At 35.5% G+C, this 72,089-nt stretch overlaps 2 protein-coding genes across 4 annotated transcripts; both read left to right on the top strand.

Annotated features, from left to right (window-relative positions):
• The first annotated feature begins 15,210 nt into the window (after nucleotides 1-15,210).
• LOC132545905 (sperm flagellar protein 1-like) lies at nucleotides 15,211-49,967 on the top strand. Its single transcript, XM_060209587.1, has 7 exons — nucleotides 15,211-15,370; nucleotides 34,201-34,312; nucleotides 39,298-39,563; nucleotides 43,490-43,592; nucleotides 45,087-45,191; nucleotides 49,281-49,419; nucleotides 49,833-49,967. The coding sequence occupies exons 1-7, from the start codon at nucleotides 15,211-15,213 to the stop codon at nucleotides 49,965-49,967; spliced, it is 1,020 nt and encodes a 339-aa protein (XP_060065570.1).
• A 6,095-nt stretch (nucleotides 49,968-56,062) lies between these two features.
• LOC132545892 (sperm flagellar protein 1-like) lies at nucleotides 56,063-71,270 on the top strand. Of its 3 annotated transcripts, none has more exons than XM_060209564.1 (7): nucleotides 56,063-56,406; nucleotides 58,225-58,336; nucleotides 61,745-61,956; nucleotides 62,341-62,386; nucleotides 62,907-62,957; nucleotides 65,268-65,394; nucleotides 69,499-71,270. In XM_060209564.1, exons 1-7 carry the CDS (start codon nucleotides 56,292-56,294, stop codon nucleotides 69,616-69,618), a joined length of 783 nt encoding a protein of 260 aa, XP_060065547.1. In that variant the 5' UTR covers nucleotides 56,063-56,291; the 3' UTR covers nucleotides 69,619-71,270. The 3 variants fall into 3 exon arrangements, with proteins under 3 accessions (XP_060065547.1, XP_060065548.1, XP_060065549.1); XM_060209565.1 differs by having other exon boundaries at nucleotides 69,012-69,586; XM_060209566.1 differs by lacking the exon at nucleotides 62,907-62,957.
• The last annotated feature ends 819 nt before the right edge of the window (nucleotides 71,271-72,089 follow it).

The following is a 72,089-nucleotide window of genomic DNA, read 5'->3' as shown; positions in this document are numbered from 1 at the left end:
TTTCCCTTTTCAAAGAGATTTGCTGGCCTGAGGTGGTAATTATACAATGTACACGGTATGTCTATTAAGACAATGTAACTAGTGCAGAGATCACTTCAATTTTTAAGAATTTGAAGCTCTGTAACAATACTATATATGGAGTTTACTTGACGAAACTATTACGTAGAATTATATTTAGAGTATTGGACTTCGTAATAGAAAGATAAAGAGTGCAGTCTAACACACTTATTTTTGTTATTTTAGACTGTCGAACGATTTAACGAAATTTCCAGATAAAAATAGCGGTTTCATCATCGGGAAGTACTCTAGAACAGTGTATGACAAATCTCCGGTTTTGTTTAAAACCTGAAATTTTTCATGATCTCCTTGGTAATTAGTGACACCTTTTGTCTTTTGGGACTGATGAAAAAAAAAGAATACGGTTTACATGGTGATCATGATCATAATCCACTGTAACCATGACCTGTGTATTGGGTCACATGATGTAGTCATCACGTGCAATATGACCCGCGATTAGCGAGGCAATGTGCATGTTTACATATGTTCCATATCTAGAATTATCTCTCCAAACTTAAGCCTTGCTTTGAAAATCGGCCCATGAACAGTCAACTTAAGGGCCTCTGTGCTCACGAAGTGGTCATCGGGCGAGACACAGATAGACGCCAAACTGTAAATCAATGTGATTTGATTATAAATAAAATTATTTTCGTGTGTATTATGGTCCGTACATGTATAGGCGTTTCCAGGTAAAGGCGAGGACGCACGTGCTGCGCGGTTTCGTGACGTCATCACGGGTGGTACACGGGTGTGGAGCCATTCGAGGTCTCACAGGTCAGCTAAGTTTTAGTGGCAACTTCCGTAAAGATACAACTGATGAATTTTCAAATATTTTTTTTTCAGGAAGCGGCCGCGTGATTTATATTTGATATTTAAGGTTGGTTGCTTTGTACCTGGAGTGTAGTTTAATGCGGTTATAGTATTCATATGCAGTATATATTTCTATTTTCTTGATTTTTTGGTATGAAGACAATCTGTTATTGTGACATTTTTGGCAAACGTTCGAGATTATTACTAATTCCATTTCTGTGCTTGAGTTGTTTTTTCATATTCGGATGAACAAAGTGAGAGAGAATATAAATAAAATGAAAGTGATTCGACGTCATTCGTTATTCTCATTCGAGAACGTGACACTACTTATATGGATTACTAAGATTTACATGGCGAGTGCCGACGATCACGCAGACGACGATCATCATTCGGAAGCATATAACTTTGTCACTGATGTCTTGTTGTTGTCCACGACACTGATGTCTTATTGATATCCACAGCACTGGTGTCTTGTTGATATCCACAACACTGATGACTTGTTGATGTCAAAAACACTGATGTCTTGTTGCTATCCACAGCCAGGATAATACCCTTGTTCACAAGTCTGTCATTTCCATGGCTGCCATTAATGATTGTGGCTTTGAATTGATTGAGCGTCTGTCTTATTCGCCTGATCTCGCTCAATCAGACTTTCATCTAGCTCCAAAATTGAAAGAGTCCATTTACCCACTTTAGGTCTGATGATGACATCATATATACAGTGGAGGACTTTCTGAACGGTCAAGAAAAGGACTTCTTACAAAATGGCATTGAAGCCCTTTCGACATAAACTGATCAAATGCACCAGTCTTCGGGTACCCAACCTTAAACAGTCAAGGCATAATAGAACTGAAAAAGGACATCGCTGATTTACTTCTTCAATACAAGACTCACAACTTCTCAATTAGCCCTCATACTAGAGATTAAAAAATGATTTTGTTGTTTTAACACTCGACTTTCTTCTATTCAGCACACATTCCCCGGTTCCTTACGTGACCCTACTAGTGAGGTTTAAACATGTCGACATGAATTTGTTTTTTGATGGGAAGTATTCATACGATACCATTAGGTTTGCGGTCCCTCTGGTGGAATACATCTTGCTGGTTAAAGTCAAATGAAGACTTCCAAATAGTTAATTCTATAAAAACTTTGAGTTATTTTTGGGCTTCTTGTGTATTACCTGTGTCAGAAAAGTAGAAGTTTCCAATTTTCAGTTTTGAAAGACGCAATGCTCATTTGCAAAGAATTAGCAGCTTGAAATTAAAAATGAAAACAAAACACACAAATCTGTATTCCCTGACCTGATGCCAAAACATCACGATTTACACGTTAGATAAGGTATTTTACATGTACAAAATTTTTCTACAATGATGCATTCTTGTCTGCAAGCGTTATTATATTGCCTTTATAAAACAACATATACATCGTTCACTCTTTCAGAGATAAAATCTGGTGTAATGTATTACTTCAAGTAAAAGAGGCAGTCATGCACGATAGAAGTACATCATTGTCAGCCAGCAGTATTCTAGCAGACTACACCGGACAATCGAATTATTGTAGTGTGCTTTTATTTTATTTTACGTCCACTATAGTGCATGTATCAGACCTGTCATTAAAATAGACGACCCAATTGGCCCAATGATAGCTCTAAGCTAACTCAGACAAGGTTTTGAGCAGATAGGAAGAAGGTGACCCTTTTCAATGTACATTTCGATATTATATGATGATTTTGTAAGTTCGCCAAAATTTGTTGTTAAATTGTCCCTTATGCTAACCTAACCCTAACCTCTGGGCCGGCGTTACCTGGTTGTTCGTGAGTACATCTCACTAAAACAATACATAGGACAGAAAATAACCTATTCTTTATAATAAACAGAAAAGTCACTATATGATAATGTCAAAAAATGTTACATTTTCTGAAATGATGAATTATACACCAAGAAAACCTTTGTTTTTTGCAAGATTGTTGCTGTCTCTCTGGATTTTTTTTTCAGATCAGGAAGTCATATGTCTGTCTTATTTGTAATCTTGAAAAGTAATTTGTACAAATTGTAATTATTACCATGCGAGCATATAGGGAAGCTTTCATTTCATGCATATCTATAGAGCAATTTCTTAGTTTTCTTCTTTAATTAGATAACTGTGTTAATTTTTGTTGCTGATCAGAATTTTCGATTAACGAACATTTAGCGTTTCTTTATAGCGATTAAAACTCGGTAATAAAAGGTTACTATCTACTACAACTGTGCAATAGTATATGTCATTGAATACTTCAATTTTATACGTTATCCACAAAAACACATGATATTGTTTATAAAAAAAGCAACCTTATCCAAAGATGTGGCATCGATTTTGTCAATTGCAGTTTCTTTTGTGATGCGAACTATGTGTTCCACCTTGTACCAGTCGCAGTAGCACGAAACCCCCCTTTCATCTTCTATAGGACTGACCGCGTGCGCTTTCCTAGTTCCTTGAACAGAGCGCGGGGAACATTCTGCAAGAAATTTTCTTGTATTGTCATAATCATCAACAGAGTAGAAGTATACGGAAATGTTTTTTTTTTTTTTCCATGGCCCCATTTGTAAAATCATGCTGCATCCTGGATAATCGCTTTACCCTGTTTTACAGCTTCCGCAGCCCTCCTGTGCATGTGAGCCCTATCCCGTCACACGGGCCTTTCCCCTGTCTCACTGCGAAATAGTTCTGCCTGGCATTTGTTCCGAATAGCTCCACCTGGCTGGTAAGTACTTCAAACTTTAAACGGTTCCGGCATTGGGACGGCGGACTATCAGTTCAGTAATGAATGGTGTTCACGAAGGGAAAACTTTTCATCACAAGAACATGTTTGCGCAGTATGGCAATACTGCATTGGCGTCATCCGATATCAAGGCATACATTTAATGCTGAAGTTCTTCATTCTCAGACTTGTAAGCGACCACAGCCAACTGGAATCCATCCATATGTTTAGAAGTGAAATTTTCTGCGAACTCTGTTTGAATTAGGTCATGCCCTTCCGACAGTTTCTCTTTCAGCTGTAAAAGTGCTTTGTATTGGCAGCGCCACGTATAGGGTGTTCTTGGAAAAAACTTTTTTGTCTTATGGTGCGAGAACTCCTTGCAGTTTCTGCATACTTTCGCGATTCTCATTTTCTATTTTCCCTCGAACTCGACCCTTCGCCTTTCCTTTTTCTCGACATTTGGTGTGGATATCTCAGTTTCGTTTTCACATTTTCGAGGAAAAACTTCTTGACCACTTCCGGATTTGATGAAATGTCTGTTTTAAGTAATCGCAAACACTTCAACTTGAGAGCAATATTCTTACGATTAGTACATAGAGACATATCTTCCAGGAAAGGAGTGATGTAACTGTTATATTCTTAGGTCGGAGTTTGCAGAGAGAAGACGAAGAATATTTCTTTGTTGTTTATTCAGTACAGAATCGTTCTTACAGATTAGATAAGTAATCGTTAAGGAAACGGACTTGCTTTCTTTTCTCCGACTACTTTTGCTGCATCAATTTTCCCTGGCATGCATCGGCTTACTTCGTCCCTCTCAAAGAACTATGTTAGACATGTCATTAATGTGTTCTTCTGAGCTGTCTGTTGTTGACATTTTTGTTGGTTAAGAACCTTTGACTCTGACCTCACAAATTGAAGAGAACAGTTCTTTCCTGTCACCTCTCTTTTTAAATATCTAACCGTTTATTCTTCACTGAATGTCAATTCTACACCAATTTATGTCCATATTATGTTTCGGGATTTAAATACCAAGCTGATGTTTAAATTTGAATTTCATAAATTTTCATAAAAAGGATCGCGTGATCGCTGGGATACACAATGTTTGTTCACTGTCGCACAGTAAACATGAGAGAAATGGCAAGGGTCTCATGTCCGTCTAAATGACGATTATTGTTACAGGAGTAAGATAACTTGGTATAGTGAAAAGTTTTTTCTCATATGGTAGACAATCATATACAACATCACAATAACCAAGCTCTACAACAAAAATCGAAAGAATATTTATACAAAAAATCATTTTATCACTGTCCCAAAATATGCCAGCAGATACGTTACCAACAAATAAAACCACGTAAAACAGCCATGATTTTATTTTAAGATACACATCATGTGTTTCATTCTGTCCTGGAACATACAACGAGGTTGGTTTTTTAATAGTACACAACAGCCTAAAAAAATATGTTACGTTGATTTATCTGATTATGTTAATATATACATAAACAAAGAAATACACTGGGTTTTTTCAGAAAAAAAAACGGCTCATTAAAACATTAGCTTCTGGGAAAATCTTAAAACGATGAAGACACATGGACTTCCACAGTAAGAAGCTTGTTATTATTGAGAGGTAGAATAGATGGGATGATAGGTATCGGGCGATGGGTAAAATTGGGAGGAAGGAGGTCCTGCTTTTCTTGGAAGGGAGTGGTGGCGTGGGATTGTCGAGCGAGGAAGTCTGTTGTGTTTACTTAAGTGATAGAGTGTGTTTGTTATTCCAGATATGTTTATGTGATAATACATTTTATATTCTCTTATGATGGTAAATAAGTGCACGTGATGAGGTGACGCGTCTGTTTAATACACATACAGTATATAACCTACATGGATGTATTGGTAGTGAGGTTCCCGGTAGAAAGACGTTGCTGTATCTATAAAGTGCATGGTGTTCCCTATCTGGAGCCGTATTAGTGCCAGTTCAGATAATCAGAAGCCGCTGAACGAGCAGAAGAATATTTGGGGAGGATTATAGTCTAAAACGTTCTCTTAACTTACCTGTGTTTTAGCCTAGGTCGGAAGCTAATGTCATATGAATGATCGGAATTTTATAGAGAGTGAAAAGAATCACTCGGGTTATATATATATGTATGTGTGTGTGTGTGTGTATGTGTGTGGTGTTCCTGTATGTTAATACACAAAAGAAAATGATGGAAAATAAAGAAAATTGGTTTTGATAATGCATTATATTTAATTTATTGGTATTCAAGATAAATTCATATTTTAGATTTTCTTTTATATATGGCATATCTGAGTACAACAAAAACAGTTAAATAATGGTTAAAAATAATTTAAACTAATGTGCTTCTTTCTATGAAAACAACATTTTCATCTTTTATTAATTTCAACTATGCCGCTAAATTACTAAATAAATGTATTCCCAGCCAAGTTGAGTGCATATTTGTCAAAAATAATTTGACTAAATCATTATAAAACTGTCAGATTTTGTAGTAATACAGTTTATGTACAGACTACTTTTGTTCTCTTTTGTACCCACTCCAGGACAACTAACCACTACTTCCCACTCCAGGACAACTTATCACTCCAGGACAACTTATCACTCCAGGACAACTAACCACTACTTCCCACTCCAGGACAACTTATCACTCCAGGACAACTAACCACTACTACCCACTCCAGGACAACTTATCACTCCAGGACAACTAACCACTACTACCCACTCCAGGACAACTTATAACTCCAGGACAACTAACCACTACTACCCACTCCAGGACAACTTATCACTCCAGGACAACTTATCACTCCAGGACAACTAACCACTACTACCCACTCCGGACAACTAACCACTACTACCCACTCCGGACAACTACCCACTCTGGACAACTAACCACTACTACCCACTCCAGGACAACTTATCACTCCAGGACAACTTCTCACTCCAGGACAACTAACCACTACTACCCACTCCAGGACAACTTATCACTCCAGGACAACTAACCACTACTACTCACTCCAGGACAACTTATCACTCCAGGACAACTAACCACTACTACTCACTCCAGGACAACTTATCACTCCAGGACAACTAACCACTACTACTCACTCCAGGACAACTTATCACTCCAGGACAACTAACCACTACTACTCACTCCAGGACAACTTATCACTCCAGGACAACTAACCACTACTACCCACTCCAGGACAACTTATCACTCCAGGACAACTAACCACTACTACCCACTCCAGGACAACTTATCACTCCAGGACAACTAACCACTACTACCCACTCCAGGACAACTTCTCACTCCAAGACAACTACCCACTACTACCCACTCCAAGACAATTAACCACTACTACCCACTCCAAGACAACTAACCACTACTACCCATTCCAGGACAACTAATCAATATTAACCACTACCAGTCAACTACCCTCTCCAAGACAACTATTCACTATCAGTCAATTACTCCCTCCAAGACAGACACTCACTCTCTGGCAACTACCCCTTCAAGACAATTATGTAATGGACAACTTCTCACTCTAGGACAACTAACCACTATTACCCACTCCAGGACAACTACCCACTACTACCTACTCAAGGAAAACTTCTCACTCCAGGACAACTACCCACTACTTCCCACTCCAGGACATCTACCCAATATTTACCCAATCCAGGACAACTAACCACTACAAACCCACTCCATAACAACTAACCACTACTACCCACTCCAAGACAACCATTCACTACAACCCACTCAAGGACAACTAACCACCACTACCCTCTCCAGGACACCTACCCACTACTACCCACTCCAGGACAACTAACCACTACTACCAACTCAAAGACAACCATATACTACTACCCACATCAGGACAACTAACCACTACTACCACTCCATGACAACTACCCACTCCGGAACAACTAACCACTACTACCAACTCCATGACAACTACCCACTACTACCCACTCCAGGACAACTAACCACTACCACCCACTCCAGGACAACTAACCACTACTTCCATTCCAAGACAACTAACCACTACTACCGACTACAGGACAACTAACCACTACTACCTACTCAAGGACAACTAACCACTACAACCTACTCAAGGACAACTAACCACTATTACCCACTCCAGGACACCTACCCACTACTACCCACTCCAGGACATCTACTCACTATTTATTCACTTCAGGACAACTAACCACTACTACCGACTACAGGACAACTTATCACTCCAGGACAACTAACCACTACTACTCACTCCAGGACAACTGATCACTCCAGGACAGCTAACCACTACTACCCACTCCAGGACAACTTATCACTCCAGGACAACTAACCACTACTACTCACTCCAGGACAATTAACCACTACTACCCACTCCAAGACAACTACCCACTACTACCCACTCCATGACAACTACCCACTACTACCCACTCCAGGACAACTTATCACTCCAGGACTACTAACCACTACTACTCACTCCAGGACAACTTATCACTCCAGGACAGCTAACCACTACTACCCACTCCAGGACAACTTATCACTCCAGGACAACTAACCACTACTACTCACTCCAGGACAACTTATCACTCCAGGACAGCTAACCACTACTACTCACTCTAGGACAACTAATCACTACTTCCATTCCAAGGACAACTAACCACTACTACCCACTCCAGGACAATTAACCACTACTACCCACTCCAAGACAACTACCCACTACTACCCACTCCAGGACAACTTATCACTCCAGGACAACTAACCACTACTACTCACTCCAGGACAACTTATCACTCCAGGACAGCTAACCACTACTACTCACTCCAGGACAACTTATCACTACTTCCATTCCAAGACAACTAACCACTACTACCGACTACAGGACAACTAACCACTACTACCGACTCCAGGACAACTAACCATTACTACCTACTCAAGGACAACTAACCACTACTACCTACTCAAGGACAACTAACCACTACTACCTACTCAAGGACAACTAACCACTACTACCCACTCCAGGACAACTAACCACTACTACCCACTCCAGGACAACTAACCACTACTACCCACTCCAGGACAATTAACCACTACTACCCACTCCAAGACAACTACCCACTACTACCCACTCCAAGACAATTAACCACTACTACCCACTCCAGGACAACTAACCACTACTACCCATTTAAGGACAACTAATCACTATTACCCACTACCAGTCAACTACCCTCTCCAAGACAACTATTCACTATCAGTCAATTACTCCCTCCAAGACAGACACTCACTCTCTGGCAACTACCCCTCCAAGACAATTATGTAATGGACAACTTCTCACTCCAGGACAACTAACCACTATTACCCACTCCAGGACAACTACCCACTACTACCTACTCAAGGAAAACTTCTCACTCCAGGACAACTACCCATTACGACCCACTCCAGGACATCTACCCACTATTTACCCACTCCAGGACAACTAACCACTACAAACCCACTCCATGACAACTAACCACTACTACCCACTCCAGGACAATTAACCACTACTACCCACTCCAATACAACTACCCACTACTACCCACTCCAGGACAACTTATCACTCCAGGACAACTAACCACTACTACTCACTCCAGGACAACTTATCACTCCAGGACAGCTAACCACTACTAATCACTCTAGGACAACTAATCACTACTTCCATTCCAAGACAACTAACCACTACTACCGACTACAGGACAACTAACCACTACTACCGACTCCAGGACAACTAACCACTACTACCTACTCAAGGACAACTAACCACTACTACCTACTCAAGGACAACTAACCACTACTACCTACTCCAGGACACATACCCACTACTACCCACTCCAGGACAACTAACCACTACTACCAACTCCATGACAACTACCCACTACTACCCACTCCAGGACAACTAACCACTACCACCCACTCCAGGACAACTACCCACTTCTACCCACTCCGGAACAACTAACCACTACTACCAACTCCATGACAACTACCCACTACTACCCACTCCAGGACAACTAACCACTACCACCCACTCCAGGACAACTAACCACTACTTCCATTCCAAGACAACTAACCACTACTACCGACTACAGGACAACTAACCACTACTACCTACTCCAGGACACCTACCCACTACTACCCACTCCAGGACATCTACCCACTATTTACCCACTCCAGGACAACTAACCACTACTACCCACTCCATGACAACTAACCACTACTACCAACTCCAGGACAACTAATCACTACTTCCATTCCAAGACAACTAACCACTACTACCGACTACAGGACAACTAACCACTACTACCGACTCCAGGACAACTAACCACTACTACCTACTCAAGGACAACTAACCACTACTACCCACTCCAGGACACATACCCACTACTACCCACTTTAGGACAACTAACCACTACTACCAATTCAAAGACAACCATATACTACTACCCACATCAGGACAACTAACCACTACTACCAACTCCATGACAACTACCCACTACTACCCACTCCAGGACAACTAACCACTACCACCCTCTCCAGGACAACTACCCACTTCTACCCACTCCGGAACAACTAACCACTACTACCAACTCCATGACAACTACCCACTACTACCCACTCCAGGACAACTAACCACTACCACCCACTCCAGGACAACTAACCACTACTTCCATTCCAAGACAACTAACCACTACTACCGACTACAGGACAACTAACCACTACTACCTACTCCAGGACACCTACCCACTACCACCCACTCCAAGACAACTAACCACTACTACCAACTCCAGGACAACTACCCACTACTACCCACTCCAGGACAACTAACCACTACTACCCACTCCAGGACAGTTAACCACTACTACCCACTCCAGGACAACTAACCAGTACTACCAACTCCAGGACAACTAACCACTACTACCAACTCCAGGACAACTAATCACTACTACCCTCTCCAAGACAACTACCCACTACTACCCACTCCAAGACAATTAACCACTACTACCCACTCCAGGACAACTTACCACTACTACCCATTCAAGGACAACTAATCACTATTACCCACTACCAGTCAACTACCCTCTCCAAGACAACTATTCACTATCAGTCAATTACCCCCTCCAAGACAGACACTCACTCTCTGGCAACTACCCCTCCAAGACAATTATGTAATGGACAACTTCTCACTCCAGGACAACTACCCACTTCTACCCCTCCAAGACAATTATTTAATGGAAAACTTCTCACTCCAGGACAACTACCCACTACTACCCCTCCAAGACAATTATGTAATGGCAAATGGGCTGAAAATTATCAAATTCCTTGAAAACAAACATGATAGACGTATTCTTGCCCATGATGGTTACACGTACTACGTAAACAACAGACTCAGAGGATCGACATAATAGAGAAGGCATCACATCTTTAATTGGAATGGATTTCTCAAAAGGTGTCTGCAATATGTTGCACTGCTAAAATACCTATCTATATCATGTGTTTGTACTTGTATTGTATATAAAATAATGTATGTTATATATTTTATATCATTGTTATTATATTGTACGTAATGTGTATCAAGGGAATAATGTAAAATTATCTTTAATGTATTAATGAAATAATACATTATTATATGTATTTCATTTCAACAAACGAAGAATTATATGTAATGTGTATCTGAAATGTAATATCATTGTACATTGTATGTATTTGAAGGCATCAAAGGTGAAATGTGTATTATAAAATGTAATATTATTGTATGCTTTTCAAGTCAGCTAATGTGATATCATATGAAAAGTGTATCATGTAATACACTATTATTAGATGATTATCATATCAATTTATTCATTTAAAAAGAATAAGTTAAAAACTTGATTTAAAAAATAATTCATAGTATAATCTCTTATGTAACAGATATCACAGGTAAAAACGCAGATAAATGAGCTCAGGTGAAATGCAGGATAAGTATGGACTATAATTGGTTTGCCATGGTCATCATAAAACAAGACAAAGACAAAGATTTTAATCTCGTGAACAAAGTAGTATAGAGAATTAAAGTACAAGTAGGACATATGCAATACCACAGCAACATGATATTTATACAAATGACATTAGTTTTCCGAGTTTAGCCGATCATTAATTATCTTCGAGTTTAGCCGATCATTAATTATCTTAATAAATTTTACAGGTGATGTAGCCGATCATTAATTATCTCCGAGTTTAGCCGATCATTAATTATCTTAATAAATTTTACAGGTGATGTAGCCGATCATTAATTATCTCCGAGTTTAGCCGATCATTAATTATCTTAATAAATTTTACAGGTGATGTCAATTCATCATAAGCAACATCACTGAATAAAGTGTTAAATTTAGATGTACGGAGTCTTTCAAAATAATATCAGGATATCAATTTCTTTCTATTAACTAATATTTGTTGGTCACTACAATTAAATAAATAATGGAACTCACCTCCTATTTCGTGAATATTACAAGGGTTACAAATTCTATTTTTCTCTAGGTATATTATTCCATCTGCCGATTTCAACAGCTTATTCGATATCACAAGTTCTAAATTTACAATTGACCTTAGACAATCTCGGGGGGAGATCCAGCAAATATTTCTCTAGAACCATTTCGTATCTATAAAGTCTATGATTCGTCCCTCTTGAGGAATTGAAAACATTGTTTTTCCAACTATAAATAAAAAATCATTTTAAGAGTATGGAAGAGAATTTTTTCAGGGAAGGTATATCAATGACTTCATGGGATTCAAAGATATTCAGTAAATCACATTCTTCGAAGACATGTTTGATACAATAAGACAACTGTGTATTGTAATTATTAGTTATCTGATACAATTTATGACCCAGTTTGTTATGTGAAGATTCTATCAATTCAATTTGGCCCAAAACGTCATCTTTCTTTGTCTTATAAAAAGGTGGGCAAATCGGGAACCTCCCGTATAAGCCAGAGTCTCCACTGTGTTACTATTACCTGTGGATGTGAAATGTCTTTGAAAACTAAGTTTTGTTTATAATTTGAGAGCAAGTGAGCATTCCGCTCGCAACTCAATGTATATCATACATATGACTAAAATAGTTACTTCCCTTCAACTGCACTCTTCTGAACAAAGAAATGATGATGTTTGTAATTATAGACAATAATGACACACTGTTATATAACAGCAGGTAAAATTGTGAATCGGTGATCATCCGTGTAATTAACTTCCGTATGCAGTAAATGAAAATTTAAATTATGATTGTGTACTTCGAACATTTGATTTTAGAAAGAATTCAAGGATATGTGCACACATGTGTATTGGTCAGGTGCATGTCAAAATAATCAAATTTTCGTTGTTTGTATGCAAAATGAAGCATTCTGATTCGTTTATTTTTTCTTTTCATTTCTTGACGTAGCAAATCTAGCTCCGCCCACTTGTTAATGATAGGAGGCGTCAATGACAGCAAAGCGCATTCATTCAGCTTGCCAAGAGGATATTCTTTCCTATAAAGATTATGTATTTTTTGTAATCTAAGAATAATTGGCGACAAATATTTCATTATTGTTTAATGGTTCTCAACAGACAATATTTAAAATAGTTTAAAACATTACCTGTCCAGGTATTGCTATACAAGGCCAAATTGCATTTAAGTTTTATACTTTATACAACTATGTGACACAATGTGAGTTGGTGTCATTGACTAAATTGAAATATCTTGTACCTGATGCTTTCGTAAATAATTTACAATAAAATATGTTTAATTCAATTAAATTCATTACGGATATCAATGAGATAATCACTTCACAATACGTTTGCTATCCTGTCCAACCATGTAGTTTATATGTAGCCTATTCTCTTTACTTTAATGCTTATGAGATTAAAACAGTTGTCATTGTTGTTGCCACCTTGCGCCTGGTCTCTTCGGTCTCATTTTTACATGAATGAAATTCCTGTTTATTTACTTCCCTCCACTGACACCTGTGTTACACGTTTTATCTTGCATGACCAATAAACCACCTATCACTACAATTATTTCATCACTGGCTACTCCATGCTCGTAGTGTAGCGATCACAAGATATTGATGTTAAATTCGTCATTCCATTACTTTACATCTTCGTTTGGGAAGTGACAGGCGCACTCATTAGTGAAGTTCGAATGACTGAAAGTGGCGCGAATACTGTCAATGACGTCACGTCTTATGCATAATTTGTTAATATATAAACATCATTTAATTATGAAATTGGCCCATTTGTGTGTCGTGTTTTTGCTTTAAAAACGAATTTAAGAAATTTATTGTAATCTTTGATAGGAATAATTTCTAGTTTCATGTAGGTCTTAAAAAGATAACCGAACAGCAAACTGAATGAATGCGCGTTTATACATATGTTTACAGTTCGGGATTTCTTTCAGATCTGCATGAAACCAAAGAAAAATATTCCTATCAAAATCTTATTAAATTTAACAACTACTAGGTTGATGTGCCTGTTGATTGTAAATTATATCACTCTCTGTTATTAATAAAACTTGACCTGTTCAAATTGTAAAACACGCAAGCTAAAATCTCTTGATATTACATAACCTTTGATCAGATGGGAATTAAAAACAAAAAGGAGTACTGCCTAGAATTGAGATTCGTGTTGATTTACAGCACAACCGAGCATTCCTATGTAGACCAAGCCTCCTTCTGACATTTATCAAACCGCTGGATTTCATTTTGTTTATAATTTGTTCTCAAAATGTTCGGTCATGACATTTACAAATCAAAAGACAGAAAAATACTAATTTATTTATTCGTTTTATCTTTTTTTCTGATAAAAACACTGATGACTATTGATATTAGTTGTATCTATAGTTACAATTACAGTTTTTTTTTTCAATATCAATGATCTAAATTTGAAATATTCAATTGACTTTCTAAATTATCAATATTGTTTTACGTACTTGAATTGGTAGATGTTGAATCTTCCATTGTTGTAGACCCACCATCCTAATTGTTTGTTTTTGTTTTCTAAAAACATGGTGTAAAATAGTGATGAAAATGAGTGCAGATACGACAGACTAATTTTGACCGTTGTGAAAATGACAACCAGAAATCCGCGAAACGCGTAATTGTAGTTACCTCCCTTTATTCGCACACACCCGTAAGTGAAAATATCTTTTATCGATTTGAAATAGAAAACTATTGATGATAACCAAATTTTTGATGAATAATAATGTAACAAATGTTTTTAAAAAAGTAAACAAGAACGAAGTCCGGAAAGGTAAATTATTTAATTGATGTTTTTTTTTACTCTGTTTACATTGTACTTTCATTTTCGTCCAGGGTCTCTCAAACGAATAACTTTCGCGTGTCGAGTACAACTGTTACTATACGACAACAAACGAACGGGCACCTGCTTGCTTTAATAAGGTTGGGTTGACACTTCCTTACCTGGATAGTAAAGCATATACAGTAGGCCTAAGTGTGCGTAGAGGTTAAGCTCTAGGATGTAATGAATGAATGGTATTCTGCCTATTGGGATGTGTTCAGTACTATTCACCTTTCTTGTTAAATTATGACGACAATTACATTGAGGAAGAACCTTAACGGGATGAACACCATTGGTATGGAGGACTATGTGGATGAGACCGAGATAGCCAGTGTGGTGGCATGGATAAACGACCTACCTCTTTCTAGACCAAAACGTAACATAGCTAAGGATTTCGAGGATGGAGGTGAGATATTCTATAATTTTTCGTTTTTTCGTTTTTTTTTTTTTTAAGGTGATATAGATATATTTATTTCACTATTATAAATGACATGAAAAAATATACAGTAGACATTATACAATTTCATAGTGTGGTCACCGGCCAGCAGGGTCGATAGATGGATAAATGCCAGTTTAATAGGCTCAGTTTAATACCAGGTTAATGGTGAAATAGTATATTGATCCAGAGAAAGGGGCAGATTAAGTGTATTGGCTATATAGTGTAGGGCTTTGGCACTTGCAGTAGAAAGAACGTCAGATAAACTGACATATTCCCTCGGTAAATGATATCTTAAAACCCTGTGTTTTGGCTTTTTGTTTGTTTTGGTTTTTTCTTAATCTTATTGGATTTTATAACGTATAATACACCATTGATATTCTTTTTTTTGCATTCCTGTGATACTTACTGATGCATTGAAAAACGCATTTTTCCAATAAATTTTATATTTTATCACTGATACATAACTATCAAAAAATGTGGTTTTGTTTTATTTTGAAAAAAATATATATATGTATACACATCAAAATAGCTTTTATGATATGGTAAAATACTTCCATTATAGAGTCACTGTTTTGGAACATGCCCCTAGAAACGGGAGATCAGTGTACATAGGTCTTCAAATGTTTGGAGTGCTAAGTAGTGACATGTTATTTGATACGTTTCTTATGTCTTTTAGGAAGACACAGCTCTGTGTGTATTGCAGACATTTTCACCTAGTGTGAATTGTCTGATTTTTTCTTTTAAGAAAATGAATTACTTCAGGGCATTTGAACGTATGTATTGTTACATACTTTTCGGACATGTTGATATATAGATTGTGAAAGTAGAAAGGGGTCCTAAGTGTGAAATGGCAGAATTGTGTTGGCTGACAAAATTTATAAAGATATATCACAAAGCTGTTTGTATTATTCAAGGTTTGTGTTATTCAGCACTACGGTAAGTGATGAAATGATGTTCACGATACAATACATCTTACAGACTCGCGAATCACGTGTTTTCGTTTGTAAACACACGGTATTTTCGATATAATTGCCATACAAAGATATCTTCTATCCAAATTTCTTGACAGTGACCATTAAATCTGATAACATTTGTTTAAAAGCAAGTTTCATCAAGAGTGAGGCAATGTAAATAGGAGACATTAGGAAGAATAAAGATCTTTAGCAAGGTGAGAAATGTAAAGTTCCCAAGATAAGTTGCCTCTAACAACCATGTAGCAGGTAGATGTGCAGAGCAGTTCAGTAGAAGTACAGTGCATCACTCCAGAAACTCGTGAAAGGCTATGTAAAATAATATGTGTTGTCGGTATAGGATTCACTGTATGTCTTTATACCAGGGAAGTTGGCAGGAAGATACAAACACTCACTTCGTTTCATTTCCACAGAAAGAAAAAGTACAAAGGATGACTTTTACTTATTCTTAATTCTTCATTTCATTTTGTAGTTATTCGATTATTGGTTGGGTAGATGTATAGAAAACCTTTTTTGTTTGTTTTGTACACAGATATAGGACCCAGCAGGTTAGGTGCTATGTTTTGTCTTTCCTGACTATCTCATATTAGTGATTAAAATTAGGCTGATCTGATATACTTGCTGGTTTACAAAACTGCGATGTTTAGAATGTAAAAATATATGCACTATAACAGGCATTTTTTATATCTATCATGTGAACGGAACCTGACAACCAAACTAGGCCTATAGAAGTAAGACGTTGATCATTAAGGAAAACATATTAAATCATACCCCAAATATGTGATACATACAGTGTAGTAACGTAACAACAGATACGACCATTAAATTCCCTACAATATTCTGATACTTTAAAAACAATTATATTACACACGACATTGGGGAGTAGCTAGTACTGAAATCCTGATGGTATACACCCCACTCAACTGATACATATCTATTTAACGACTGACGGAATAGTACCCAGCCCACTCACGGGTTACGAATCTTGAGGATATGATCATACACACGCCATTATATAGCAACACGTTATATACATAGTCACTGTGGACTCTCAACAAAACACTGGCCTAATTAAAGGGGAAAACTTTATCATTAGCCAGAAGTAAAACGACTTAGCCCTGGTAAGGTCGTGTCTGACCGCTATCAAATTGAAATACGTTTTTAGGAATACACGAAACCTCACAAATAGAAAAACAAACAAACAATAGAAAAAACGTTTTTCAACAAAGTGAGGTTTTAGATATTACTCTTGATTGCGTCACACTCTCTACCCTCTTTAATACGAACATTGCTCTGGCGATCAAATACAGTAGTGTTGCATTTAATTCATCAGCGTCAAGCTTTCCTTTGACGTCATCTGAACCTCCCTTTTAGTCATTAGCATGTCATTTGTATACTGGAGGGAGTTTCGATACACTGTTATGTATGAGGGTTAAGTTATGACTGTGTCAATGGTTTTTGTCACTCTTTCAACCACAGTGTTAGGAGTATCTGTTATCCATTCTACCACAGTGTTAGAGGTATCTGTTATCATTTCAACAACAGTATTAGGAGTATCTGATATCCTTTCAACCACAGTGTTAGGAGAATCTGTTATCCATTCAACCACAGTGTTAGGGGTATCTGATATCCTTTCAGCCACAGTGTTAGGGGTATCTGATATCCTTTCAACCACAGTATTAGGGATATCTGATATCCTTTCAATCTCAGTGTTAGGGGTATCTGATATTCTTTCAACCACAGTGTTACGGGTATCTGATATCCTTTCAATCTCAGTGTTAGGGGTATCTGTAATCCTTTCAACCACGGTGTCGGGGGTATTTGATATCCTTTCAACCACAGTGTTACGGGTATCTGATATCCTTTCAATCTCAGTGTTAGGGGTATCTGATATCCTTTCAATCTCAGTGTTAGGGGTATCTGATATCCTTTCAACCACAGTGTTAGGGGTATCTGATATCCATTCAATCTCAGTGTTAGGGGTATCTATTATCCTTTCAACCACAGTGTTAGGGGTATCTGATATCCTTTCAACCACAGTGTTAGGGGTATCTGATATCCTTTCAATCTCAGTGTTAGGGGTATCTGTAATCCTTTCAACCACAGTGTCGAGGTTATTTGATATCCTTTCAACCACTGTGTTAGGGGTATCTATTAACCTTTCAACCACAGTGTTAGGGGTATCTGTAATCCGTTCAACCACAGTGTCGGGGGTATTTGATATCCTTTCAACCACTGTGTTAGGAGTACCTATCAACCTTTCAACCACAGTGTTAGGGGTATCTGTAATCCTTTTAACCGCAGTGTTGGGAGTTTCTGATATCCTTTCAACCACAGTGTTAGGAGAATCTGTTATCCATTCAACCACAGTGTTAGGGGTATCTGATATCCTTTCAACCACAGTGTTAGGGGTATCTGATATCCATTCAATCTCAATGTTAGGGGTATCTATTATCCTTTCAACCACAGTGTTAGGGGTATCTGATATCCTTTCAACCACAGTGTTACGGGTATCTGATATCCTTTCAATCTCAGTGTTAGGGGTATCTGATATCCTTTCAACCACAGTGTTAGGGGTATCTGATATCCATTCAATCTCAGTATTAGGGGTATCTATTATCCTTTCAGCCACAGTGTTAGGGGTATCTGATATCCTTTCAACCACAGTATTAGGGATATCTGATATCCTTTCAATCTCAGTGTTAGGGGTATCTGATATTCTTTCAACCACAGTGTTACGGGTATCTGATATCCTTTCAATCTCAGTGTTAGGGGTATCTGTAATCCTTTCAACCACGGTGTCGGGGGTATTTGATATCCTTTCAACCACAGTGTTACGGGTATCTGATATCCTTTCAATCTCAGTGTTAGGGGTATCTGATATCCTTTCAATCTCAGTGTTAGGGGTATCTGATATCCTTTCAACCACAGTGTTAGGGGTATCTGATATCCATTCAATCTCAGTGTTAGGGGTATCTATTATCCTTTCAACCACAGTGTTAGGGGTATCTGATATCCTTTCAACCACAGTGTTAGGGGTATCTGATATCCTTTCAATCTCAGTGTTAGGGGTATCTGTAATCCTTTCAACCACAGTGTCGAGGTTATTTGATATCCTTTCAACCACTGTGTTAGGGGTATCTATTAACCTTTCAACCACAGTGTTAGGGGTATCTGTAATCCGTTCAACCACAGTGTCGGGGGTATTTGATATCCTTTCAACCACTGTGTTAGGAGTACCTATCAACCTTTCAACCACAGTGTTAGGGGTATCTGTAATCCTTTTAACCGCAGTGTTGGGAGTTTCTGATATCCTTTCAACCACTGTGTTAGGGGTATCTATTAACCTTTCAACCACAGTGTTAGGGGTATCTGTAATCCTTTCAACCACAGTGTCGGGGTATCTGATATCCTTTCAACCACAGTGTCGGGGTTATCTGATATCCTTTCAACCACAGTGTTAGGGGTATCTGTTATCCTTTCAACCACAGTGTTAGGGGTATCTGATATCCTTTCAATCTCAGTGTTAGGGGTATCTGTTATCCTTTCAACCACAGTGTTACGGGTATCTATTAACCTTTCAACCACAGTATTGGGGGTATCTGATATCCTTTCAACCACTGTGTTAGGGGTATCTATTAACCTTTCAACCACAGTGTTAGGGGTATCTGTAATCCGTTCAACCACAGTGTCGGGGGTATTTGATATCCTTTCAACCACTGTGTTAGGAGTATCTATCAACCTTTCAACCACAGTGTTAGGGGTATCTGTAATCCTTTTAACCGCAGTGTTGGGAGTTTCTGATATCCTTTCAACCACTGTGTTAGGGGTATCTATTAACCTTTCAACCACAGTGTTAGGGGTATCTGTAATCCTTTCAACCACAGTGTCGGGGTATCTGATATCCCGTTTCAACCACAGTGTCGGGGGTATCAGATATCCTTTCAACCACAGTGTAGGGGGTCTCTATTATCCTTTCAACCACAGTGTTAGGGGTATCTGTTATCATTTTAACCACTTATTTGAACTTTGTTGTCACACAACCACTCTGCTAAGGGAAACTATATTGAGTATTCTCTCTAGATCTGTTGTAAACTGCTATCACCATATCAACTGTTTTGTTAAGGGGTTACCAAAAGACATCGCAGTGTTATAGGATAGGATTAGAAACTAGTGTTCGCAATGTCATTCCTATTTGTATTGTCAGTCGCACCTGTTATGAATGTTGAAGGATATGTAAATATATGTGATTCGTACAAGTGTCTGTAGGTAATGGATAAGTTTGTGTGGATTGGGTTATTTAAGGATTTACTTACCTGATATTGATTGGGACTAACTATACTGAGGTTTACTTATGCTAATCAAGTGCTTTGTAAACCTACATCCCCAGTAGACCAAACTTAAATGACACGTGAAATTCAAATTGGTATGAGAATAATCCTTTTTTCTTACATACAATCATCCAGAGTTTAAACTTTTGTCTTGATTTCTAACTTTCCTTTTAACTTAGTCATACGATCTGAAACTAAATGTGTATTTAAGAAACTGTATATCTATAATTGGTTTGCCTGTGGAATTGTAGCTGTGGACGTATATGTACGTGTTTGGTTATCTCTATGTAGAAACATTTAGATAAATGTCACATCAAAACCACTGACAGTATAAAGATATCATACCAATGTTTTTGTTGTCAGTTCGTTCGAGAATGAATCATGTATTTTAAAGCATTATGTATCACACCTTTAATGGAAATGTAACATACCATTTAAGTTTCTGGGTTACATAGATATATTTCTGATAACACAATATCGTCACGGTTAGGCGCATTAGAAGTTTAAAGCAATTTGGATGATTACGTGATCGCACTTAACCTTTAATGTGTTCCCATATTTACCATTCATATTTCTTGGATATTACTTGATAGTATGCTCAGTTCCACAATCAGTGCAAGTAGTGCACGTTTTTTCTCAGCGATGTAATTGCTGATATCAACCACTGATCACTCTGGACAATTTAACGTTATTTCAGATAGTGTTGTCCTCTGATAAGAACATGCAGATGAGTGACATAGGAAGTGTGGCTATACCTTTTTAAAATTTTGTACAAGTCAGTTGTTGAGATGATTTTGTAAAGGAAACATCTGTTTAAAGGTTATAGATATGTCTGAATTATGTTATCATTTCGTCAACAAGAACTTTTATTAGAAGTTACTGCTAGTCATCTTTCACATGATAATTTCAAAGATGAATTCTTTGTTCAAGATTTATTTATTTGCAATTGTTACAACGTGATTCTATTAAACACCTTTTTTTATTCCACTTTGCAAGTATTTTATGTACAATGTAATATATGTTAAAATGTGATAGATATATGAATAGTTTATCCTTTGATTGATAGTATAGAATCGAATCCTTTGTCAATCATGCTCTATTTACGAGTGAGATCTCTCATTAACTCTTGTAAATGAAATATATCATCATTTATAAGCTACTGTTATTGGTGTAATAATATTAATGACGTCATAACCATACGTTTAATTTTACTTTAAGGTACTGTAATTAGCTTAAAGCTCCCTTTGTTTCTATTGTGATGTCATATCTTCATAACGTAATCCAGTGTGACGTCACCAAAGAAAGAAATACGGAGCGAGACTATATAATAGAATGCTGTTTTCACAACGAATGCTTGCAAAGATTTCTGAGTTATGTTATAAACAGGATTTCACGTTCGGTTTTAATTCATATGACTTTCATGAAACAAGATGTTTGGTACAATGCAGAAACCTCACATAGAATCCTCTATTTAATACGTTTTAATATGAAAATTATTGTAAGCCTGTAAGCGTCTATATCTATCAATACCTACGAATTATGTATACGCGTACATAATAATAATTCTCATCGGTATTTTTGTACCACTCGGGGATAAGAATTAAAGTGTTGTTAGAGTGGTAATGACTTTATGAATTGTATACGGGATGGGTATTGGTGCTATAAAATGAACGGTGATAGAGTTGTTTGTATCAGTAACTTTATGTGAAATATATTTTACTTTTGATCAATCATGCTATTCTCATATATTTAAGTTATAATTCAACAGACACAAGTCACTGGTATGAAAATGTTCTTGATCTCTTTGTAGAATTAGATGTACTTATATAACGCCTCCATGTTCTGTTTTCCGCTATATGGTTATTTATGGAATCATTTGATATCTAACCATTCCGTAAATCATTAGAGGTCGTTTAATGGTGTTTGTCACACGATTTAACAACCATTTTCGCTTTGAAATTTGCATAATTATGCAATATCAGCATGTAGGTAACATACTGATTTCACGCACAATTTCATATTAATGAAATTTTGTAAAACTGGTAAAGTTACACTTGTCACAAATATTGGCAGATTTACAACAGTCTCTTTAATGTTGACCGTATCAGTGTAGAATACATTGCAATCCTATGCCATCCCTACAAACACAGATGTACTACACCTATTGATTAACTGAAATATATCCAACTGTTCAGCGATATTCAATACAATATACATGTAATCAAACACACAGGTGTATCGAACCTATCATCACAACTCTGTAATTAGATATTGTAGAGAAAATAACAATATCAACACAACCAAATACATCATACATATAAACAAAACATTACTAAGACCACGAAGCGACATACGACATGAATTAGGTAACGAAAAAAACTGCAATGCTTTATCATTCTTAAACTTGAGAAAACTGATATTTAGAAAATAAACTGATGTAATAATTTTACTATCCGACTTCAGTACCTGCAAGAGTAAACTTGTGTGCTGTTCTATGTCTGGTTTAAACCTATGATTAAAAGAACAGTTCAAACTCAATAAACGTTACCTGCCATTTAAAGGAAATACGCGAATTAAATAGTAATTTAATTTTACCTGTAAAACCCTCCAGTGTTATTGTGAATGGAATTGATTGATACTTACGGCTTTGTAATGTCAAGTATATGGGGGCAGTTTAAAAGTGACCTGTTTTTAAGGTTTATGTGTAAACACTATTGCTCTTTAATGTATCCAAGCACATTAGCAAGTCTTCTGTCACTTTACAAATGTTAGTATGTAAAAAGCGGTGTGAAAATTTATTCATTTTATCAGCTGTAGCGACAGTATCGAGGGACTTGAGGTGTTCCATTGCTATTTCATTTAGTCATTTCTTTATCATAGGCAAGGAGATCCATGAATTGACATAACTGAACCGTTTATATCAATTGAACAAATTTAAAATCAATTATTACCAAATATTACATGAAATGACATCATACAATAGTTCTGTTTTTGAGTTTGTTAGTGATGACAGGATTATAAAATATAGACAAATTGTACGTTTTTAAGGGCGTCCATCGACCGAAGGGTTGATCGAGACACTCAACGTTATCGCTCGCGATAATTGTAACTTTGTCGTTGTTTTAAGTTCTATATGTGTGATGTAACTGTTGTAATATCTTGTAGCTTGATGAAAGGATAGTTTGCTTCCAAGGTTGACAACTTACTTGTCTAAACTGTAGTTCATACTTCACTGGTCTTGTATATACATTTGTATTTAATTCCATGTCATTATATTTGTCTTTGTGACTGACGGTATGATACAGATTTCATGTGAGATAACATTTTGTAACCGTGAGATCCGGTATTGTTAAATGGAACTAGATATGTTTTACAAATGAAAGTGTGAATATTATCTTGTATTCCATCATACAGTACAGTGACAAGTTCTTTTTGGTACTTGGTTGTGGAACGTTAGTATTTTTCGCGGGTCTAACATTTTTCACGATATATATTCTAACAATATGAAAATTGATTGTTTTACGAATCAAAATTTCGCGATCTGTGGATAATACAATATTGCGAGTATTGTCACAATAAAACAGTAGGAACATTCACTGGTCCAGTTTTGTTCATTAAAACATAATTACGATGTATTCTATACTATCATACTGTCCTCGGTTAATTACCAGGTAGAAAGTGGGCCCGGCATAGCAGTAAAATACAGGCAGGTTTAATCAATTTTTACGTTATTTTTCAAGTTTTGTGTGACTTCACCGATAAAATTGTCGCGATCAGATGAAAGTCACGTGAAATAACGACTTGAAAATATCATCCCTGTGGGATCGGCTATACGGCACTGCACAACGTTCACCGGTACAGAATATACTTTAACTTAAACCATGATACAGAAGTCCGTTATCATATAAATCATGTATGAATTTAGATAACTCGATAACGATAAACCTTTTGGGGACAGTTTTTAAAAATGCGTCAGTAAAAATTAAATATAGTTTTCTCCTGTACGTAAGTGATATGTACGTGAAATCAATATGTTCTGATATACATAATTGAAAAATGCATGAGCCAATATTTGAAGATCGCTTGATAGATAAGTCGTCAGACCATAAATCAGGACCAATGACTAAAATACACGTCATATATCTGTTTAACTATTCTGTATGTAATGACAAAAAATGAAATTAGCCTACGATGAAATGCATTTCAATTTCAGTTGACTTTGATATAAATAAGTTTCAAATCCATTCGTGATTTTCAATTTGCTCCCTGTATAGTGAATTAATTCAACACATAATTATAAATTAAATGTAGATGTCTTAATTCTAATATCAGATTGCTTTAGTGCATTATAAGAAGGTAAAATGTCTCGTTTCATTGACGCACACAATTTAGTAACACACAATGTCGTAGAAATTATAGTGGATAAATAGAGAATTAAAAGTCTACTCCATTGAACTTAAAGGTTCCCCACTATCGACTACATGTATTGATTGTCTAGAGACTTTTATTTGTTAACAACAGGGTTACACTAAACCTTTACCCGTTAATGAATTGGACAAACACTGCTGGGACAAAGGCTGTCCCCCAAAGGGTTCGGAATAGTTTCTACTTCAGACGTCTACGACATATGGATACATTTATTTTGAATGCAGTGTACAGAGCATATCAATAACATATCTATCTTTATTGTAAGCATTAGTCATTACTGTATGTTAATATAAAGATTTCAACAAACAGTAGTGACTTCACCGAATCATTGAAGAACACGATACTTTTCTTTTGATTTTTCTCCTTTTTCAAGAGCCAAGCACCAAGAAGTATAGTCCATATGATTTGATGAACCATAGAGGTATATTTGAGGCCAAGTTTCTATTGTTACATAAAGAAATATTTGGATTTTACACATCTTTTGAAAGTAAACTCAGCTCAATTTCTCATAAGATGTTTCCACATATATAATTTGATAGCGGCTATCTAATTACAGATCTATGTTTTTCTAATTTTCTTTTCACTTGAAAGTTGCTAAGGAGACAGTGGGAAATATGATTCGCCACGATTCTGTACGTGCTTGGTTTTATCATATCTATCTTGAGATAAAAAGTAAAACTAACAGCACGTATCCAATCACAAGTGAGAATAATTGGCTTGTATGGGATTGCTGTCTTCTGAAGTCAGATCTATTAAGTGTATATATAGTTCATACAATTATATATAGCTGGTCTGAAAAACGTTATTTTCTTTGCTATTATAATGTACTTTTCCTACTTAAGTATAAAGTATCGGTGTATTGCTATAGGTAAACTAATACTCCCAGGTATTGATAAAGTAACACTGTAGGCAATACTGAAGGTATAATATGTACAGAAAGAAAGTGGGAGGCCATTGTGTCAATACTACAATGTAATACAAAGCTAGTTAGCTTAAACCTTTTTCAATCTTCAAATGTTAAAACTGGGAACATAGACTAGGACGTTAATTCCGATATGTAAGTTTAGTTGATATGAAAATTTACATGCAGCCAACATCAATTAAATCCTAAAAAATAAAACACTGATTGACGTTTTGCTGCTGCTTCAACTGTCTGGTCACATGATATGCTGACATTACTTGGACTTCGACTCAAGTCCATAAAACTCTGGTATGTTGTAAAGAGGATTTGGGCCACAGTAGTATCGTTATACGAAGAAAATATTTTCCATACACACAAATTCAATACCAGTAATATTTTATACCAATAGCAAATGTTGCTTGTCCTATTTTCTTCTGGTTATTTTGGTATGTAGTGTCGACACTGAGTTATTAGTCATCTTTTTGTCAGGGACGGGACTAACATTTTGTTTGTTTGGTTTTAGATTTTTCCCTTTAAAACTGATCTTGGAATTCCATTCAGTTCTACAGTATCGTGCATATTAAGGAAAACACTTATTCAGGTCGTCAATACCACTGGCCATAGCAACCACATGTTGACGTTGGATACTGTTGTTAAGCTATGTTTCTAACGTGTAGTATTCTACAATATTTTACATAACTCTTATAAAGTTTATACAACACAAAACTGAAAGAAAAACACGTAGAATTAATTATCACAAGTCCTCTGTATTTGCCTTTACCAGGAAAACATTACCCAACTACAGATTGTTGTTGATGGAGAAATAAAATTGCGAAAGTATATGCTGCGATAGAAATGTGTGTGTTCCATGTGCTTGTCGTCAAAATTGATAATAAAATAACAATCTCCTGTCTTGGGATAACAGACCAGAATTACCGAGAACACAGTCTGTAAAGCGCTGTGTGGTGACCCTGTGTAAATAGTAAGGATTTCAGACTGTCAGCCCAATAATTGCCCTGCTGGAAACTTTCTTTATGATTTCATTTAAATCCCTTTGTTTAGATTCTTTAAATGAAATGTAAGTAGAAGAAATAATTGTTACATATTACTGGTGGTAGGTTATTACATATGCGGAAGACAATGTTGAATGTCTTGTATTGGAAAATCCTTGGTCAACCTACAACAAATGTCATGACCATGGATACTGCTTAAACAAGTGAATACACTGGTCTTGTAATAATAGTTGCTAATTCACCGTGTTATATGTTACCTTCGTCTTTGAAATCCACCTCTACTTTATGTGGCTGTTCTAATGTTCATGAACGACATATAAGCACGACGAAATGTGTCTATTTTTGATGTATATATTGAGAATTATATTACCACTTTATCTTGAGGTCAAGTTTAAAACGTAGTGTTCTTTGACATCGTTAACAGCACATACGTCCTTGTATATACCAAAGTTATCCGATGACTTAATTGGTTTAAATGTTCTTTGTAATTGGTAATCATAGTTGTAGAACGGAATGTCATAAATTTACCTTTTGTGAAAGTTTGCTGTGTAAATCAAGCTATAGGATTTAAATCCGACCTCGCAGATACTAGGGAGTAACTTCTAATGGTCAAAGATATCCGAATTATAGAATTCCATTCAGCGATTTAAAAAAAGAAAAGAAAAGAGAATGGCACTTGAGGAGAATTACGACGTTTACAAAACACTCGCTCATACATAAAAAACAGAAAGAATATCTTGTAGTGGTAGTTATTTCACTGGTATACAATCTGTTTATTTTGTTCATTATTATTACAATCATATCAGAATTAGAGTAAAGGAAAAGATAACAGGACGGAGTTTTCATTTTGTATTTCAGAGAAGATACAAGTTCATCATCTTAAAATTCTTACCGTCATCAAATCGTATAAATTCTACGGTTAGGACACCTGATTATAACGTACTGATCCTATACATCCTACAGACACCACATCTAGCCTGATTATAATGACTGATCCTATACATTATACAGGCACCACATCTACCCTGATTATAATGACTGATCCTTTATATCCTACAGGCGCCACATCTATCCTGATTATAATGTACTGATCCTATACATCCTACAGGCACCACATCTAGCCTGATTATAATGTACTGATCCTATACATCCTACAGGCACCACATCTAGCCTGATAACAAATTACTGATCATATACATCCTACAGACACCACATCTATCCTGATTATAATGTACTGATCCTATACATCCTACAGGCACCACTTCTATCCTGATTATAATGTACTGATCCTATACATCCTACAGGCACCACATCTAGCCTGATTATAATGTACTGATCCTATACATCCTACAGGCACCACATCTAGCCTGATAACAAATTACTGATCATATACATCCTACAGACACAACATCTAGCTTGATCATAATGACTGATCCTATACATCCTACAGGCACCAAATCTAGCCTGATTATAGTATGCTGATCCTATACATCCTACAGGCATCACATCTAGCCTTATTATAATGTACTGATCCTATATGTCATAGAGACACCACATCAAGCCTGAATATAATGTACTGATCCAATTCATCCTACAGGCACCACATCTAGCCTGATTATAATGTACTGATCCTATACATCCTACAGGCACCACATCTAGCCTGATTATAATGTACTGATCCTATACATCTTACAGACACCACATCTATTCTGATTATAATGACTGATCCTATACATCCTACAGGCACCACATCTAGCCTGATTATAATGTACTGATCCTATACATCCTACAGAAACCACATCTAGCCTGATTATAATGTACTGATCCTATACATCCTACAGGCACCACATCTAGCCTGATTATAATGTACTGATCCTATACATCCTACATGCACCACATCTAGCCTGATTATAATGACTGATCCTATATATCCTACAGGCGCCACATCTATCCTGATTATAATGACTGATCCTATATATCCTACAGGCGCCAAATCTACCCTGATTATAATGTACTGATCCTATACATCCTACAGAAACCACATCTAGCTTGATCATAAATTACTGATCCTATACATCCTACAGCCTCCAAATCTAGCCTGATTATAATGTATTTATACTATACATCCTACAGATATCAAATCTAGCCTGATTATAATGTACTGATCCTATACATCCTACAGGCACCACATCTAGCCTGATTATAATGTAGTGATCCTATACATCCTACAGGCACCACATCTAGCCTGATTATAATGTAGTGATCCTATACATCCTACAGGCGCCACATCTATCCTGATTATAATGACTGACTGGCACCAAATCTACCCAGATTATAATGTACTGATCCTACAGGCACCACATCTAGCCTGATTATAAATTACTGGTCCTATACATCCTACAGTCTCCAAATCTAGCCTGATTATAATGTATTTATACTATACATCCTACAGATATCAAATCTAGCCTGATTATAATGTACTGATCCTATACATCCTACAGGCACCACATCTAGCCTGATTATAATGTAGTGATCCTATACATCCTACAGGCACCACATCTAGCCTGATTATAATGTAGTGATCCTATACATCCTACAGATATCAAATCTAGCCTGATTATAATGACTGATCCTATACATCCTACAGACATGAAATCTAGCCTGATAACAAATTACTGATCCTATACATCCTACAGACATGAAATCTAGCCTGATAACAAATTACTGATCCTATACATCCTACATGCTTAAAATTTAGTCTGATCGTAATCTACTGACTCTTCGGATCAGGGTGGATGTTAACATTGCCTTTTCATATATCTTTCTTTGAAACCCTAATCGGGATAACATTTAGTTGATCAATATCTAATTGTATATATATCTACGTTCATTTAAATGCATTTGCCCTTTACCATTATTCTCTGTATATTTGAAAGGTTGAAAGTAAGGAAGTATTGAGATATATGTGTAGGTATATTTCATTGAATTCCAGCCTCCAATATTAATTGAAGATTGCAGAATGATTAGCATTTCCATATTGATTTGTACTTAGCTTGTTTACTCCATCAATCAATTATGACACGGAGGTTTCTATAACAGCAGCTGAAACGTTTCGGCGACGCATTGTGAAAAACTCTCGAGATTTCCCATCACAAATAATTTAAGAACTATTTTCTGGTCACTTAATTTATGCAGTATTGATTCTTTTATACAAATGTAAATTTTCCTTTTTCAAAATGCTTTATGCTCTTTTCGTAAGTAATCCATACTGCTCTTCATGGCAACACATTATTTGTATGAACCAACCGTTGTATTGAACACGCTAACATACATGTACCGTACCAAGGCAATTTCATATATTCCACGTGATTAGATACAGCGCTTGATTTATTGCACACAAAATGGATTTTTTAGATACATGTACATTGATAAGGGCATAATTACTATAAAAACTAATAGTTAAGTATTAGAATTATTCAACGATGAAATAGGAGAGAATCGATATACACATGGGGTCTCTCCACCAAGACTTGCGTAACCATCACTCTTGATATGTTCCATAAGAATACTTGCCCGGGTATTCTCAGGTGTCTACACAAGGCAAAATAACTTGCTTCCTACCAGAATGACCATCCACTACTAGGGGTTAACTGAGGGACATGAAGAGGCAGTCTGTTATTGTAAACATTTATCTAATGGTTATCTATGAAATATTGAAAGATCAGAGAAAAGCGTTGTCTATGAAACCTACGAAAATATTGTTATAGTGACAGAGGTCGTGTACGCATATCAGCTGTAAGATAACTAGAAATCACTTATTAGAAACGTCAGGATGTGTTGATGCCAGGTATGAGACAATAAATAAAAGTCTATTTATCAGTATTAACTGTGGAACTAAGTGAAAGGTCATGTGATAATGCCAGGTATGAGACAATAAATAAAAGTCTATTTATCATTATTAACTGTGGAACCAAGTGAAAGGTCATGTGTTAATGCCAGGTATGAGACAATAAATAAAAGTCTATTTATCAGTATTAAATGTGGAACCAAGTGAAAGGTCATGTGTTAATGCCAGGTATGAGACAATAAATAAAAGTCTATTTATCAGTATTAACTGTGGAACCAAGTGAAAGGTCATGTGTTAATGCCAGGTATGAGACTGCTTAGCGATGTATTTTTACTAAACTAAGATGAGATGTACTGATGATCCATCCATGTTCAGTAAACAGAATTAGGAGGTACTGATCAGACATGTCCGTTAAGGTTAGGAAACCTTGTTCTGAAAGTCATTAGAAGTTTTTAGTGTTAATTGTTTCACATTGAGGCACATGTCACTTGTCGGAGTTAAATATCGACATTTTGTAGACTCCATGTACGTTACTGTATAAGCTTCCTAGTGTTAGAGACGTTGGCCATCGATCGCTGTTACTTATTCCACATTTCTAATGGATAATCCCGATTAGAATAAAAGCTATATACGGTTTCATAAAAACGCTGCTGGCTGACTGGTATTAGGTTCAGATAGCCCATAGGTATCTTACGAGAACACTTTGGAAGACCTATTGGGCCTTTTACCTAGTCATACAAAAACACTTCGACTTTCTACTAAAATAATGACTATGACTACGTATCTTGGACCATACCGTATAATCAAGGTAATTTTCACTGGTATAATAATAATTTATCATAATAATTATTATATATTTTTGCGATCTTTTAATAAAACGGTCGAATTATATTTCAAGGAATGAACAACTCGTGATCTTGATGTAAAGAACATCAAATACACAAATGCCGCATTATTTCCCAGATTCAACAGCGAAAATATCATTCCCGACAAAATAACCTGCTGTACGATATATACACAAATGTACTTTGTGTCGTATAAAAGCTTAACTGCTCTATAAGTGAGAGATTAATGATACACTCGCAACATTGTACGGTTGATAAAGAGCTTAATTCTAACCAACTAACTTTATGTTATGTAATTCTCGGGATAAAGGAACATGTTGAGCATAGTAAATCGTTCTCATGATTTACTATACTGTTAAAAACCTATAAATGTAAATCTAATTTGCTGTTTGAATTGAAAACAAATTTGGCATAGCCAATGTTCACCTGCTTGTTATTGACTCCAGGTACACTGGGTGCCTAGTTCATTCCAGAAATACTGTGTACACAACCTGGCTACATGTTTCAAGTTCCTATTGGCAATCTCGAATGTTTACATTATTGCTGTTTATATCGTAAATATCCATGAGTAGATTATCCTACCCCTATCAAAGTTTGTATTTAAACACTCAAGAAACTGTCCTTACAACGTCTACAAATGTTCAGCAAGCACTTACAATGCGTATTATCTGAAAATTGGAAAGGTGCTTGAAATAAACTTCAAATTATGTTTATAGAAATATACATTTTAAAAATCTGTTTCACTTTTGTTTGTTGATGTGAACTATTTATTTCTAACTATTTGATGATATGTGAAGGATATTTAATAGTGTCTTCAGTAATGGCAAATATATTTTACAAGACACCGTATGAGTGAAAGATACCAAAATGTTAGATACACGAGTAAAATGATATTTGCTATTACTGGGGATATCAAATATCTATTACATGTTCACAAGCAAAATAGCCGAATCAGGAGAAAGCTGACTAGATTTCTCCGCGAACACTACTCACTCATTATAACTTCGCAGTACGCGACAAAATATAGTTAGTTTTAGCAATCATTTGAAATACGTTAAACGAAAATTAATTTTCATTGTAAATTTATCTTTAAATTTTCATATAAAATGTGACTTATTCATGTCACCGACACACAAAATTTGCAGTAAAACGTTCACAGAGTTTGACCAGTGCATAGTAATCACGTGGCTGAAAATAGGGCGGCAACCTACAGCTGTCACCGTTGTTACGTATTAGCTCCACATTCAAGACGTTTGGTTGGGGTTTGGGTTTCATGTCTAGTAAGATCATTTGTGTTGCATTGTTTGCTGACTTTTCATGTAAATGAAAGTTTACCATGGAATTGAATGTCGTGTTACCAGAAAACTACGCTTTCATGTTTCTGATTTTGTGATTTTTGTCTTATGATTTATGATTTGTCAATGTTATAAGATGATCTGTGTTTTCTCTTTTCATTGGTGTTCAGAAGTGTTATTTTTCACGTTAAGAATGACAAACATGTGTTGAAAAAAAACTTTTATCAATGGAATATTTCTCCATATTTCATTGGCAAAAATGTAGTCTGTAGGATAACTAGTATGAATCTGAAGTCAGTGATAACTTTACGTCATTGTTAATGATCAACAAGTTTCACTGTTTCGCTTCCATGTAACAATATGTCCTACTTGAATATACTAGATTATTTACATCTATGTCATACATAATGAACACATTTCTATAAATAGAGACATCTTGAAGAATCAACGACGTTCTCTTTGGTTTATACAGTGTAAGATATACAATGTAATATAGATACAGTGTAAGATATACAATGTAATATAGATACAGTGTAAGATATACAATGTAATATAGATACAGTGTAAGATATACAATGTAATATAGATACAGTGTAAGATATACAATGTAATATAGATACTGTGTAAGATATACAATGTAATATAGATACAGTGTAAGATATACAATGTAATATAGATACTGTGTAAGATATACAATGTAATATAGATACAGTATAAGATATACAATGTAATATAGATACAGTGTAAGATATACAATGTAATATAGATACAGGTGTAAGATATACAATGTAATATAGATACAGTGTAAGATATACAATGTAATATAGATACTGTGTAAGATATACAATGTAATATAGATACAGTGTAAGATATACAATGTAATACAGATACAGTGTAAGATATTCAATGTAATATAGATAATGTGCAAGATATACAATGTAATATAGATACAGTGTAAGATATTCAATGTAATATAGATAATGTGTAAGATATAATATGTAATATAAAACATTTGAATGTTTACAACTATACAATACATCTTAAATGAAATACATGACAAACTATAGATGATGTAATACAAAAATGGGTATTTGATACTGGCAAACGAAAGCAGTTATATTGCTCTTTATGTTTTATAAGTAAAAATGTATTATTTCTTATTACAGTTTTGGTGGCCGAAGTTATTAAGTTTTACTTTCCGAAGATGGTGGATCTTCATAATTACAAGACTGTCAGTAGTACCAAACAGAAAAGAGACAATTGGAGTCTTTTAAACAGGTAAGTCAAACAGCGGAATAGAACAAGATTTGCCTAGCCATTGTGGAAGGTAAGTATAGAAACGTGTTACCATGAAATATGATTTAATTATATAGTGAAATGTTTATATATCTTTAGCGATGCACTTTTTGTTATATTTGTAACTCTCTTCAAAAGTTGAAATTCGTACATAAACATACAGCAATTAATTATTTAAGAGATGCCATAACAGATGCCACCAACACGTGTATGTCAACTTGGTTGCCTTTGATAGGAGGGGCTAAATAACAATAGCATATTGACGAGGTCGTTCCAGTTAAAATCTAGGGGAAGCAACTTCTAAAGCTATTATTGTATTGGCATGAACTTCATCAGAGACGCAAATTTTACACGAATAGGTACACATCTGAGAGAGCGAAGGCTTTGTAGATATATTTGCAAGGTAACCATAAAACATTGATATTCTACTGAAATGTCAACCTTGTAACTAGGATATTATCGATTTTCTATAAGTGGTTTGGTTTTTAAGTATTTGGCAAATGTAAAATAATCAAATATACAAATAAGTAATCGATATTTCCAAATGGTGCACATAACAAACATGTTTAATTATTCAATATCACATTGACTATTAATGACATTCGCTTTATATGTGATTTCCTGGAACGTTTGGTACATCAATGTTTATGAAGTAGCGATACTACAGTCCCCGTGTATACCGACCGTCTACATAGCGGCGATACTACTGTCCCCGTGTATACCGACCGTCTATGTAGCAGCGATACTACTGTCCCCGTGTATACCGACCGTCTATGTAGCAGCGATACTACTGTCCCTGTGTATACCGACCGTCTATGAAGTAGCGATACTACTGTCCCCGTGTATACCGACCGTCTATGTAGCAGCGATACCACTGTCCCCGTGTATACCGACCGTCTATGTAGCAGCGATACTACTGTCCCCGTGTATACCGACCGTCTATGTAGCAGCGATACCACTGTCCCCGTGTATACCGACCGTCTATGTAGCAGCGATACTACTGTCCCCGTGTATACCGACCGTCTATGTAGCAGCGATACTACAGTCCCCGTGTATACCGACCGTCTATTAAGTAGCGATACTACTGTCCCCGTGCATACCGACCGTCTATGAAGTAGCGATACTACTGACCCTGTGTATACCGACCGTCTATGTAGCAGCGATACTACTGTACCCGTGTATACCGACCGTCTATGTAGCAGCGATACTACTGTCCCCGTGTATACCGACCGTCTATGTAGCAGCGATACTACTGCCCTCTGTATAACGACCGTCTATGTAGCAGCGATACTACTGCCCACGTGTATACCGACCGTCTGTGTTTCAGCGATACTACAGTTCCCGTGTATACCGAACGTCTATGAATTAGCGATACTACTGTCCCCGTGTATACCGACCGTCTACGTAGCAGCGATACTACTGTCCCCGTGTATACCGACCGTCTATGTAGCAGCGATACTACTGTCCCACTGTATATTGACCGTCTATGTAGCAGCGATACTACTGTCCCTGTGTATACCGACCGTCTATGTAGCAGCGATACTACTGTCCCCGTGTATACCGACCGTCTATGAAGTAGCGATACTACTGTCCCCGTGTATACCGACCGTCTATGTAGCAGCGATACTACTGTCCCCGTGTATACCGACCGTCTATGTAGCAGCGATACCACTGTCCCCGTGTATACCGACCGTCTACGTAGCAGCGATACTACTGTCCCCGTGTATACCGATTGTCTATGTAGCAGCGATACTACTGTCCCACTGTATATTGACCGTCTATGTAGCAGCGATACTACTGCCCCCGTGTATACCGACCGTCTATGTTTCAGCGATACTACAGTCCCCGTGTATACCGAACGTCTATGAATTAGCGATACTACTGTCCCCGTGTATACCGACCGTCTACGTAGCAGCGATACTACTGTCCCCGTGTATACCGACCGTCTATGTAGCAGCGATACTACTGTCCCCGTGTATACCGACCGTCTATGTAGTAGCGATACTACTGTCCCCGTGTATACCGACCGTCTATGTAGCAGCGATACTACTGTCCCCGTGTATACCGACCGTCTATGTAGCAGCGATACTACTGTCCCCGTGTATACAGACCGTCTATGTAGCAGCGATACTACTGTCCCCGTGTATACCGACCGTCTATGTAGCAGCGATACTACTGTCCCCGTGTATACCGACCGTCTATGTAGCAGCGATACTACTGACCCCGTGTATACCGACCGTCTACGTAGTCAGCGATACTACTGTCCCCGTGTATACCGACCGTCTATGTAGCAGCGATACCACTGTCCCCGTGTATACCGACCGTCTACGTAGCAGCGATACTACTGTCCCCGTGTATACCGATTGTCTATGTAGCAGCGATACTACTGTCCCACTGTATACCGACCGTCTATGTAGCAGCGATACTACTGTCCCCGTGTATACCGACCGTCTATGTAGCAGCGATACTACTGTCCCCGTGTATACAGACCCTATATGTAGCAGCGATACTACTGTCCCCGTGTATACCGACCGTCTATGTAGCAGCGATACTACTGTCCCCGTGTATACCGACCGTCTATGTAGCAGCGATACTACTGTCCCCGTGTATACCGACCGTCTATGTAGCAGAGATACTACTGTCCCCGTGTATACCGACCGTCTATGTAGCAGCGATACTACTGTCCCCGTGTATACCGACCGTCTGTGTAGCAGCGATACTACTGTCCCCGTGTATACCGACCGTCTATGTAGCAGCGATACTACTGTCCCCGTGTATACCGACCGTCTATGTAGCAGCGATACTACTGTCCCCGTGTATACCGACCGTCTACGTAGCAGCGATACTACTGTCCCCGTGTATACCGATTGTCTATGTAGCAGCGATACTACTGTCTCACTGTATATTGACCGTCTATGTAGCAGCGATACTACTGTCCCCGTGTATACCGACCGTCTATGTAGCAGCGATACTACTGCCCTCTGTATAACGACCGTCTATGTAGCAGCGATACTACAGTCCCCGTGTATACCGACCGTCTACATAGCGGCGATACTACTGTCCCCGTGTATACCGACCGTCTATGTAGCAGCGATACTACTGTCCCCGTGTAACTACTGTCCCCGTGTATACCGACCGTCTATGTAGCAGCGATACTACTGTCCCCGTGTATACCGACCGTCTATGTAGCAGCGATACCACTGTCGTCGTGTATACCGACCGTCTATGTTTCAGCGATACCACTGTCCCCGTGTATACCGACCGTCTACGTAGCAGCGATACTACTGTCCCCGTGTATACCGACCGTCTATGTTTCAGCGATACCACTGTCCCCGTGTATACCGATCGACTATGAAGTAGCGATACTACTGTCCCCGTGTATACCGACCGTCTATGTAGCAGCGATACTACTGTCCCCGTGTATACCGACCGTCTATGTAGCAGCGATACCACTGTCCCCGTGTATACCGACCGTCTATGTAGCAGCGATACCACTGTCCCCGTGTATACCGACCGTCTATGTTTCAGCGATACTACAGTCCCCGTGTATACCAACCGTCTATGAAGTAGCGATACTACTGTCCCCGTGTATACCGACCGTCTTTGAAGTAGCGATACTACTGTCCCCGTGTATACCGACCGTCTATGAAGTAGCGATACTACTGTCCCCGTGTATACCGACCGTCTATGAAGTAGCGATACTACTGTCCCCGTGTATACCGACTGTCTATGTAGCAGCGATATTACTGTCCCCGTGAATATCGAGGTCTGTGAAGTAAGGATATTACTTTTCCCGTGAATATTGGTATTTTTTGAAGTAGCCATATTTGTCCCTGTGTATATTGAATTGATATCGATATTACAGTCCCTGTGAATATCGACTTCTGTACAAAGTAAGGGTATTACTGTTCCCGTGAATATTGATTTGGTTATGCAGTAGCGATACTACTACTGACGTGAATATTGATTCGTCTTGTGTTTTTACGACCGATAAAGTTAATTATTGCCGCTATCAGACTGCTTTTCACTAGCATTGTTTGTGTGTTGTTTACACTATCATCAGCTCATTCGCTGTAATTGATCTTTTCACGTTTATCTGTCCACACAAGGTGGTCAATGAAACCTGATGGAATGTGTTAGTATGAAAACATTAAAGACATACTGTGTACAACACAAATGGGCTTTTAGATCGATTCAATATTAATATATTATTCTCATCGTTTAATCAAAGGACCATTCCATCAATCCAAAAATTAACTGAGGTGTGGACACCATACAATATCCTATCCTGGACATAGGTCTCATGTCAATTAATCTTGACAGGCACCATATCTGTCAGCTAAATTATATTGATATTGACAAAAAAATGTAAACGGACAACATATTATTGAATACATATGCTGAGATTTCATCTCCAACCAATGGTGAATGTATGTCGCAGCTGATTCGATATGTCAAGGGCTTGTTCCTAGTATCATGATTTTCTTGACGGATGACGTCAACTGACAGACAAACACGTAACGCATGCTTTCAAAGATGCAGTGTGATAGTGATCTTGTTGAGAATATTCTATTATTTTTTGCGATCTGAAGCTGGACGTTTTGATGCTCGATAGGTTGCCTTTTGACTCCGTTGTTGTATACATTGTTGTTAATTAAGAACGGGACATAACTAACTTTAATTTTCATGGCTTGTGTCTTCGATAAAGCAGAAGACGCTTACACCTCTGGAACACCTTGTATTATTGCCATTGTACTTTTATCTGGAGTCTGTGGAAGTTTTTCTGTTGTTCAGGTTTTGCCCTAGTTTTAATGACTTTGAGTTTTGATTAAGATTGTGTTGTTATGGCCGTGTATACACGTTGTGTGATGGCCTTTAGACTTTTCTTTCTCCTATAATACTGACTATTATTCATTCAAGTTATTGCTTTCTTTTGATGACAGACCGATTAAAAACTTTTGTTTCAGACGTGTCCTTAAACGACTCGGTATGGACTTGTCTGATGACGTCATACGGGCGTTAGCTAACGCCGAGAATCATGTAATAGAACGGATTTTGATCATACTGCGGATGCAGATTGACAACTTACTGACAAGGCAAGGTAGGAGCCGCCGAGAAGTAGATTTAGAATTTATGAATTCCAAGCAACAAAGCGAAAACGAAAAAACACCCATCGTAAAAGACGTTACAAGCCCCAAGGAAAACTCTAAGCATGCAAAGGACCCTAATAGTCGTAAGTAGAAGATATATTACCTCCTACAAAACTCGGACAGGAGCTGATAGTGTTTTCCACTATATTCTGGCCATAACCACCCCTCATTCATTAACAACAGTTGTAGATGTAATCCATCTGGAATCTGTCATTCTGTTCTGGAAACGACTACCTGTATTTACAACATAAAGGTGTTGGTTCGTTCTGCCTTTTGCATAACCTGCTTAGATTTCTCTATAACATGCTTACGGACAATGATGATTGTGTACAATATTCGGAGTATCGATGAACCCCATTTGCTATAACGCTATTGCATTCAACTTTTCTTTCTTATTTAACCTCATGTGTTTTCATTTCACTGTGTTCCTCTGTTTCCTGTGTGAACTGATCTGTCAAGTAATTTAATGTTGTTTGGAGTTGTCAGAAGACTATGTGTACTACAGGATATCATATCAATTGGATTATTTCGATTATTAATTCCTCCTTACTGGCAGCAGTATCAATTATGATGTATCTATATTCTATCTAATGACAGATTTCATAGGCTATGAAATGGCTAAATCTGTTAGATTGATTAATTTGAACTATGCCTGTTTGCTTTTTGTCGCGTAACACAGTGTCCTGTAAATACGTTGGTGTAGTTATGTGAAAATTGCACTAGATAGTATTGATATAAATATTCATTGAATCATTATCAGAAAAATGCTTGCCAAAAGTGTACTGCATGCAGCAAACATCGCTGAAGCATCCGGCTGGTACACAGTAATAGTGTGAATTAAAAAGTAGTTTCAAACGACATCTTAGTAGAATCAAAAGGAAAAGTCATAAGCGAATAAACAATTTATGAATAAAAAACAAATTTGGTTGTACAAAAGGAAACAATTGAAAAATTGAAATCCTATATTGTTAAGTGGATTTGTATCTTTTACATGATAATATGGTGTATATAGACAAATGAGAAAGCAATATACAGCAATGTTTGTAACTGCTTGGAATGTTTGGAACTACGACTGTTTCAAAACAATTAAACTATTGTTTTGTCTATCATTAGTCATTTACGGTAATTTTTTTTATCTAAATTTGTTATTTATATTAAAATTATAATGATTAAAGTATATTATAAGATGTTAAATGATAGATATTACGTAATACATTATAAATGATTATTTGAAAATCGTACATGTCTTAAACTACCTCACTTTTCAATGTATTCATTAAGAAAAAATACCGATCTTTCTGCACATATCTAGGTGTTATACATTGTATATCAAAACTTTTACACATCTCTCCCATCTAAAGAGAATCCCCGTGCAGTACCCGAAGTTCTTACATTATAGTTCAATTAATTCAATCAGTCCTTCTGTGATATCAATTCATTTATATAGAAATCTCAATCTTCATATCTTTCTTGGTGGTTATGAGATTGCCTCCGGTTTGTATCTTACAATCTTGACATTTGAAATCTTTCTTTTACAATCCTATAAAGTTCACGCATCTCACCTTCATAGGGAAACATTCGATATGAAAGTGTCAACGCATACATTTAAATATGTAAACTTTTGATTGTCACTACATCCTGTAATTCATATCACAAAGGTTTACACGTTTTTATTTTTAGTAACATTCACACAAAGGTAAGTGGTGATAATATGTAAAGGGTAAGGTGTTTCGCAAAACATTTACATTAATATGTAACAATTAAAAGTTCAATAAGTGATTTAACAGTTATACATGTATTTACTGTTACCTGTTACATAATTTTCAAGTGCATGCTGTATTGAAAGTCGGTGAGACGTTAATGATTTCTTCGATACATTGTGCACTAGTAATAACATGCAATTCTTTACAACAGCAGCAGTATATAATGCGTTTAATACGCACGAGGAACATGTCATAACCATTCACAAAAATAGAAAAAAATACTTCAAAGATTAATGGACTTTTATATGAATAGGATATTTATCTTATTCTATTTTTAGCCGCCATTTGTATGATTATCATAAAGTTTTTTGCATTTTATAATTGTAACTGATAAATATTTCATTTGTCAACAACTAAGATACATTACCTACATGAACTTTGAAGAAGTCTTCCGTTACATACAAATTCATACTGTTAGACGTGTTGCAGTTAGATTTGTTGAGTAAACACTAGATAAAGACAAAAGTTTTCTGATCTCATTATCGACTTCGTCATCACTGTATCCACTGCTGAACTATTTTATCTGGTGGCCTATTGTAAACAAACTAGGTATATTCTCCTCTCGTTGACGATATATGATATTGCCTGAGGTTCTTGTAAGGTTGTACATGGATTTTATAAGATGACTACTAAGACAATCATTTCTCTGTTGTTCGTAAGGTTATTAACCATATAAAAAGACGATCATTTTGGTAGTTTGTCCCAAAATGATCCCGGCTGTCGGCGGGCAGGAAACCATCAATCAATCGATATATCACCCAATCAGTAATCATATTGATTGGACGTCAAAACTTAATATTGATGTAGTACACGTGTGTATAAAAGATGCAATACTTTCCACGGACATGTTGTTTTGTTGAATCCTCTTTTCAGAGTTCATGTGCTAACTCCCAGAATAGCAAGCTCTGCCAAATCCTTTGTTTACGTAGGAATATGTAGCTGTAATCAACAAAATATGGGTAATATAGACACACTACGAGTAATCTGAAATACAGTGTTAATATGTATAAGTCATTACATAAGTCTTCACATTACAACAAAAGTTTAAACCTACAGGCATACCGATGTGAATATTATTTCAAACGTTTGTAGATTCTGTAGATTTATGTATTTAACAAATGTGGCGCTATTACTCCCAGATATCACAATCTGCAAACAGTAATAGGCATCAAGTCACATTATACTCACATTGGGTTTAGACTTTTAAACGGGAAAACTGGCAGCTTTGCAATGAATACAACATGTCTATTCTGGTCATTTTCATGGATTGCTTATATGACAAATATCAAAAGGGTATTGTCTCAATCACTAGAAAAACTCTTGCTGTGGTGTACCAGAGGTGCATTTTCTTATCAAGTTGATGGGGCTTAATAACCATATACTATTAACAAGGGTATGATATCAACAGTAAATCTGTGTTACAACTGCAAGATTTAGCAGAGTTACTATTTAATCCCGTGCCGCGTATATCAATCCATAAAGTAATGCAGAGAATTATCCGTCAGATCCTCTAGATTATACAACAGAGAATTAGGTCTTACCAAGAAAATTCGTGCTGCCTTTAAGACCAAGAATAATGCATCTCATAACCATAACACTATGTTATGCGAAATACAGGTACACTTTTCTCTAGTTTGCTAAAGTTAACGACAATGCTTTCGGTCAACTGCAAATCAGTTGTGAGTATCGATCCGTCTTCACATGGTTTATCAAAATGAATTATTGAAATGAAATGAAATTCAGTCCGCAGTTTTAAAAGCAATTTCATATCGACCATTTGTCGAATTCCGAAGTTGTGAACTCATTGTAAAGTAAACATATCACTGATCACAAAAGTACATGAAATACAAAGGAATAGGGTTAGGGTTAGGATTCGGACTCTTCATATGGAAATAAACTTATATAAACTTACAAAAATATGGAATGAAAAGTATATTATGCGGTTATTAACATATAAAAAATGCATATTTGTCTTTGTTGCTACATTCTTTATCAAGACACTTGATAATGAAGTTGAAATTAAAGAAAGCAAATATTTTCATTATGCTTTGAAAACATGGGAAGTAACATGGAATACAAATTTTGCAATATCAAATATGCCGTTCAATAAAACTACCTTTCCTGATGGATGGTATTCATTGTGAGTACGACTTATGAAACTTTCGCTTGAAAGCTTCTTTCTAAATCAATGAACAAAGCCATGGACTTTGTATATATTTCACTTTTTGTTCCTATTTCTGTTACAGAAGCTCTAGTGCCCATGGGGGCAAAGTCAACGGGGAGGACATCGCCTTCAAAATCTCCACGGAAGTCACAGGCAAAGGGGGATAATTCATATACAAACCGACCGTATGTATAACATGTTTTAGTTTTTGTGTTATTGCATATTATCACCTTTTTTTCCCGAATTGATCCGTAGAAAAACTTTTATAGTTGATTTCTATACAGATTGACCGCGTAGGAAGGCTGATAAATGACAAGCGCCTCTGTTATATTGACTTAACCCTAAGCCTTGGTACTCTGTATGTAAACGTGGCTGAATGTAGCTAGACTAGTGTAGTTAAACATGTAAGAAATCTGGCTGTTGCGTTATAACAGACATCTATATAGTGTGTCTGGAAACGTGTCGGAATACTTGCTACATCAATTGTGTTTTATACTGGATACTGCTCATTGAAATGAATAAAACTAAACTCAGTTAAAGGCAAGCTCTTCTGAAATTTATCAAGAATATTTTCTTAGTCTTTTTAGCGCGTGTGAAATCATAATTTAACCCTTGCTTTTTTTGAAAATTAGCTTTATAAACATTTCTTAACTCTATCTTGGTCGCATGGTAACATGTCTTAATGTTGGTATGAGCGCTTGTAATCACTTCCTAGATCCTACGTAATTCTGGTGTATTTTAAAAGCGTATTTAGTCTATACATCCGTCTGAATAGGTTTTTTGTACTTTCTCGTAAAAGTTTACATATAAAGCGCTTTTGGCAATTGGCTGGAAACTGACAAACAAATCGCGAATCAACCATTGCATTCCAGCAGTAATCACTCAAAATCAATTCATTATGGATGTGAATATTATACATATACTTCAAGGTCAGTGGAAGCCACCGATATTCAATATTTAATTACTCCCCAATGCCTCTGAACTAACGTTACCAAGGAACTAAAGCCCAGAGTTTTCTGGTAGCTTTAGAATTTAATAACCTCATGGAAATATAATTAGATTGCGAGGTTTGTGCAGTTGCCAGTTCAAGAGGTTGAATGCTTAATTATACATTCAGAAGGTAATGGTGTTTTATGGTAGTGCATCAGTATTCGCAGTACTGTGGTAAGCTAACTTACAAATGGCACACCATACTAATACGTCACACACATATACACTACCGGGGAATATCAATTTGTTTTAATATTTTTGCGATGTGGCAACGGTTAACGTGTGTGAAATTCGAGTATTTGATGACATATGAGAAAATAATGATTTGTACTCAAGAAACGGGCACATAATTTGTGGCGATCTCGAACGTTGATGAGAGTAGCATTTGTCTAATGATATCAAAATCTAGTTTTAAAGTCAACAAACGTGTTACGCCGCTGCACATAGTCAAACGGTTACTTCATTGACTTATGTAAAAGTGCCACGGTAGGTTTTCTTTCTATGAACATTCTTTGTTTATCAACATCACATGAACATTACGCTAAAAGCAATTTAACTTATACACTAGTTGCATATCGAACCACTGCAGTAGTTAGTAGTTAACGTCTGTTCCAAGCTTCCCTTTTTCTGTTTAGTCTCTTTTTGAACTTTGCAAATATTTTATTGTAAAATTCCTTATTCTTGGTTAGTGTACTAGAGCCTCTGGCCTTACCCTCTGAAAGATCATCACAAGTGAAGTCGCCACGACGAATTTACCTGAAGGGGGAAATCCCACACAACCACCCGGACAGATCGTAAGTAACAAGTGTGCTTCTACAATGTACTGATTTATCTTGGAGACATTCAGGAAGTCGTGCTCAAACTGCATATGGGTATCGTAATATGTTGCATTCGAGTATCAGTAGCACAACGAAATGATTATAAATTGAACAAACCTTGACTTTTTTTCCAATTTCGAATAAGATTTCGTTACATATGTGATGAATATAACAATAGCTGTCATATTTGACATTTGGAAATTTAAAACCAATAACATTTCCTCCTGTATGAATATTTCATTAAGTAAAATATGTCAAAGTACACCCGGAAAGACCCCTTAGAATGGTTGACAAAGTGTAATATTATTAAAATTACATGCGGTATGTCTGTGGTACCTGCCTTCTCTGATGTATGTACTAGTCAACTTAGCCCTTTAAACGGTATGTCGCTTTGTATAATTTGATTACAACAATGATATCCACACGATGTGAACAACTTCTGTTTGAGGTAGAATTGACATTAGATGCATAGTTCTGAGTAGGTCATCTGTTTATTTATCTAAGGTGTCTGAAACAGGAAGTTTTACGTTAATTCCATTCAATGTTCTGTCGAAATTACCACCTACAGCCGGAAAACCATATTTATTGTATGCATACAATTGCAATGTGTTTCGTGCATTAACTCGGCAATAGCATTATATCACAGTTTACAACATAGTTATCGAGTGTTTGAACAGGATGTTTGGAGTATAATAGATCCAGACGAAATATCAATAAAAAGCACGCTGAAACTGAAAGTACATATCCTGAATGTAATCAGCATGAATTCGGGCAAATGATTCAGATTAATGAAATGGGATTAAAAGTCGTGTTTCCCCCTATGAATCGCATGCCCGCTTACTCTTCAATGGCTGTTAAGTTTACGATATGACATTACATTGATGACATAAATTCGGCTTTAAATTTTCATCATCTCTCGTTCGTCGTTATTCTCAAGTAATTTGTGGCGGTCATTCACTGTTATATATGTGATATGGTATGCACGTGATGGAAATATTGCAGTGGTTGGTTTCAAGTAGAAAACATTATGCCAGGATTACAGCAAATAACATGTACATATAAATTAAATAACAGATAAAATGTAATTATACTAATTATATGCCTTAAATTCTTTGAATATATAACAGTCTCATTAGTTTTATTCTGAAATGTAACATTAATGCAGTATTTTGCAAGTTTAGAGTCTGTTTATCTTTTCTGTCCGGCATTCCTTATAAGACACTGCAACCATCAACGATAATTTAACAATCTTCAGAATGACAGTTTAGTATAAATTTACTCAGGATTTACACATTAAAACAATTAATAAAAAACAAAATGTTTGAGGTAATATGAAAGGGGAATGCTTGAATACCCAACACCCAAAATTAAATTTTCTTCTTTAAAAGTTAACGTAATTCAATGAAACCGTCTTTTAACCAAGCTTGTTTTTCAATGATGTCAAAGTCTGTGTTGCAAAACTGCATATTACTTTAGAAATGTATAGTATACATAACACCTCAATTACTCTAAATAGTTGAAAGTGAGCCGCGTCTAATTTAGTTTGTTAATGGGGATATATAACTTTCTGTTAGTCAAGTATGGATTAATTTCAGCGCAGTCTTACTTGAAATACTTGATGGAAAAGTTTATCTAAATAAATTCTTCTGCAGTTAATTAATACTTATATTTCTATCTTATAGCTTATAGCTTATTTCTAAAACTGTTTTATTATTTACAAGAGTATTTTCCCTGAAATAATCCATGCCTTAATCTGCGACTGGCTTATATTCAAGACTTTATTGTACCTGATAATCTCACAAGGGGAGTTATTTGAAGCGCCCTGTTGTGAGTAATAGAATGTTAAACTTGAACGTAATTCACAACTGACGATATAATAAGGCTTTAATATATTCATACATTTCAGTCGCTATTTTTCCACTGACCGTTTGCGCGCATTTCATATAAGGTAAAGGTGATTTTATATCAAAATCAGCATTTAGAATTAAACTTAGGTTTCTTATAACTAATTCAACAATTTCATTGCATAAATCAGATTAATAGTTAACCTAGTATATCCTATAAATTATGTACCTATAACTCTTTCAATAACAAAGGTAGGGATATATTGTGGTAACTGAAGTAAACTGGGCCCCATCTTGGATGAAAACTGCAAAAGAGATGCGATTTACTGCCACAAAATGTTATTGATAATAGAAATCAGCTAATGCACAGAGAAGTGTCGGTCTGAAACAACTACAGTAAGGTCGTTTTGTGGTTTTCATATTTTCTCCGACAGTATCATGTGTCCGCGTCGATAACACAGAAGGGACGCGGAATTTTCAAACAGATCTGTGTTTACCCCAGGATGCTTTCTCACTTTAAAACCTGCTATGACTTTCTATGGGCGTCTTTTTTTTATTTTATATAAGCATTAACATTTGTGTTTGGGAAAAATATTACTAATATGAAGGGTTACCTTAACGATTCATATTAAGACCCATTTCACCTACATGTATATCTACTGTGTACATAAAGAATAATCATATTTGATAATTGTCCGACATACATCTCTTTACGGAGATCTTCACGTGTAAGTGAGAGCTTGGCAAATTACTGTCACATCGCTTTTTCACTAACACATGGTGTTTGATTTTTTTTAAAAATTATTTTTAGAACTCCACATCTTTGCTACGCCATTTTTTAAATATCGTATCACTGTACTTTGTAGTAGTAGTTATCACCTGTTTCTGGAATATATTCCCATATACAACATAAATAACAGGCTTATATTATTTTCTGCGATCACTTGTTTTAGATATATAGGTGTGACTCTCCACATTGGTCTGTATTTATCGAAATTCGAAATGCTGAAAAGTGTTTATTATCATGATTTCATTTAAAATGAGCTAAGGTAACTTTGTACTTTACTTCATTTGTGATTTGTTTTGTATGAATGAACTTTTCAGTTGCAAATCCAATATCTATAATGTTGTTACAAAGTATTTACACCTTTGCTATTATAATAAAAACAACAAAGTGTCCCACTCCGTTAATACGTCTGAATGTCTAATTTATTTAGTCATAACAATGTCCGCTCCTTCGGTCTTATTGCTACTCATAGGATGGGTTGTCGTTTCGTTTCTAAGCAATTAAATAAATAGCTAACGTGGTTGTCACCGACAGCATCGTCGCAGATAAAGGTCAAATTCAAGTATTCTCTTCCCAAAAAGGTATTGATTCTATCGAAATAAGACCTTGTAAGTTTATTGGTTATCAGTCCACACTGCTATCGAAAATCCTACATGTAATATCCCGGAACACTATCTTGACTGACGCATCAACATCGACCAGTGGAATACAGGTTCAAACGTAGGAATATTCTCATTAAGAAATGTAACGTTCACAAAAGTGAGACTGGAATTAGCAGTCTTAGCATACAATCTCATGGAAAATTGCCCATGTTGATACATTAACGATGTATTAACACCGTGTCAAATTCGTCTTTAATTATATAATGGTGATGTGATATTTTGTTCTGTCATTGTTGTAACGTACTAACAACAGATGTTTCCTCTGTGATTGGTACAATATAACAGTAGATGTTATCGTCAACATATAGCAATTTATCTTTAATAAGGTGATTCTTTGTTATGATCGTGTTACACATAGACCTGTCCTACCACGAATTAGATTCATCTTGTTTTTATCGTTCCGTATCTGTTAATTTTGACCTAGATTTTAACACAGGTTTGAAAATACCATTGTTTAAATTCATCTCATTACGAATGTACAGTATATCGATTGTGAAACACACAAATGTTATAGAAATATGGCATTAATGTTGCCTTTACATTGTAATTTGTTATTTTGTAGATCTTTTAATAAGATATAGTTAAAATGATAATATCGTTACTATGTAATAGAGTATGATGTGTTCTCTTGTTCTCTGACACAACAAGTTAAATAAGTTATAGCCAGCTGCCAGCAGGTGTTGTTTCATTTGGTACATCCATGTCAGTTTTAGTATACCTTATGTAGTTCCAAATGGACTTCGCCGTTTACATAATTCACAATTGTTTGTAGAACCTACTTCAGCGACAAGCGGCTCATACCGGATGTATTACCGTACTACCCTTACTGGTACAGCCCTACTGCTAATGTTCCCAGGTCTGTTATGGAGGAAATGAAACTCGAGATCATGCAGAAGGACGCAACAATCAAAGTACGTCATATATACATTGTAAACTACCACTTATCATCCTATCACAATTCCAATTGGAGGACAATCAGGTCGACTGTTATTTGATTGAGATATCAACTCATTCATGTTCTTTCTTTCGTTTTTTTTTTTTTGGGGGGGGGGGGGGGGGGGGGGGGGGGGGGGTCATATATAGCCTAGAATTTGGTAACTATTATCAACTTCAGATGAATTTTGTGCTGTGATGTTGGGCATAATAATAAACGTCTTGGTTCATTTATACATATTTTTACGTGATTCTCATTACTTAAATAGCTATAATTTGAGTCTAAATCTATGTTTTTGTTTTATTTATATTAAACACTTGTAATTGATACAGACAATTACGATATATAATTATAAATATTAGCACTTATACTGATTTCGACTTCATTCAGATGCTGAATTCCAGAATTCAAAGCTTGGAAAGCCTATCAGGTCTGAAACAGGCGCGCATCGAGAAATTACAAGCAGAGGTGAATGATTTCACCAGAGTGTACTACGTGACAGATGATCGGAAAATCGTCAGATAAACTCAACCCACAAAAAAATCACTGGACAGCCTTATCATAATTGATTTAATATTTACATTCTAACAAAATACATTTACACTGTTTATTGTAAGCTTTAAATAACGGCTTATATTGATTGTGACATATAGTTATAAATATGTTAATTCATATACACAGCGGTTGAGCTATGCCCTGAGATTACCTCGTGGTGTGATCACGGAGGTAAATAAAACTGAAACACTATCTTATCAAATAACATATAGGTACTTAGCAACAGAAAAAGGATTTTACATGGTTGTAAGTTATCCAACCAGTTTTTTGTATGTCAGTATATATCCGAAACTACTTTAATAAACACTTTCGCTGGAGCCGAAATCTCTCGTGAAGTCTCTAATTTACTACATAATCAACATTTTTACCATCAAATAGTAATACTGTGTATACTTTGTCCACACTTGAAGTTTCCGTCAGGGTCACTATTTAATTCTCGTGTACACTGAGTATTATTTTGCTACTCTTTATTATTTATTACATTTTATTTTTATATATTTTATTTCTATATGCATTGTTTACTGTTCAGCTATATCGTATCAATTTATTAATTCATGATAATTATTTACTGTTTATCATATGAGATCTGCTTTATACTTAAACAATAAAAAAAATGTCGCAGACATTTCCTCGGTATGTTTGAAATAAAAAAAATGACTAAAAGTACACAGGACAAAATCTTGGCTTGTTTTGATAGAATAACGTAATTATAGTATTTAATTTAAAAAGAACAGAATAACAAGTTTGATAGAATAGCTGCGAACCACCTGTGGTTGTGTAACTATTATATCGTATCCTTAAACAATAATAGATCAAATCATAATATTCAAACCATTCGCCAAACAATCAGCCTTACCTTGTTTCAGAAAAGAATTTTTCTAGTCAGATGTTTAATTTTCAGCGTGGCGTTTGTTTGATAAATGAAATAGGTCGCATTATTCTATTATTGTGAAAAGGTCAGAAATAGATTTTTCGAACGTCGAACATTGGTCTAGAATGGCAGATAATGCATAATATTCACAAAAATATCTCTGATTTCAAACAAATGATTTCAACGTGAATATTTCATAACAATACCGAGATCTCGTTCTTAAACTTTATTTTTCATCTGAATCGAAAATACCTTGAAAACGTGATATTTTTAATGATAATGCTGTGATAACACAGATCGCTGAATACATATCCCATTAAGAGATGTGTGCCTTAGTATCTAAACCTTGGTATGGGGATTCATTATCAACATCTTAACAACTTTATTAATATTATCATCAATTATTTAGATTTAACGGAAGTCACATGGACATCGTCTATACTCAAAATATGTATTGAAAGTTATTATAACAGTAACAAGGAAAGTTATAATAAATAATTTTTAGTTTATATTTTGTTCTACAATAATCATGTTAATATACGTCAGGATACATTATTACAATATCAGTGTCCTCCCGACTTAGAAATAGGACTTCATTGCCCTAACGAATCTTCTCATTGTGTAGACTGGAGAGATAGAAGTCGTCGTTTTATAAAGCCGTTACCCAGAAACAGCATTATACATTGTACTAATAACATTTGGTGGTGATTACTACTAACAAAACTATTACGTCATGTAAATAGTGTGTCTTCATTATAATGTATGCATTGCTACTGTATTCAGACTCTTCGATACCTTGCTGTAAAGCGTTTTTCTCAATTAAACTTGTTAAATAAATATTTAGTTAATGATTTGTCATTTTACGGTCATATACATTGTTTCTCAATCGTCAGTGATGTACAAGTTATTTCCCCTTCTGGAGAACCAAAACATAACATGGAATGAGGGATACTGAACCAAACATTTAATAGAACCTTACTATGGTACTTATATATACATTTGAATGTATGCAGGGTAAAATGGTACCTGTTTATGGACACAATGGAGTGAGCTGTACTATGCTGCGGTGCGACGTATACAATGAAATAAGTGATAATTTATTGGGGTAGATACAGTATATAAAAGTATAATGAAATGAGTGGCTCTCGATTGGGGTAATTACAGTAGTATGAATAACACCTTACTCGATAATAGATATATACAATGAAATTATTGGCACTTTACTGGGATAGAGATATATACATACGTACAGTGATATTATTGGCATTCTACTTGGGTACAGATTTACCCTAAAAACTGGAAAACAAGCCAACCTAAAAAATTAGCCGATCCAGAATATACACCTGTAGATCATAATATAAACATACATGTTTAAGCCTTTTATTAAATAAAATACGCCACGACTTCTTTTCGATTTTTGGGGTTAGATTATGAAATGTGTGGCACTCTATTGGAGAAGTGATATATACAATGAAATGTGTGGCACTCTATTGGAGTACCGATATATACAATGAAATGTGTGGCATCCTACTAGGGCACTAAGATATACAATGAAATGTGTGGCAACCTACTGGAGTACTGATATATACAATGAAATGTGTGGCATCCTACTAGGGTACTAAAATATGCAATGAAATGTCTGGGTACTAAAATATGCAATGAAATGTCTGGCACCCTACTGGAGTACTGATATATACAATGAAATGTGTGGCATCCTACTAGGGTACTAAAATATACAATGAAATGTGTGGCATCCTACTGGAGTACTAAAATATACAATGAAATGTGTGGTACCCTTCTGGAGTACTGATATATACAATGAAATGTGTGGCATCCTACTAGGGAACTAAAATATACAAGGAAATGTGTGGCATCCTACTGGAGTACTGATATATACAATGAAATGTGTGACTCCCTACTGGAGTACTGATATATACAATGAAATGGGTGGCATCCTACTAGGGTACTAAAATATGCAATGAAATGTCTGGCACCCTACTGGAGTACTGATATATACAATGAAATGGGTGGCATCCTACTGGAGTACTGATATATACAATGAAATGTGTGGAATCCTACTGGAGTACTGATATATACAATGAAATGTGTGGAATCCTACTGGAGTACTGATATATACAATGAAATGTGTGGCACCCTACTGGAGTACTGATATATACAATGAAATGTGTGTCTTTCTACTAGGTGTCTTATAAGTCTTAGTTATAATGGCAACTGTGTTAATATCCCCAACTCTGCAAGCCACAGTCTTGTCATCAAACGTCGGCTATGGTGCTCTCTTGATGCCCGTGTTTGTCCACAACATCTCATTGGACGTTTCTAACATCCCGATACTATAGTATCTTTGGTCAACCGCAGTCTAACACGAGAAAAACTATTATCATAAGTCATAAATGATCTCCTTGAACTCATTCACGAGGTATGGATCGACTCAAGGCAATTCACCAAATTGCAGTTTAGGCGCCTGTCTGATTCAAACTGTTATGCATGGACTGACTGGTCATTGAAACCGTTCAGGATGATGTGTGGCATGTGTGAATCTGCACTTCTTTCAGCTTTTGGCCAGAGTTTATGTTTGCCAGATATATTCCTCTACTTTAGAGCAAAATTTGGAAAATTAAAACTAACTTATCGTGGAATGAAATGGCTGTCTTAACAAATCTGTCCCGAACCTCACTCTTAAGATTTTTCACAAAGTTGTAGATATTTTTAACACAATAACTGTGCCCAAATTTCTTATCACTTCCCATATCTCACGTGAAGAAGCCCTTGCACATTATTGGGCATTTTGATGTTCTTTATGGTTAGTTGCAAGACAGTGACGATGTCATAATAGACAGAGGATTTAGGGACATTTTAGATGTCCTTGCAGACAGGGTATAGTGACAAATATACCGTCATTCTTGCCAGCTGTCAAATCACAAACTGCCACAGTTCAAGCAAACAAATATCGTTTGTGCACAAACACCAGATGGGTGGTTGAATCGTACTACGGCCGTTTAAAGAGGTTTGTGTTTTTCAGTGACTAACTACCATAATATTACTTCATCCAAGATACTGATAAGCTGGTCCGCATTGTTACAACATGCTTGCAGAGGACCAGTATATTAGCCTAACGGCGAAACATCAAGATGGCACAACGCTGGCTTGTACGTGTGAAAGAAGACAATCTCCTTGCAATGAGGGTTGAGGACGATCTATTAATGTCGCGCAGAGCAAAATCAGAACGGAAGAAGTTGGAAACATCCTCAGATGAACTTGGAATACCTGGAGACGATTGCATGCGGCACATATCAGATCAAGCTGTCGCCTGGTTACATTTCTGAGCACCAAACAGAATGTGGTGACTATGAAGTCTGGGTGTGCAAGCATGTGTATGATCTTGTTCTGAACACAAGTCTCAAACCAGATATAATGTTTGGATCCAGTTGACGTGAATGATCCTGACGATCAAGTGAAATATTATTGTATCTGTCCTGCAGGCAAGAGAACATCTAGTATGTGTGTGTACTCATGTTGCTTCGATTCTATTTATGATATTACTTGCACATTCAAAAATAACATTTTTTGAAGTCTATACATTGAAACTATCTGATAAGAATGAATAAATATACCCACGCAATGTAAGAAGTAATTACATAACCAGGTTATAGATATTCTCTTTTGATCATCAGTTATTGGCACTTTCTCCAGACATGGTAATGTCCACTTCACTTATTTATTCAATATTCATAACCAAAAATTAGCTTTGAGAAAAAGTTGTAAAGAAATTATATTAAAAGGATCGTTTATATGCCTTTAAAACGAAACTATCATCTTCTAACCATGCAATTTCTTGAAATATAGTAGCTTTGCTCAAGCCTTTAATAGCCAACTTTATCGGTTCCCATTTGATTTTGAATTTTTCACTGTATACACTTCAGATAATGGGCCAAATAATATGATAAAAATATTTGGTGCACTGAAAAAAGGATTTTTTTCTTTCAACAGAACTTTTCTTATCTGAGAAACTGTTGAAACAAAACGTTTGACGTGGAAACTTGCAGCATAATCTACTTATTCAAAATCTTATTTCATGGGTAGTCACTCAAGATGCTACAAATATCGCCCACTTTTATTTAATTTGGCGCTTGGGCAAAATTCCAATGCTCCTACAAGAAAATATTTACAGCATGATTGTGAGGCTTCGGCTTCCGGTACTTAAGTCGGTTCTGAAAAGTTTGAGAAGTCACAACGTGAAGCAGCTCGAAAGTTACTAATTTATTGTCGTATTCAGTAAGCCATTAATAAATCAACTAACGCAGAAACTGGACATGTATTACTTTCGAATACGGGAACGAAACAAAATTTACGATTATTGCTCAAAATAAACAGTCACCAGGCTCCATATTACAATACTTTACATACACGGTAGGTCTATTATCCCCTAATACAAGGTGACAATTCGACATCTTCTAACAAATAATGATAATTACATATGTATAAATATAATCCTGACTCTATCTGTTAGAAACAAATCCTGTTTGCCTTCCACTTTAAAAATATGGAATACTTTAATGGAAGTTCCAAAAGTTCGAACTCCTAATGATTCAATATCACAAATCACTGCAGTAATAGCCCAATACAACGGCATGGAGCCTACAGTACAAGGGAAGTAACTGCTACACGTATACTTGTCAGTCTAATGTTGTTTATTTCGAATGAAGTAAATTGGATCATTATCGATATATACTAGTAAATGACAATTTTCAGCACATAGTGGCGTTTAAATTACCGAACCTGCTGCAATACGCGGCAAAATAGTCCGTTTTCTCTTATTGAATATTTTAATAATTGATAACATGACGGAAACATCAACATTCTTGTAAGCCTGGATAAAGCTCTACCGAATGAGAGAAATTGGACACTACATATAACAATATAGGAATACATCTGTGGCTGACAAGATCCTGATTGAAATGAATAACAATGAATTTAATGACCATGTTTAATTGATGTATCCCTGAAGATCACATAGTTTCATTAACGTTCTACGCAGTTCAGATGATATTTACCGGAAGTAAACAAAATACATGAGTGTAGTAATATAATTTGCATTCTGGGATTGTTCGTTGCTGAGAACAACAAAATAGTAGGATTTCTTCGAGAGCAGACATTTGTACTCTTTTTGAAAGAGGTAATTTTGAAGTTTAAAGGCCATCAGTATTTGACAAAACTGAATTTATCACTGTAATGACCTGATTTGTGTCCTACTGACAATACAGTTCGTTTTGGTTTTTGAATTATGACATATTGACACCAGAATTTGGTGTTCTGACCAGCACGTGATTCTTCGGTTAATTTATTGTATCTTATTTGTTTTTTACGAATCTTTTGAAAGTAGTCTACATTGATTATTACCGAAAATGAGTACGACAGATTCGTTGGACGACGATCAACTGGAGGCTCTTTATAGCTGGATCGATAAAATACCTTTATCAAAACCAAAGAGGAACATCTCTCGAGATTTTTCTGATGGTGGTATGTATCATGCAACAGGCCCGTGCCATTGTCGTTTTTTCTCACACTTTACTTGAAGATTTATTATCATAATAACAAGAACAAATGTCTAATTTCTTATGTTTTACAGATTGATTACCTTAAGGTAGCAGTAAACAGTTAATTTGCATTTTTCCTGAAATTATTTGTCATGTTTGAGATATACAGGTATAGCAGATTGGTTATGAAAAATACATCATTACATGTATATATATTTATAAACTGTATAACAATTACATTAACAGTAGAGAGATGAAATTTGTGTAAAAAAAAATTCCTCTGATTTCTGACATTTGATTGTCATGGTTACCTACTGAAAAAATGCTAAAAATGCAAAAATACTGCTAATTCCAATCCAACACTACAACTTTCTAGGAGAAATTTAATTCTAATCACCTATCTTACAATCAACAACACTGTCGTGGTAACAAAGTACTTACATTTCAGCACTTTAAATTCTTCAAACATGACCACATGTAAACACTATGAAAATTTCACTTCCTGTAATAACACAGAACAAATAGTAATCTCCAACACAAAGCTTTCTTAACATGACAGGACCAATGTTTTTTTTTTCATTTTTAATTAAAACCTTTATAATGGGGTAATCTAATGAGCAAAAAAATCACCCATGGCCACACCGAGAAACTGTGTACTGCTACCTAAATTAGGTGACACAGCCACGATCACAATGACCACAGTCAAATGTGCTGCCAAAAGTGGAAAGGAAACTGAACTCTTTTCTTTTTTTTTTGTCTTTCTATTTTGTTACCATGTCTGCCATTGCATATCCTGCTCTGAATCAATGTCATATCTTGACAACCTCTCATCTGATATGGTTCATATAGATATGCTATATTATTGTAACCATGGTTAAATACTAGCTTCAATATAGCACTCAGTTAGAGAGAACTTGATCTCTTAATCTCAATCATTTGAGAGTAAGTAAATCAGTGGTCTTGGGTTTAAATCCTAGCTGAGGCATTGATATAAATAATTGCCTTAATAATACTGGCACCCATATAGGGACTCTGGAATAATGCCTAGCCATGCCCTCTGTTTCTTAGCCATGCCCTGTGTATGTAACCATGTTCAAATACTAGCTGCAATATACTGATTGGCTAGAGAGAACTTCTCTTTAGCTCACTTGATTGAGCATAAGACTAGTAAGTCAAGGCCCTGGTCCCAGGTCCAAATCCTTACAGAGGCATTTATATATAATGACCTCTGCTACAGTATCATAACATCAACTTTACATCCATTCATAATAAGGTAGTCATCTGTCAAAGTAAAAGGTTCAAAGGTCATATTTGACAACTTGCAAATTCATCAATTATTATACTTAGATATATAGGATTGGAGGAATTCATGTGTTACATATCTATAATTCTAGTTTATGATAGTTTAGTGTATGCCAGTATATACACAGTACAGTACATACCAAAGGTATCATTTTGTCTCTTGACTCAGATGTTTAGCACTAAAATGCAAGTACTTAAAACCAACAAGGATAAAATGTTTGTTCAGAGGTTTATAATTGCTGTTTTTTTCTATAAAGCCAAAAAAAAATCATTAAAAAAATTGCTCTAATTCTCGCACCAGTGTGATTTACGTGCTTACGCACTGTACACATACATGTATTCATAAAATTATTCATTTGAGATACACATAGTTTTTTCCAAAGATCATACATATCAAATTAACATTCTTTGATACTTATTAGTTTAACCTTCTATAAGATACCAACATATTTCCTAGATTTTGTGACTCACATTCCTCTTTTCTGATTTTGTTTTGCAGTTTTGGTTGCAGAAATGATAAAATACTTCTTTCCAAAATTTGTGGAACTACATAATTATAACGACGCAAATTCTTCAATGAACAAAAAAGCAAACTGGTCATTACTCAATAAGTAAGTATAAAACCTGTTCTTAATTCATTGGATTTAATATTTTCTTTAAAAAGCAGTAGAAATATCTTGGATCAATTAAGATGGCAGTGAGAAGGCATGTTGTACTCTTCCAGTGTATACAATGTATTGTACCAACATTCCATGGAGTTTCAATTCAAAATCCCATGAGTGATTGTGCAATATTCTGCAGTTCAAATCTTAAAAGACCCGTTGAAAATCATCACATATTCTACTTACAAAAATATTTCCAGATTTATGTAATATTCAAGCTTCCAGATTTATGTAATATTCAAGCTTCCAGATTTATGTAATATTCAAGCTTCCAGATTTATGTAATATATTTCCAGATTTATGTAATATTCAAGTTTGCAGATTTATGTAATATTCAAGTTTCCAGATTTATGTAATATTCAAGTTTCCAGATTTATGTAATATTCAAGCTTCCAGATTTATGTAATATTCAAGTTTCCAGATTTATGTAATATTCAAGCTTCCAGATTTATGTAATATTCAAGTTTCCAGATTTATGTAATATTCAAGTTTCCAGATTTATGTAATATTGAAATTTGAAGTGGGTACATACTGTAGATATATAGGATGTCAGGCAAAAATGTGTTCTTCTCTAGTTACTATGCTACACATACCACAATGATATCTGTACTTGAACAATGATTTGAAAACATTTAAGTGTATTTCACATCTTATCTCTACAATAGACATCAAAATATAGGTTCAAATCTGAAAATGCTATTCAACGGAGGGGACATTCCAACAGAAACTCAAAACATCAATATACTATAAGTGTCCTCTCTCTTGACACATGATTTCATATTGGCATAAATAACTGTAAATATTGGCATGAACAATTGAAGTGAATACAACAGCTTCCAACCACTTTGTTGTCAGATTTCTGATGAAGCTTAAATTAGCAATAATTTACATTTTGATTATTTTTTTTATGTTTTTGCTAAAAGTATGTGTAACAATTTGATACATATTGTTAAAAAATTTCAGATAAATGCACTGAATCTAGTGCAAAGCTAATCGATAGTTTACATAACAACATCTTGACATATGTACCCTCCAGACCATGTAGAGGACAATAAGTATAATTTTATCAATATATAATTGCTACCACTACACCATATTACCCTTGTACTGTACCAGGAACCCTTTTAGCAATCCCCATATTATAGAGTTCCATTAATACTCCTAGTCCAGTGTATAAGGAATGAATATTGAACATTTTAGTTAATAATTGAAATGTGTAACATATATAAAAATTGTACTTTGAAATTGAAAATCTTGAATCTGGTGTAGAGAATCAAAAATCTCATGTATTGGAAATACATTAGATAAGAACAATTTAAAGTGTTTGTTTGCATTGATGTACAAGTATACTATCACCACTGGAAACATGAAATAGATAGCCTCTATGTCATTTCCCTAGATATATAAGGCAAACGAACTGAAATTGTTTCTCCATTAATGATGCATGGTATGTATTTTTTCATTAGAACATTTCACTGCTAATTAATCTCGCCCTTACCACTTTATTGAAACTATTATCAATAATTTGTATGATTTTCTAGCAGTCATCAACTTGCTCATTTGACAATTGTAATTTATCAATGTTAAAATCGAAGAACAGGACATCCTTTTTTGTGATGATTGATGATTTATTAATAATATCAATTTTGTAGAGGTGGTTATTAGTACATACAATATACCTATCACATTAACAGCTGATCATTTCATTTTTTATATAGATTACTTGCTCTCTGTGTACTTAAGTGTTTGCTTCAAGTACAAATAGTATGGTTCAGTGTCAATACCTGCTTATTAGTCCCCACTGGGAAGTGGAGGAGACATTGGTTTTGTTTGTGTCTGTCTGTCCTTCTGTCCTAGCTTCCATCCTTCTATCTTTTCTGGGCCCTGTCTCCTACACTTTTATAGTCACTGGAACGCTATACTTGGGGTATGGGTTCACCTTGGTGAAGCAGCATATCTGTAGGGTACTGTAATTTTGCTGAATCATCTTGTTGTAATTTGGAATATGTGTAGACATGTATAACACTGACATGTCTGTCAGCACCTACTATCTATGTGAGGCATGCACTTAATGGAATCAGTTGCATCTTAGTTACCATTGTGTTGGGTTGTTCAAATCCCCTTTAGACCATGGCCTGACATCTTTTATCTAGACCTTTGTCAATCCATCTATCCTTAGCAGTTTTTGTTTTTCCTATTTTGGAAAGTTCAAGTTGTAAAATTTTCAAACTGTAGATTTGCCCTTGTCCCTGGTTGTGTATTATTTGATTTTGGGACTGATTGAAAAAAAAACAAGACGGCAGGCAGGTAGCCATCTTGGTTTTTGGACAGACAAAATTTGTTATCATTTCTGGATCAGTGGACGGATCTTTCCCAAATCTGCTTTGTATTTTCCTTATAGTCCCATGTTGTATCCTTTTGATTTTTGGACTGATCAGCAAAAAACAGAATGACAGACAGACAGACTTCTTCGATTTTGAGTAGGAACCATTGTTGAGAAGTACTGTATGGATCTTTTGTTCTACATGTGTCGTAAACTTTTAACATTTTCCACTTCCTCTGGAAAATTCAATTTATTTTTCAATGAAATTTTATGAAAACCCTCCATGGCTAAATGTGCATCAAAATTGTAAATTATGTGGTCCTCAACCCCCAGGGGCCTGAGTAGCAGGGCCAAAATAGATCCAGTTGATTGAAACTTGAAAAATCGTCTTTTCAATTTCCAAGTATGATTGAAACAAATACTCTTCATGGCTGGAAAGGCCTTCAGATGCTTTACCAACATTGTGAATTGTTCATAAAGGAAATCTACATTTTTTAACATTATTTGTTTATTTTCTATTGGAAATACTTGAAACCTAATTATAATTATTAGTTTAAAACAACTTTTTATTGTGATGCACATATTGACCTTGACTGACCCCCAGGGGCTTATGGGTGGGCCCATAAATGGGTCAAATTGACTGAAATTTCAAAGATGTTCTATTGTTCCTGGATGGAAGATTTTACATTGGAAAACTCATTAGAAGCCTTAGCATGACACAGCAGTTATGCACAGTTTACATTTGCATTATGTGTACAATATAGTTAAAATATATTACATTTAAAAAAAAACTCATTACTATGACATGTTACAAGAAGCATTGTTATACAGGTAACCATTAAGGCCTGTTGGCCTCTTGTTTTAAACAGGCTTTAGATGTGACATTTAGGGAAGAAACCTGACAACAGGGAAGTTTATAGCTTACCTGGTACTTTAAAACAGAAATAAAATTCTTTTTAGAAGCAGTTTTCTTGATACAGAAAAGTTCTACATAGTTTAATTAACGCCTCTTTGATTTTTTTTCATTGTTACAGTAAAGTTCTAGTCAAACGGTTTCATTTTGAGTTGGCTGATGAGGTGGTAAGTGACTTAATTCAGGCAAAACCATTCACCATTGAGAAAGTGCTGATTGAACTGAAATCAAGGATTGATAATAAGTTAAAAGAGGAGCGTATGGAGCCCCCACCCCCACTCTCCTTATTAAGGGCCAAGGAGAGTGACCAGCCCGAGGCTGACCAGTATACAGGTGTGTGATCTTTTGTATGCTACAGACACAATGCTCAGTTGCACTATTCTAGCTGTAGCTGTTTAAAGTTGCAAGTTTTTACTGTGTGGAAATGTGTTCCTGAATTAAAGGTTTGATATATCTGTTCATTGAAGTGATACACATAGACAAACTCCAAATACATAAAAAATGAGTATTCACCAAATATTACCATAATGATATTCCACCCAGACTAGTGAGAAAATGGTTATTATCTTTATTATTGTTTAGTAATCTTTTTACATTTTGATACACAACTTGTTCGATCGTAAATTTTTCAGCGTATAAAAATTGAAATGGAGAAAAGTACTGTTAAGATACTCTATTTATTCTCTATGGATACGTTTGTGTTTATGTTGTGTTTAGGAAGGAAAGGCACCAAAGGAAAGAACCTACCACTTAAAGCACCACAGTAAGTATCAATACACTCTACTCTCACTGAGAAAACAAGCATGCTTTTGTTGTTGATAAACTATTAATAGATAAAATTTCATTGTACAATTTTATTTTTTTATTTAAGCAATACTATCAAAATAATTATGGTCTTAGAAAATTAGTTATCATGTAATTCTTATATCAAACATTTCACATAGATATGAATGCATCTTGATTTTTGGCTTATTTTAATCTAACGGTCCTTCTACAAGTTTCTGAAAAACATCTTATGACATCCTCCATATCCAAACATGTTCCATGGTTGTGATTTTTAATGATTTCCATCTTCCAGGGATTTTAGAAGCTGGGACCAGAGTCATTTAACTTGCTAGTTTACAACCTGAAGTAGTTTTGATCTCAACCAGAATTAATTTCTGTGCCTTCAGTTATGATGACTATGGTGATTAGTCCTATGTGTCTAAAGTGTTTTTTCAGTCTTTGAATATTCTAGCTTAAACCATAAGATGAATTTATTTTATTGTTAAAACCGATTTCAGGGAATTGCCTCCACCACCATTTGAACGAATTACTCACAAGAATCTTGGAAGGTAGATTAATGTCCCTTACCGTTTCTGTCCTTGTTGTTGTATATTGTTGTTGTTGACATTGAGACCTCTCTGTTCTGTGTATCCCTGAACACTCTGGGCAAAACATACCACACAAATATATGTATATACAAGCTTTTCTCTAACCAGTGTTTGTTCCTTTATATTTAACAGAAAGTTATTAATCATTCCTGCACTTATGACTTTTTTCCTTAACAGACTGATTTCTTTACATTTTATACTTTTTATTTGGTGTTGATATGATCATTGTGGGGAATTTCTTATCTACAAAGTTTTTTAAACATAAATCCTAGCTGACAAATGAAATAAAGTCTATAAAGACACTGTCCAGCAACTGTTAACACATTGTCTTTTGAATAATTGGTAATTTTTACTTGTGACTAATACTAATAAATCCTGATCTGTAAGAGTCAATTATGCTTTGTCCGTGACGTTAAAACAGTTCATATTTGAGTAGATTAATAGAAGACATGAACTTAAAATGAAAAATTTTACATTTTATTGTATACTAGGTTAAAAAATTCTGAATATGAAAATAATTTGATATGCAAGCAAATTACATAGCAAATTTAAACACCTAAGGAGTAATTTGACTCCCAAAATGAGGGGAAAATATATGATATAACATCAATTTCTAAACCAACTAGATAGAATGTTAACATCAGGGATCTGATCAGGCTAAAAATTATTGCCTTTGCCAAACTGTCTTGATTTTGGAAGTTTAATAGAAAGGGGAAATGGAAAGTACTGTTGAATTTGACATATCTAGGTTCACAAATTATAATAGTTCACAAAAAACGAAACTGAATATCTCGGGGCAAAAAACAAGAAAACATAATTGTTGAAATATCTAGGAGTGTGGGACAGCATTATCAAAATATAGAAGGTGGAGGTTAGACTTAATGCATAAATGAAATATAGGTTTTATAGCATTAACATACACGTATACCATATTTTTCTGAGACTAATATTTAGGGAGATTTGTTTGTGCAAGGCACATTTCGCAACATTTCCACTTAGTTTTAAAAATGAAAGTTAAATTTAATGTCATGATGTAATAGGGTACAAATGTATTTTAGTACTTCAATACAGTAGAGAGTTTGTATCAAGTAAAAACCATAGCTGTATTTGAAATTTTCTTTTCACTGTTAAAACTGAGTTTTTAAATGAAAAGTCTGTTTACATCTGAACACTTTTGAAATACACTGCTGTATGTTGCCTCTACATGGTAAATGGTAAAAATGAATTAACTAACTAACATCAAGGACAGTAACAACAATAACTGATTGAGTACCCCCACAATATCACATAAACACATTTGTAAGATGTACATGTCAGAAACATTAATACAGAGTGTTTTTATTGTGAACATAATTTTCCTGCCCCATGTCAAAAAAGTTTGAAGAGTCACTATCAGAGTGCAAAAACAAACCAGTAACCATGTAAATATTCTGTGTTACATTTCAAATGAATGCATGGTTAATTTGTGGAAATTCCACTGTACCCCCTCTGGCATCTGGAAACTTTGATACACACATTGTAAATTCATCTGTGATTTTGATTAGGATTCTTTTTTATTTCTTTATTTAATCCAGGAAAATGCATGTGTTTCTTACTAAGCTGTTTACTGTATGTATACACTGCAGCTCTGTCACCACTGCTACAATGTCTGTTTGTCTGTTTACTTTGTATTGCACTGTATTACAAAAGGATGCCAGCATGATCTAAGGTGTACTTTTTCTTTTGTAATTTATTTTTCAATTGTCTTTTATAAATATGTACAAAGTGTAAATATGTCAACATAACATGAACTAACAGATTCCTGTAATTTATTATGAGTTTTACTTTAATTCTTTGTATGTTATCCTTACAGGTTGATCTTTTGACAGAAAACATCTCAGATTAATAAATAATGATTTTCCATATCTAAAATGTATTGACTTTAAAAAAACACAAATTCATACATCTTATTTGTTAAATATGTATGATTTGATATTTAATTGGTGTTGTACAGCACATAACAAAGATGCATGCAACTTTTAGAAGTCAAAATCACATTACAGTCACATATATATGAAAAGTAGCAGGCAATTTTTTTCCTGGTATTAAATTTGTGGTTAAAGCTTATCATATGTATGTTTTAACACCAAATATTAGCCAACTTTCATTATTTTTCACCTTAATGGCCATATAAGGCAAAACAGACAACCCAATATAGCATCGCATCATTAGATCTAAATGTTTTATAATGACCATGAGTTAATGTATAAATTGTTGACCTTGTTATTATAGTAAAGATCCCATCATGACAGAAACAGCACCACGACGTCAACAAGGTAGATCGAAAAAAGACAATGAGTTGTCTTATATGTACGAGATGAAAGAACAGGAATGCCTTGCCAAGGAGGAGAGAATTGCGGTAGGTAGTCTCAGGATGATGATGGCTAGTAGGTATTAGGGTATGATGTGGAATTGTAATGTAAGGACCAGTTATCTACCAGGTTATTCAACACCCTTACTGAAGGTTACCCAAAGGATGACATGTTCGGCCTGTACAGAATTAATGGTAAATCACTTTAAGTTCTGCATTAAACTCTTCTCTTCCTACATATTTAAGAGGATTGCAATCAGATTTGGTCTGGAACATCCCTTGGAAGGAAATAATTTCATAAATAGAGTATTAAACCTAAGGCTAAGGGGAGGGCCATGAAATGGGAAATAATCTGAAAATCTGAAACACTTCATTGTATCAACCAACTTTGGTGTAAATAACACTGAGGAGTGCAGTGACTTTATGAATAGGTATGGTTGATTGAGGCTCTGCCATTGAAGAGATATTTTAACTGAATAATATCCAGGTGGACTTCAACCTTTGTTATTAAACATGGTAGTCAGAGTTTTGAAGGTTTGAAATTCTCTTGTTTTATATGTTAGCCAAGAAATGTTCCATTGGATATAATTCTTTAATTGTATCTTCATATAACTTATTCCTGATTAATCCTTGATGTTTCAGGCCTACATGCATCACATTGTTAATTGTTAGTTCATTGGTTCTATCTAGATTTATTAAGGATTGTTCAGTTATCGGTGCATTAAAGAGGTATTTCATTCTGTAGAAACTCACAAAAATTATATACAGTATATTAATAAGTCACTTAAATATGAATATAACTTTGATATAGGACATTGGAAGAGCTGGTCCCTACTATTACAGGGGAGTGCCTTTAATGAATTTCTCTGATGTTGTTGTGTCTCACACTGCATGACTTTGCATACTTGACATGAATCTCTGTCATGACTGACTATGTTATTAGTAATGTAGTAATTGTGCTAATTTGTCCCATAGGCACCTTTCACACAGTGAATGTTGATAATGCTTGGACTGTACTATTAACTATTAACTAATGCTGTTGTATCTTGGTACAAGTTATACGATTAAACCACGATTCTATTGATGTGATACATATATTACTCCAGGGACTTGTGTTTGATACAGCTATCAATGAACACAGCATTTAAATATTAATAGAAATGTACCCTAGACTGATTTTTATTGTCAATTCTTAATTGCATTGGTTGTAAACAAAATTGAATGTGAAACATTCCCTGTTGTAAGTTCAATCTAAAGTGGTAAAATATCATAATAAATGCAAGGGTTTCCCACACACCAACTATCTGGAAACTCCTACCCAAACAATAATCGTGATAGTAGCTTATTTGTACCCAAGTGACACATCTATGTTTCCAGTTTTTTGAATGCTTGTTTGTCAGATTGTTTTTTTTTCTCTTTTTCTGATTGTTGTTATTGTATTGATATCTAAATTAATTGCATACGTCACAAATTTGCTGAATTTTGCAATCAACAACAGGAACTTGCTTTGACATGTTTCAAATTCGCCTTGCTTATAGTGTCATTATTAGCTCATGCAGCATCTAGGCCATGTTGTCAACCACTTTTAAACTTCTCTTTTGGTATTATACAATGTTAAAGATGATGAAATTTTGAAGTTAACACACCTCCCTATCTGGTTTTAGACATTTCTTTCTATCATTTTTGTTTTTGTCTGACAATTTTCATGATTTAATCTTTACCACTACTGACAAGTCCTAGAAGGACAAAACAGCTGTATGATCTCAGATCTAAATCTAAATTTGCACTCAAAGGTACTATTCACTGAAGTGTCATTTGTACAGTCTTCTCCTTAAGATACTTGGCTTATACAAATTGTAACTTGATGTGTGGGAGCCAAGAATGTCCAAATGAAAGATGACCTAGTGTTGAGGTCATTCTAATAATAAATGTATCATTTATCCAGTGCCATCCTCATATGACCCTGGTTGTGTTGAGGATGTTAATACAAATATAAAACAATACAAAAACCGTGTAAACAATATATTATAGCATTAGTAAACACTTGGTGTGGGAAGCAGTTAGTAAATATGTTACATTTTGTATATACAGGGAAAAATATTATAAGACAATTTTCTGTAAATTCATCAAGAAAATATGGATAAAAGAAATTTACCCAGAGACTTCTGAAAAAGTACATGTATATTGAAAGGAACTTATCTTTGTCTGTTTTACTGGATGAAAGCATCCATTTTATAATTTTGATTAAACAAAATCAGCTGTATCATATCAACTTTATAATTTTGATGAGATAGAATCAGCCATACCAGATCAGTTCTATAATTTTGATTAGATAAAATTTTCCATACCAGATCAGTTCTATAATTTTGATTAGATAGAATCTTCTGTACCAGATCAGTTCTATAATTTTGATTAGATAGAATCTTCTGTGCCAAATCAATTTTATAATTTTGGTAAGATAGAATCAGCTGTACGGTTTCAAATTATTTACATGCTATGGTTTATTGCAATGAAATTACAAAGTAGAAACGTGGCCAAAACATTTAGGAGACAAAAGCAAAAACGTAAATTTACAGTCCAACAGATCATGGCGAAATGATACATAGAAAAACACTTTTGTTATAGATGAACAACAAAGATTTAGAGAGTTTTGTGAAGTTAGAAGTTTTAAAGGCAGTCAAAAGCTAACATCACGTTTTGACTTTTTGAATATTCATCGGTTGACATTGGGCAACCCAAATACTAGGAATTTCAAATAAGTGTCTGTAGAGACACTACATGTGGCACTGCTTGCATCTTATGTAGTCATCACATTTCATTGCGTTGATTAACTTCTATTTTTATAGCCATCATGCTTTGTCCGTCGTCGGGCGCCGTGCATCGTCTGTAAACTTTTCATTAAAAAAACTTCTTCTCAAATAGTAGAAGGCCTAGGGGGCTAATACTTGGCCCATAGCATGCTAGAATGGAGCCCTATAAAGTTTGTTCAAATGAATGACCTAGACCCACTTTTAAGGTCACAGGGGTCAAATATGTTAAAATATACAAACGACTTCTCCTCAATAAGCAAAAATCCATGAGTGCTGATATTGGGTCTGTAGGATGCTGGGATGAAGGGCTACCAAGTTTGTTCAAATGAATGACCTTGACCCACTTTCAATGTCACAGGGGTCAAATATGTTAAAATTTTTAAACAACTTCTTCTCAACAACCAAAAGGCTCAGAATGCTGATATTGGGTCTGTAGCATGCTGGGATAAAGGGCTACCAAGTTTGTTCAAGTGAATGACCTTGACCCACTTTCAAGGTCACATGAGTCAAATATATTAAAATATACAAACGACTTCTTCTCAATAATCAAAAGTCCAAGAGTGCTGATAATGGACCTGTAAGATGCTGGCATGACATGCTACTGATTTGTTCAAATGAATGACCTTGACCCACTTTCAAGGTCACAGGGGTTAAATATGTTAAAATATGCAAGTGACTTCTCAATAACCAAAATGATTAGAGTGCTGATATTGGGCCTGTAGGATGCTGGGAGGAAGGGCTACCAAGTTTATTCAAATGAATAAAGCCCACTGTTTTAACGGCAGACTCACTATTGTTAGAGTTTGGATTGCTTTTCGTCAGATGATCGTTAAGACCCATTGGCCTTTTGTATAGATGTTGGACGCTAAAAGAAGACAACTCGAACATTTGTTGGATCTAAAGGACACGCATATAACAGAACTTGGAGCACAACTAGAAATGCTAAGACCAACCGGCGGAATAAAATGATTGCATGTTCAATGGAATTACCACCAGAGCTTCCTATCACACCTCATATTTCCTTCATCTTGAGTGTTCTCTAGGGTAAAGTGTAATGAATATAAATCTTAAAATGGAAAAGTGGTATTCTTCTGATTGCTGAGCAGATCAAAGACATTACAATGAGGCAGACAACTGTACACCAGGGACTAAGGAGGTCCCGCTTTCTTTCCCGTCCAATTCTTCTTTACTAATTTGTTGTAAACTGTAGTAACAATTTAGAAAATACCCAAATCAGTTCGGCAGCAGCTTGTGCTTGTTACTGATATGCAACTGTTGATCAACACTATGGTACTTGTCGATGATTTTCATACGATGGATTTTTCGTCTATTATCTGTATAGAATCTTCAGACCAAAGTGCGACATCTAGAAAACTTGGCCTACCTAAAAGATGAGCGGATAAAAGAAATGAAGAAGGGAATTGAAAATTTGCAGTGTGGCCGGAGCGATTTCAAACGATGAGATGTTTTGCCATTCGTTTTATTGGTATCGTGTCACCTGATAGGGGATTTCAACGCATTATAACAATAAACTTCACAGAAAGACTACGTATCTGTAAACACATGGCTTAGCTTTACCAAGGACTTGATGACTGTTACAGACTTTACTCTCAAGTCTTCAGCAGTGATAGTAAGCGATGAGTTTAACAATGAATAAAACAAGTAGATACGCATGAGTTATGCATTTAATCGGACATGTGTAATAGTTTGAAATATGAAATCATAACACATATTTAAGGTCATTGGTTAAGTTTTTTTTACCATTAGTGACAAAAATTGTTCATTTTGATTTTTGTGTACCCAAGTCCCTTAAATTTGCTGACACAGAATAGTGATAGACTGCTGTACAGATGGCAGTTTAAAATGTCCCTGATTAGGAATCTATATACAGTTGTATTATTATTTAATCAGGATACTAGCTAGGTACTTCAAACTTTGTTTGTTTCCCGTCCCTACAACAGAAGTCGTCCCGTAGGTTTAGCTGACCTACCTATGAATGTTTGACATTTTATGGCTTACACTTGTTTCACTACCTTGTCGAGATTGAATTGGTTTTCATGTAAATTGGGTGACATGTACATCTTAATTAATTTTAATTAATTTGACATTCCAAATTTTGTTTTAAAGATTATTGAATGTATACATGTCCATGTGCTCATGTACACGAGTCCCCAGATGTTAAGTCATGTAAAAGACAATTTAATGTTTATGTTACAAATATGGATTGATATTTGTTTATATACAGAAATGCCAAAGCAGGAAATAATTTTTTTTTAGAAATCTTGGAATTACCCCGTATTTTGTAGTTTTCATCAGCTGATTTTCAGTTTTCGAAATATGGTTTGAAATCATTGTTTGATCGTTGTTTAGATTTAAAGCAAATTTTTTATATTGACTTTCAAAGGATGAAAAGGAATTGTTTTCTACCTGATTAACCAAGGCTGATTCTAGCAAGTCTAAATTCCCAAAAAATGTCACCAATTGATCCTTAAAAGAAATTGTTTTTTGAAACTACGCATAAAACAATGCAAACATGGGGTTATTGGAAAAAGAAAACTATAAGAAAAAGATCAGCTCACTTAACTGATTTCATTTTCAAGTGGAGTGTCTGTAGACGGATTCTCTAGTCACAGACCCTGTTCAGTTACTTATGTAGGAAAATTTCACCATATGCTGTATAAATGTTTGTACACCATATTTGTGTTAATTATTGCCAGGATTTTACCATTAATAAATTGTATACAAATAACTGTTTCCAACCCATAATTTCAGTAAGATATGAAATATATGATACAATATCACTTTTTTGTTAATTTATCCAAGGATTTCTGTAAACGTTATGGTCATCAGATTCATCACAGTCAAATCTTAAGAAATACATTACATACTGGTAGTTTGCATACACTTGAAAATTCATTATTCGAAATGATTTTGAATTAAACATGTAGAGCTTTTTATCAAAAGATCAGGATGTATTTCAACTGTGTTATGTAGTGTATAGGTGCACTCCCGCAACATGTTATTGTGATTTAATTATGAGTGGATGGTTTCGATATGTTGTATACAGATGTTTGTAAAGTTTATTTTGATGTCAACAATAAAACATTATTTATGTCTTGCTGTTCTGTTGTTCTGTGTTACATATATTTGTACAGACCTTCAGTAATTTTTTTATTCATTTTCCATGGTTTTATCGATTTAGAAAAACGAGAAGAAAACGACATGTTATCATAACACCTTTCGAGTGGATCTTTGAAATCATAGTAATGTCAAATTCTCAAACGAGAACAAAGTTAGCAATAACGAAACCTCTAGACATACCTACAAGCATTGATAACATCTCACTTACTATAGTGAATGCTGTCAAATGGGATCATGGTGCCGACCATAATACTTTCCACCCACATCTACCCAATCCCTGTGTTGTAAGTTTAATCATAGTATTAGGAACAAGACCTGAATATCAAATCGATATGTGATTGACCTTTTCCCCTTTTAAAGGTCACAGTGGTCGAATGTGTTGAAATCTCCAAATAAAAAAGGTCCAGACTTAATATTAGTTCTTTAACATAATTTTATGATAGTCTTTCAAATTTTTTCCAATGATTGATTTTGACCTACTTTCAAAGTCTCTTTGGTCAAATGAGTTGAAGTCTTAAAATTTCTTTTTCGGCAAGCAATAGGTCCGGAGTCTTGGTATTTGTGTTGTAGCATATGTAAGGAATAGTATTTCAAGTTTGGAGAAATGATCTTATGAACCGACAATGTCTTTGCTGTAAGTTTTAGATTAGTTTATCAATTCATGCCTATTTTGCCTCTTTCATTTTTAGGTCTTTATAGTCCGATGACCGTTGAGGCCCATTGACTTCTTGTTTTTTTTTATTTCTGTAAATTCTGCTTCACGTGAAGGCAAAAACAAGTTGACCATATTTT

The sequence above is a fragment of the Ylistrum balloti genome, unplaced genomic scaffold, assembly GCF_031769215.1.
Source record: "Ylistrum balloti isolate Yb309-2 unplaced genomic scaffold, AGI_CSIRO_Ybal_v1 Utg369862, whole genome shotgun sequence".
Lineage (NCBI taxonomy): Eukaryota > Metazoa > Mollusca > Bivalvia > Pectinida > Pectinidae > Ylistrum > Ylistrum balloti.
This window is presented reverse-complemented; position numbering and strand designations above follow the sequence as displayed.

What these genes read in the sequence shown, in the direction of transcription:
- LOC132545905 (XM_060209587.1), top strand. Translation starts at nt 15,211, where the DNA reads ATGACGACAATTACATTGAGGAAGAACCTTAACGGGATGAACACCATT. An exon ending in AATTGGAGTCTTTTAAACAG is followed by an intron (nt 34,313 to 39,297) that starts GTAAGTCAAACA and finishes CTTTTGTTTCAG; the next exon opens with ACGTGTCCTTAAACGACTCG. An exon ending in TGCAAAGGACCCTAATAGTC is followed by an intron (nt 39,564 to 43,489) that starts GTAAGTAGAAGA and finishes TTTCTGTTACAG; the next exon opens with AAGCTCTAGTGCCCATGGGG.
- LOC132545892 (XM_060209564.1), top strand. Translation starts at nt 56,292, where the DNA reads ATGAGTACGACAGATTCGTTGGACGACGATCAACTGGAGGCTCTTTAT. An exon ending in AACTGGTCATTACTCAATAA is followed by an intron (nt 58,337 to 61,744) that starts GTAAGTATAAAA and finishes TCATTGTTACAG; the next exon opens with TAAAGTTCTAGTCAAACGGT. An exon ending in CGAGGCTGACCAGTATACAG is followed by an intron (nt 61,957 to 62,340) that starts GTGTGTGATCTT and finishes TGTTGTGTTTAG; the next exon opens with GAAGGAAAGGCACCAAAGGA.